This window comes from Dermochelys coriacea, chromosome 7 (genome assembly GCF_009764565.3).
Source record: "Dermochelys coriacea isolate rDerCor1 chromosome 7, rDerCor1.pri.v4, whole genome shotgun sequence".
Classification (NCBI taxonomy): domain Eukaryota; kingdom Metazoa; phylum Chordata; order Testudines; family Dermochelyidae; genus Dermochelys; species Dermochelys coriacea.
The window spans coordinates 110,575,171-110,647,259 of NC_050074.1; the positions used below are offsets into that span (position 1 = coordinate 110,575,171).

Here is a 72,089-nt window from a genome sequence, read left to right on the forward strand (position 1 = left end):
ACCCAAACTCCAAATTTATAGGCCAAGATTTTTAAAGATGGGTGCTTAAAGTTTGGCTCCTAATTGGCCTTATTTTGTAAAGCACTGAGCACCCAGCAGCACCCTTAAAACAAAAAATCTCTGCCTTGCTTTCTCAGATCCATCAATCTATAGATAATTGTGTCTGAAGCAAAGTGTAATCACCCTTTTTATATATGAGTGACAATAACTGTTCAGCTGCTTGTAAATCCCACTAGGAAGTAGATGGAGTACAAATTAACTCAAACAATCCCAAGGCCCTCATGCTCCCACTATTGTTGTTAAGTCACAGTTGAACCCTGGCAGCTCATGAATAAATTCTAATAGCTCAGAGAATAAATGTTTGTTATGGTCATCAGGCTCGTAGCCCCAGAACCTGTGCAAGTTCTTCTTCAGCTCCTGTTTTGCTGGCATCCTGTAATCTGCTGAGATGTGTCAGGTTTGTACTCTAATGCTGACAAAGGATTTATGAAGAATATCAAAGCTCTTCTCACCTCCTGTGTATTAAATTCATCTCTGCCTGTAGCACTTGCAGCGTTGTGAGGATATCAGCATCAATGAAACTGTTGAATTCCTTCGGCCAAAGAGTCCAGCATGCTGGTTTGTGCTCTCTCAGAAATGGGGAAATAGAATGGCAGGGGTGGTTCAGTAGATTAAGCACAGGAGTGGGTGTAAGCCATTCTTTGCATTTTATCCTTGCAGGTCAGTGGTGTTACAAACTGGCCTGTTACTCTCCTGCGCCATCCCCAGGCTGTTGCAAGTGGAGCCAGTTGTAAGGTCCCACATGCATCTGAGCCAATGGGGTCTGAGTAGAGTCTAGTCATTGTTTCTAGCTCTGGAATTCTAGGGCATGTTCCATGCTCAGAGCTTTTGTCTGATGCCATACCTGTGTCTAACACCTCCTGCGGCCCCCTCACCAGTCACTTACACTCGCATTCCCTCAGAGTTCCACCTAGCTGTGGCCAGTTTGGGCTTCTAGTTAAAACCCTTTGGTGACAATGTGGCAGGAAAGCAAGTAACACAGGCTTAGCAATGGAATTTCTTAACCATTATCATCATGGCAAATCCCCAGGGATGTAGCCTACTTGCAGGCTGAGCACCACCCGTATCAATCTCTAGCTGAGTTCTTAGGATGCTTCCCCCTGCCTGTCTGCATCACCTCCATCTTCTGTAGATTGAGCCTCTAGCAGCTTTTCCCATCCATGCCCCAGCTACTACCAGACCCTGAGAGAGAAACTCAGCAACACTCTTTAGGTCAAAGAAGATGGAGGGAGAGAGAACTGAATGTCATCAGCATACCGAAAGGACTTTAGCCCATACCTTCCCACTGGCCCCATATATACATTGAAGAAGTGATAAATCTGGGCTATTTCAGCCCAAGGCATGGAGAGGGCACTTCAGAGTCGAGAGCCTCCCCTCACATATTCCACTCTCAGTGGAACAAAATGTGAGATAACCCTTGGGGCAGAAAAATAATGGTCCAAAAACCACCTACTAGGATATGTCTACGAGAGAAAAAAAACTAATTTCAGGTCAGCAAGCCAGTCATCACCTCATGATCAATGAAATCTAAGGCTCCTGCTAACCTGAAGGTAAGATTTAATGGGATCATGACTCAATTGCCAAGTTTTTAGAAAGGCGACACACAATTTAGCAATTCCATATTTATGCAGTTCTGATGATTCTCTGAAAGCAGAAGAGAGAACTCAGCTAGTCTAAATGAAAAAAATGGATTGATTGAGAGGTGTTAAAGGTGTTTGGTCCTTTTTTCTAGATGTCTGACCTACACTCCAAAAGGAAATTTTTTTTAATTTTTTACTAGTCTTTTCATCACTCCAATCTCCCTTTCCTACCTCACACTATATGCTTATGAAGTAATAATCATCAAAAATTCAGCTGAAGGCAAATTAAAAAGATCTACTCATTTTCCTTTCCAGTAATTTAGCTCATTTTCATCATGTTACACTGGATTTGTTTTTGTAAAATGATTCTTTAATGAGTTATTAATGAGTGTATAAATGAAAGGTAATGTATATCATAGGACTGCACTGAATTAAAAGAGACTGCAGTCAGAGAATATTAAAAAAAAATTCCAGGAATTTAGTTCCTTTCCGGACTATTTTGAAAGTAATAAATATAACATTAAATTTTCTTTCAGAGTAGCAGCCGTGTTAGTCTGTATTCGCAAAAAGAAAAGGAGTACTTGTGGCACCTTAGAGACTAACACATTTATTTGAGCATAAGCTTTCGTAAGCTACAGCTCACTTCATCAGATGCATTAATTTTCTGTTTTGTTCCAATGACAATTATTTTAGACAGACTTAAACATTTTGCATGAAGGGAAAACAGAACAAACTGGTAAAAATTACAAGGCTAAGAATATAATCTTTCCACTGCAGTAGATAAGGAAGTAGAGTGTAATCAGATCTTTATCTGACATGACCCACATGGCTCCACTGAAGTCAACAGAGCTACACCAATTTACATCAGCTGAAGATTTAGTTTACTTTAGAGAATATACACTTACCTTAACAATTCTGGTCCCAAACACTTATGCATGGGAGTACCATGCAATTAAAATTACATTACTTAGCCCACAAACTAGAAAATGATCAAGTCATACTTAAGAAGTATGTGCATCAATTGAAATGTCACTGATGTTTTTAGAGGGGGAGGGGACTGTAAACTGTACTTCCTTCACCTGCCCCCTTGAATTGGCTCTACCATTCTCCTCAGTATTACAAAGAAAACATTGTAACTGTGCTAGAAACGACTGAAAATTTCTAAGTGAGAAAAAAAAAATCACACTGGAAAGTAGATTTCCTATAAAAGGAGCACAATGGAATGATGCCTGCCTCTGGAGACACTGGCTTAGATGAAATTGCTGAGACAACAGGTAACTCACTGATTTTCCAGAGGAGCTATGCCATGTCATTTAACACAGCTAAAATATGTGTCTGGGGGGCACAGAGAAGTGTGAGGATGAAGGACATGGCTTCAGACCTGTCAGACCCTTTTCTTTCCTCCTCTTCCTCCATGTCATGCATTGCTTATGTGGCTCTGCATACATATTCACTTCATTTTCAAGTGCACAGACTCTGTTAAGGGGTGTGACCTGGAACAGGTGTACCACTGAGCCCTCTGTCTTACCATCCTGGGCTCGTTCTCATACTCTGCTGCCATGACAAACTGCAGACCGCTCCTGATCCTGCACTCCCACCAGCATTCACACACCCACCGGTAAGTTACATGAAAGCTCTGCTAGCCACTGCATGAACCAATGATAGAGAGGCTCCAGCCAAAATAACCCCCAGCTGCTTGGACCTGTACCTTTCTGCCCTGGTCAAAAGCCTGACCAGTAAAGATTATTACAATTACCCAGTCTGCCCCTCCCTTGATGTGGAGAGGAATATGCATAAACTTTTGTTAACTGAGCTGAGATTTTTCCCCAAACACTTCACTTACACCACGCTGTTTAAAGTAAAAATATAAAACAGATTTATTAGCTACAGAAAGATAGATTTTAAATGATTATAAGTGATAGCAAACAGATCAAAGTAGATTACTTAAGAAATAAACAAAACACAATCTAAATCTTATACTCTACACAGGATTTGAATCAAACAGTGTCTCACCCTGTTAGATAGTACAAGCAGTTTGTAGATGTTTCATACACAGGCATGGCTTTCTTCTTTCCTGCCTAGGACCAGCACTTTCCTCCGTTCAGTCTTTGTTTCTCAGGTGTTGAGCTGTAGAGGAAGCAAGGACTCTTGGTGATGTCACTTCTCCCTTTTATAGTTTATTCCATAGGGTGGGACCCCCTTTGTTCCAAGTCAAGTTTCCAGGCCACTTGGTGGAAAAATACAGGTACCAAAATGGAGTTCAGTATCATGTGGTCTAGTCTCATTCCCTTGCATGCTTCACTGAGTCATAGCAGGGGCCATTACACATATTCTAGCTAGAACATCCTCAGGAAGGTCCATCAGGTGTGAATAGGAGTCTTCCATGGTCCATTGTGAGTTAAGTGTTCTTTAATGGGCCATTCAACTTGAATAGTTCCTTCTTAATGTGCTGGCCAGACTAAAAGTAAAGCTTTGTGGGTGTTACCCAGAGCAAGCACATTTGAAATACAGATACATAGTCAACATTCATAACTCCAGATACAAAAATGATACATGCATACAAATAGGATAATCATATTCAGCATTGACACCTTACCTGACAAAGTGCATCATAATTATGTCATAATCATACCCCTATGGTGAATATGGGGTGCAGAGTTTCACAAAGGTATTTCCATTTGTTCTATAAAGGAATGGACATGGCTAGGAGGGGTAGCTGGATTAGCTGGTAAGGCAGTTAAAAACAGAAATGTCTTCTGTCTCCACCAGCCTGATCCAAACTCCTTTGAAGTCAATAAAAAGACTCCCATTGACTTCAATGGGATTTGGATCAGCCCTCAACCCCGTAACTGACCCTTCTATTTGCACCACTCCCAACTTTAGGCTCCTTTAGACTTCTAAGTTAAGAAGCTGAATTGGGAAGTATAAACTACATCCCTTTTTGGGTCCCTCCGTAAACGATGCACTTAAATCTGACTGCTGCTACTGCTGCCCATTATGGCCATACCTCTGAAGTTGCCAGAGCCCAATTGTGCGGCACAAAGTGTAAAAAAGACCCTAACTGATGGGGACACACGGAGTATTTGGGCAGGAAACTGAACATGCCATCCCCATGTGACTTATTCCTCTGATGTGAATTACTGTTTCCATAAACTTCAGTAAATGACTGTCTGTCATGAATCATTTTTAACAACAGAAGTGGGGGGGAGGCACCAAATTGTTATGGAATGTAACTTTGAGACTAAAATGGCTCACACCCTCATAATGTAGTACACTTGAGAGACATGATTTTAGCTGGCTAAGGGGTAAGTGACAGTTTTTCTTTGAAGTCTCCCTGGTATTGTTCCTGCTGGCTTTGAAGTGAATAGTGCCTTGTGTTTTTAAAATGTATGGTGATGTGCTGTAAGCACTCAACTTCCATGGACCCACTTGAGCTCTTGGACTGAAAGCACCTTTGGGGCCTGGGTTATGCTTGAGACAGTCATTTAAGTTAATGGAAATTGTGTGGCTAAACCCCTTAGCTTTAAAAATCTCATCCTCTGGGGTCAACGTTCATGTTCTGCTGTGAGCTGAGAACACTTTTTGTGCTTCATAAATAATACAATCCCAGGCATGTTACCGAAAAGGAAATAGGAAGGGGAGAAACCCCAAAGCCCCTCATCTCATAGTTACCACAATGGCAATAAGGATTTTCTCTCTCTTTATCTTCCCTCCTGTGAGGAGGCTCAGACTGTTTAGTGCTAAGAACTGACCCATGCTCTGATGTCGAAAAGATGACATGGCTAAACAGAACATGGCTTGGGGCAATCAATGTCTCCAGTCATACTCCACTCTGTATGGTCTAATAATTATTTCATTCTTGGGTAGATTTAATTTTTTTTTCAGATTAACCCTCTTCTTTTTCCTTTAGAGATTACTTTTCACATGTCTGTTTAATAATAACAATAAACTATCACCTTCATAGTGTTATTTTAACCCCAATCCCCCCCTCCGATCCCCCCACACACTATGTTTAACACTGAAAACACAGCTTCCTTAGGGGAAGCAGTTACTTAAAGAAAACAGCAAAACTAACCACAATTTAGGACATGAAATATCTACTAGAGAGTAAGTCAGTGGGAGCTTTACTACTGACTTATGGGGCCAAGGTTTCACCCTGAGCCTCCAATTCAGCAAAGTGTTTAAGCATGCGCATAAGCCCATCCATATTCAACAAACTAAATGGGAATTAAACACATATCTAACATTGAGCATAGGCAACGTACTTTGCTGAGTAGGGACAGTCTACTGAGTCATGGCCTCAGTGAAGAATTGAGATGGACAGAACATAATTAATCAATCTGGCAAGGGCACTGGAGATTCTGTCAGAGGTCTTTAAAGGGGTGGCAATTAACTATTTTTCTTAATTGTTGGAAGGTTCAGTAAATGCTACCACAAACCAGCGAAAGGTATGTGCAATACAACAGAACTCTGCTGCACCCTAAGAGTATTATGAAAACTATACAGTGACTATGAAGGAGAAAGAGAAGGGAGAATGATTCTAGGGAAGAGGTGATTTGGGGGATTCTGATCCATTCTGCTATTTTGTTAGCTGTAATGATTACAGTCACATGAATCCTTCCTCCATGCTTGGTCAGCCAATTGAAATAAGAGGACATGGAAGCAGAGAGTTAGTCTCCTAAACGGCTGTGTGTACAGTCACGGGTATCAGACAGCAGCTCTGACATCCACAAAGGATGAAATTCACTCATTACCTCGGGGGCTGTAGATCCATAACAGTTCTGAAGGGTTGGAGTAATTGATTGTTAAGCAGGTACACAAAGGAGACTTGATAGCCCCTGCCAAGTGCACACAACCTTCCCTAGAGGGGACTTTAAGGACAGGCTGGGCAATGGGCATTGCTGCTAAGTCCATGATGTCACTGAGCCAATAGCCATGAAAAGGGATCATTTCTTTGCCTGGCCTTCCAGGTGAATTTCATCCCATGCATAGTTCCCAGCACAAAGTTACTTTACTGGGGTTGTGCACAGTTGCACGTGTTTAACTCAAAGCTCCTTGCAGGCTGTTGATTGCCCAGATTAATGCAAAGTGCACCCTTTATTTCCTAAATGGCTTGTAGCATGGAGAAGTTAGACCACTTTGACTCTATCATCACTTTGCTGCCCTATACCTAAGACTTAATGCGTTTTCATCAAGCACAATTAACACAGGCTGCTGGATGATAACAAGAACATTTTTTAGTGCAGGAGCGGGTACAGGAGGGATTAGCACTTTGTCTGATTAAAAATCAAACCTCTCAAAAAAGCTGGCAGAAAATAGAATGACATTTGTCATCAGAAAACAACTGCAAAGAAATAAAAACTATAGAGACATAGCTTCAGCTAGTTTATATTGGCAGTGCTCCAGTGAAGTCAGGGGAACTATTCTGATGTACTCCAGCTGAGGTGTTGGCCATTGGCTATAAGAAGCCTGAAAATGATGTTTCTATTTAAATGATAGTGTATCCATCATGGATCCATGAGGGTTAGGTTGTGTAAGATGACTTTATCCTATACACCTAGCTGCCTCGGCTCAACCAGTGCCAAGCAATCAAACAGCAGGTGAGTAGTAAGTTAGAATTTAAATGTATTTGCAGTATTGTGTGAGACTTCTCCAGTATCTGGCCAGGTTCTGTGTCTCTCTAACCCTTGCAATTAATCCTGATTTTTTTTTCCCAAATGAAAACTTGCTTTATGAAGGGATAAACATGCTCAGTATGAGCATAATAAATGTGACTGAGTGTTGTGCTTGGGTTTTAGCTCATGAAAAATAATAACATCAGTGAGTTGAAATGAAAATTAATCATTTGGTAGGGTCAATGTGCTATATCTACAGGATACACGGTACATTTGATTGCTAGAGGCTTGTGGCCTATTTGTTGTGTCTTGACAAGTGCTATATTGCAGAGGAATAAATGCACAATTGGTTTATTGGTACTGTTTGCTATTTCAGCCCAAATCCTGTGAGGAACCTCAATTCCATGGTGCATTGATTTTCTTCTCAGACAACAGAGCTGTCTATTGTTAGGGAAAGCATAGTCGAAGCTGGTGACTTGCTGATTTGATTGACTGGCAATGTGGTAACAGCACGAAGTTAAGTCTTATCTAATATAGGAACATAATGTAGCACTGAATCCTGTGCAAGAGACTGCTGGGGCATGCTAGGCCTGCCATAATATTGGAGAATACAGAGAGTGATATGCCTTAAACCAGATAATGCTTTTGACAATTCATTATTAACAAAAATCTCAGATTCTCACACAACCTGAAACTTGGCTTCTCTTGTTTTAGTTAGCAGAAACCACAAGGATAAGCACACCGAATAGCTATTTAAATACTCACCCGACTGTGCTTTTATGTTATTTGGGGTAGGCAGTCATGCTCTTCACAAATCTGATGCTGCTTTCATAGATTATAAGGCAAAAGACACTATTGTGATCATCTAGTTTGACCTCCTGTATAACAATACCCACAGGACTTCCCTGAGTCAATTCCTCTTGGAACTACAGCATTTCTTTTAGAGAAACAACAAAGCTTAATTTAAAAATTCCCAGTGATGAAGAATCCATCATGGCCCTTGGTTAGTTCTTCCAAGGGCTGATTAAAAATAGGGCACAAGTATTTACTCTGAATTTGTCTAGCTTCAGCTTCCAGCCATTGGATCTTGTCATACCTTTTTTGCTAGATTGAAGAACCCTCTGTTATCAAATTTTTGTTCCCGGTGTCATAGCTACAGACTTACTTGAGCTTTGATGAGGTGATAAACTGCCCTCCTTTTATGACCTTTTCTAAAGTGGGTGGCTGTTTGAAGTTCTTTCCTTTTAATCACAAGCCCAATACTAAATGGCAGCTGCAGCAGCACAGGAGCTAGCAAACAGAGCTCTAAACAGGGGAGTTTGAGTGGGAGTTTGTATTGTGGTGCTTGTTTGGGGTTTGCTTTTGCTGGGGGGGGGTCTTTTTGGTGTGGCTTGCGTTTCCCAGATTAACAGGATTTAGGTGGAAAGGCGATGACTGATACAGAGGCAGCTGTGGGAGTGACTCCTGTAGTGGAAGACACATTGAGGATGACTGGATGTGGAAGTTGTGGTATGTACATGATCCTGGAGGGGGGGGAACCAGTAAGAGTTTTTTCTGCATGAAATGCCATCTGATAGAGCTGATGGAGAAAAAGATCCGAGGTTTGGAGATGCAGGTGGAAAGTCTCGTTGAGTTTAGGAAGGGGTCTGAGCAGATGATGGAGCAAAGATATGACGTATCTAAAGGGAATAGCTCAGACTCGCGGATGGAAGCAGGGCTGGGGAATTCTGAGGGGAGATTGGGTGAGGAAAGTGGTCAGTGGAAGCATGTGACTAAAAGAACCAGGCAGAGGAAAAGACGGGCTAGTGAAGGAGAAATAGAGCTTAGGAATAGGTTTGTAGAGTTGGAAAGTGAAGAAGGGGCTCAGCAGGTACTTGTTGAAGGTGGAAGGGTAAGGAAGAAGAGAAGAGAGGCTAGCCCTATAGGAAAAGGGGAAGAGTAAGGGAGACTACACCAAATATGAGCCCCAGGAAGATACAGGATGGGTTGAAGAGGATTATAAGGGAAAATAGGAATGGAAAGAACTTGCAGCCAGAGGGAACAGGAGAGACTGGAGAATAGCACCATCACCAGGAAAAGGCAGGTCTATGTGATCGGGGACTCTTTATTGAGAAGAATAGTCAGGCCTGTAACTAGAGCTGATCCAGAGAATAGAAGGGTGTGCTGTCTTCCGGGTGCTAAGATACGCGACGTAGACCTGAGGTTGAAAGGAATCCTAAAGGGAGCGGGAAAGAATCCCCTAATTATCCTTCATGTGGGAACAAATGATACAGCTAGATTCTCGCTGGAAAGTATTAAGGGAGACTATGCTAGGCTGGGGAAGACGCTTAAGGAAATTGAGGCTCAGGTGATCTTCAGCGGGATCCTTCCTGTTCCTAGAGAAGGGCAACAAAGGTGTGACAAGATTATGACTGTCAACAGATGGCTTAGGCAGTGGTGCTATAAGGAGGGCTTTGGGATGTATGGCCACTGGGAGGCATTCATGGACAGAGGACCGATCTCTCGGGATGGACTTCATCTGAGTAGGGAAGGAAATAGACTTCTAGGATCAAGGCTGGCACAACTGATAAAGAGAGCTTTAAACTAGGAATTAGGGGGAGATGGTTGGGAGATGTCCAGGAAATCTCCACGCCAGATTTTAGCATTGAGAGGGAAGAAGATGAAGTAAGAAAGGATACAGCCGTGGGTAGGAGAATGTATGTAAGGAGTGAGGGCAGTGTGGATACTAATCTAATAGGTTATACTGGCTGTAGAATGACTGTGCCTAATAGGGTACAAAATGTGAGCGAGGCCAAACAGCAAAAATTAAGATCTTTATACACCAATGCGAGGAGCCTAGGTAACAAAATGGAGGAACTAGAGCTACTGGTGCAGGAAGTGAAACCAGATATTATAGGGATAACAGAAACATGGTGGAATAGTAGTCATGACTGGACTACAGGTATTGAAGGGTATGTGCTCTTTAGGAAAGACAGAAACAAAGGTAAAGGTGGTGGAGTAGCATTGTATATCAATGATGAGGTAGAATGTAAAGAAATAAGAAGCGATGCAATGGATAAGACAGAGTCCATCTGAGCAAAAATTACATTGGGGAAGATAACTAGTAGAGCCTCTCCTACGATAGTGCTTGGGGTGTGCTTGGGGTATAGACCTCTGGGATCTAATTTGGATATGGATAGAGCCCTTTTTAATGTCTTTAATGAAGTAAATACTAATGGAAACTGCGTGATCATGGGAGACTTTAACTTCCCAGATATAGACTGGAGGACCAGTGCTAGTAATAATAATAGGGCTCAGATTTTCCTAGATGCCATAGCTGATGGATTCCTTCATCAAGTAGTTGCCGAACCGACTAGAGGGGATGCCATTTTAGATTTAATTTTGGTGAGTAGCGAGGACCTTTATAGAAGAAATGGTTGTAGGGGACAATCTTGGCTCAAGTGATCATGAGTTAATTCAGTTCAAACTAAATGGAAGGATTAACAAAAATAAATCTGCAACTAGAGTTTTTGATTTCAAAAGGGCTGACTTTCAAAAATTAAGGAAATTAGTTAGGGAAGTGGATTGGACTGAAGAACTTATGGATCTAAAGGTAGAGGAGGCCTGGGATTACTTTAAATCAAAGCTGCAGAAGCTATCGGAAGCCTGTATCCCAAGAAAGGGGAAAAAATTCATAGGAAGGAGTTGTAGACCAAGCTGGATGAGCAAGCATCTTAGAGAGGTGATTAAGAAGAAACAGAAAGCATACAGGGAATGGAAGATGGGAGGATCAGCAAGGAAAGCTACCTAATTGAGGTCAGAACATGTAGGGATAAGTGAGACAGGCTAAAAGTCAAGTAGAATTGGACCTTGCAAAGGGAATTAAAACCAATAGTAAAAGGTTCTATAGCCATATAAATAAGAAGAAAACTAAGGAGGAAGAAGTGGGGCCACTTAACACTGAGGATGGAGTGGAGGTTAAAGATAATCTAGGCATGGCCCAATATCTAAACAAATACTTTGCCTCAGTCTCTAATAAGGCTAAAGAGGATCTTGGGGATAATGGTAGCATGACAAATGGGAATGAAGATATGGAGGTAGATTTACCATATCTGAGGTAGAAGCAAAACTGAAACAGCTTAATGGGACTAAATCGGGGGGCCCAGATAATCTTCATCCAAGAATATTAAAGGAATGGGCACCTGAAATTGCAAGCCCATTAGCAAGAATTTTTAATGAATCTGTAAACTCAGGAGTAGTACAGAATGATTGGAGAATTGCTAGTATAGTTCCTGTTTTTAAGAAAGGGAAAAAAAGTGATCCGGGTAACTACAGGCCTGTTAGTTTAACATCTGTAGTATGCAAGGTCCTGGAAAAAATTCTGAAGGAGAAATTAGTTAAGGACATTGAAGTCGATGGTAAATGGGACAAAATACAACATGGTTTTACAAAAGGTAGATCATGCTAAACCAACCTAATCTCCTTTTTTGAAAAGGTAACAGATTTTTTAGATAAAGGAAATGCAGTGGATCTAATTTACCTAGATTTCAGTAAGGCATTTGATACCGTGCCACATGGGGAATTATTAGTTAAATTGGAGAAGATGGGGATCAATATGAACATCAAAAGGTGGATAAGGAATTGGTTAAAGGGGAGACTGCAACGGGTCCTACTGAAAGGCGAACTGTCAGGTTGGAGGGAGGTTACCAGTGGAGTTCCTCAGGGATCGGTTTTGGGACCAATCTTATTTAATCTTTTTATTACTGACCTTGGCACAAAAAGTAGGAGTGTGCTAATAAAGTTTGCAGATGATACAAAGCTGGGAGTATTGCCAATTCGGAGAAGGATCGGGTTATTTTACAGGAGGATCTGGATGACCTTGTAAACTGGAGTAATAGTAATAGGATGAAATTTAATAGTGAAAAGTGTAAGGTTATGCATTTAGGGATTAATAACAAGAATTTTAGTTATAAGCTGGGGACGCATCAATTAGAAGTAACGGAAGAGAAAAGGACCTTGGAGTATTGGTTGATCATAGGATGACTATGAGCTGCCAATGTGATATGGCTGTGAAAAAAGCTAATGCGGTTTTGGGATGCATCAGGAGAGGCATTTCCAGTAGGGATAAGGAGGTTTTAGTACTGTTGTACAAGGCACTGGTGAGACCTCACCTGGAATACTGTGTGCAGTTCTGGTCTCCCATGTTTAAAAAGGATGAATTCAAACTGGAGCAGGTACAGAGAAGGGCTACTAGGATGATCCGAGGAATGGAAAACCTGTCTTATGAAAGGAGACTTAAGGAGCTTGGCTTGTTTAGCCTAACTAAAAGAAGGTTGAGGGGAGATACGATTGCTCTCTACAAATATATCAGAGGGATAAATACAGGAGAGGGAGAGGAATTATTTCAGCTCAGCACCAATGTGGACACAAGAACAAATGGGTATAAACTGGCCACCAGGAAGTTTAGACTTGAAATCAGACGAAGGTTTCCAGCCATCAGAGGAGTGAAGTTTTGGAATAGCCTTCCAAGGGAAGCAGTGGGGGCAAAAGATCTATCTGGTTTTAAGATTCTACTTGATAAGTTTATGGAGGAGATGGTATGATGGGATAATGGGATTTTGGTAAGTAATTGATCTTTAAATATTCAGGGTAAATAGGCCAAATCCCCTGAGATGGGATATTAGATGGATGGGATCTGAGTTACCCAGGAAAGAATTTTCTGTAGTATATGTGCACCTTCAACTAGATGGAATGAAATTTTGTCAACTGTCTCCTTCTAAGAGCTGAAGTTTACAGAGGTGTGACACTCTGTACCTCAAAATAGCACCCTGGAACCCTCACATTCACCACTGATATGATTTATACAGTTTTTTTTAATACAAAGTATGCCTTGTAAGGTATCATTTAAAAAGTCTTGATCTGTTGAACATTACTATCTTGTTGAGTTGTATGCAAAGTTATTAAGTATTACTATACATTTGTTACTGAAATATGTGGTAAGTGGGAAACACCTACAGCTAATCTTTCAGTGGCAACAAAGGAGTAACAAACAGTGACAAGACAAATTTACTTCAGGACCAACTACACGTGTTTATGGCCCATCAAGAAGAATCCACTCTCCCAGAGACTCCTCAGGCATGTGCAAAATGGGGGCTGCCTAATGCCCATGTCATAGCAAGGATCTTTTTAGCACCTGGAGAGAAAGTATAAATGAGGGTCAATGACTTCATCACTGGGCCTCTCTCCTCCCCACAGCTCAACATCTTTTCAAGGCAATAAAAATTAGTCACCCCACAGCACAAGGGATTATGAACAAATGTCAGAGGCATCTCATCACCTGATCTTCACCTTGATTAGCTTGGGGGCCTAGCCAAATCACAAGTCTCACCTGACCCCAATTTGATGTTAGTGGAGGGGACATGATATCAGCTAGTATAAATCAGCATAGTGCTGAATCTTGTATGGAGAAGCACCAATGTGCACTAGCTGAGTAGGATCTGGGCTGGAGCATTTCTCCCCTGCATAAGGAAGAACATCTCATTAGTCTTCTGAGAAGACACAAAAGCCTTTGTTTATAGTAACGTTAACACACAAGCTACAGAAACATCATGAAGCCAGGGAACCTTTGTTTTATTTCTCCAGGTGGTTGCAGTTCCCATTTCAAGAAAGTACATTCCTCTAATTTCCTCTATCACTGGACTGCTGAGCAAAGCAGAGATTTTTGTGCACATATATCTATCTTCCCCCAATTACTAGTTATTATTGAAAATATCTAATCTGGCATTGGTCCCACTTCTCCATCCCCTACCACCCAATCACACACTGTCCTGCTGAGGCTGCCAACAAGATGAAGGATGCTAATTAGTGCCATCTGAAATGGTTTGTGGTTGGCTGAGGTTTTTTGGGGGGGAGGGGCATGAGCAATAAGAAAATAATTCACTAGACTATCTTTTTCCCTGTTGAAAAAAGATGGACAAATATAAATGTCCCTATTCTATAGACAATGAAACAGTCTATAAATTTAGTCACTTGCCTGAGATAACCCAGAGGGAGTTCAAGGCAGAACAACCTGGCTCTCCTAATGCCTAGACCTATGGACCTTGCTACCTTTCAGATGTTGTTAGAAGTTATTGAAGTTGTCTGTTAATGATGATGTTTATATCGGATTGATCTAGGTCAATTCAAAGTGATGGCCTGGAAGCAGAAGGCTGCTTATCTAATTGTCAGTCACCAGAGTCATCTAGTTGCAGTCTGTATCAACAACAAGCTGTATTTAAGCAAGCACTTTGAACATTGAGAGGGCCTTTCTACTAAACCACTTCCTTTCAGAGAAGGAAAAAGAACTGTTGTTCTGATTAAGAAAGGTACGTTTCCATTTACGTAACTTGTTTGGGTCATCCATTACTTTTGTTTTAAACAAAATTCTTCTAACTTGAATTCCCCCACACATGGACTAAGAGGCTGAAAAGACAAGAGAAAAATACCATAGTTTGCAGTTTATTTTGCATCCATAGAAGTAATTCAGTAGTAGTATGAAGGACAATCTTCATTCTTGGCTGTATTTGCTTTTCACAATCATCTCTCTAACTTTTTTCCATGAGTGATGTACCTGAATATTTGGATGCTAATAACTAGACTATCATTAAATTAATTAATCTGAATTTGGGTTATTGTGGCTGATGTACTATATGTATTTTATGACTTTTAAACAAACCTTTGTCCTTCTGGATAACTTAAGCACTATTCCCAGATGTACAGACACTCTTTTCTTAATCTGTGTACCATATAATTTTAACATTAGCTTTAATATTTAATTAAATTATTAATAATAATTAATTAATAATCAATCTTACCCAGCAAGTAGGATTTAAGTCTGCAACAAGTTAGAAGGAAGTGTAATTGCCACAGCCTTGCATTTGTACATGCAGTCCATTTGTGTAACACATTTCCATTGCTGCTACTCCACCAGCTCCAGTGCTCACCCCTTTTTGACGGTTCTTCAAAGCTAGTAGCTGTCTCAGCGTCAAGGTTAGTCTACACAGGATCAGGAAGGTGTCATTTCCAGCTTGGGGAAAGGTAACTAGTCTGGTTCTGATCTAAAAATAGAAGTGTAGCTGAAGTGGTGGGAGGGGCTAGCCACTTCACGTGTGATCCTTTCTGAGGCCCTAGGTGCATGCTCTGGGTAAGGTACCCCCTAGTGCCGTGGTGGCTGCACTTCCATTTTTAGCATGCTAGCTATACGAGAGCTAGGTCAGCTATGTCTCCTCTACCTGGAAATTACACATTCCAGCTCCATTGTACATAGATCCACAGAAAGGCAAGTGAATGGAACAAGGGTAGCATCAGGACATTTCTGCTCACCACTGGCTCCTCTCCCTCAGTCTGAATTGACTATCCTTCCATGTCCTCCCCTCCCTGAGTTGATTTCTCCCTCCCCCCCCCCGCAAGTAGATCCTCAGATGCAGGAACAAAACATAGTGCTATTGTTTTTTTCCACTCCTTATTAGTGCCAATTTGGGTTACAGGAAGACAATATTTTTCTGGTTTAAAAGCGACTGTTCTGAGCTCCTTGGTGCAAGAGCTGGTCAGATTCCATCCCTCCGCGCCCCCTGTGGAAAATATCAACTTCTTGTTGAAAAATGGGTTGGTTGGTTTGTTTTTGCTTTGCCTGAAACTGAAACTTCTTGGTTTGGGGACAGAAATTTTTGGTTTTCAGGTTTCTGTACTGTAAATAAAAAGAGAAAATTCTGCAGAAAGCAAGTGCTTTTAGCAAAAAACTTAGGTTTGTTGAAAACCCAATTTTCCATTGAGAAACAGTTTCAATGGAAAAGTGTATCATGGCCTACTCAATGCATTATTTTCCTCTCAAGAAAACTTTTGATTTAAGTGATTTTAAAAGGAAGCAGTGAGGCTATTAGCACTTGTCATGCTATCAGTTAGTTTGAAATATATTTACAAAAGATCCCATTACTCCATAATTGCCTGGATCTTCAGAAGATGTGCTAAGAATGTGATCCAAAGCCCACTGAAATCAGTAAGACTTTTACTTCACTGGGATTTGGATCAGGCCCTTAGTCCTGTTGGCAGTCCAATTTGCTTCGCAGAAGGCAAGACATTTTGTCCTAATCTTAGCCTGTTGGAAAATAATTTAATGAAGTGGAAATAAAGCTTCTGAGAATGTGGAAGCTCTGTCAAAGTTTGTCACAATCTACTCTAGAAACTGCACAGCCTTTCACAGTTTTTAAAAGGAAGTTTAATAAGATTAATTGGAAAAAGTTGCTTTTTTGTATGAGCTGTAAGTGTAGGGAACTAGGCAGAGCCACAACCAGCAGTAGGTTTTGTATCATTACAGTGTGCTGGATGTTTTATGTACAAATATAGAGATACACTTTTTCCCCAAAAGCCAGATCTAAGGGTCAGACATCAATGGGAGTTTTGTAGTTCACTTAAATGGGATCAGGTTCTATATACAATATGTACAGCTGACGGTATGTGACATTAGAACACAAACTAATAGAATGATAGAACTGGTGTGTGTCTTGTTAATTCTGTTTTTGACTTAGACTCTTTAATGAATTCATAAATCAATCTTAAATATTTAACACGTAACATGGGCAGGACTGGGATTTTCAGACCCGTTAGAAGAGATGCATGCTTAAGGAGAGGCTTGAAGGAAGGAGACGTTGATACCAAGCTGGGAGGGATTGCAAGCACTTTGAGAACGGGATTAGAATTCAAAATGATCTTGACAAACTGGAGAAATGATCTGGAATAAAAAGGATGAAATTCAATAAAGACAAATGAACTTTGGAAGGAAAAATCAATTGCACAACTACAAAATGGAAAATGACAGCCTAGAGAGGATACTGGGTGATGCTGGCTTTCCAGAGAAATGTGATCTAGCCACACCAAACATCATAACTGTATAAGAAAACCACATGAAGTTCTGTCTAGAGATTGGCCTGCCTATGTATATGACAGAATTTGGTGCAATAAACCAAATAGCAATCTTTGCTTCCTTATACCAGTGACCGTATCCTGAATCTCATATAGTGCTTACTGTGAATTCTTCTTTCTCCCTCTGTTTACATTTTCGGTAGGGGATTTATTCTGAACAGCCAGATCCACTTACTGTCACTGGTTTTCTTTTTTAATGAAGGCATTTTAAAATGGAATAATTTATAAAGTGCTTGAAGTTTCAGCTTTGGATATGAAGTTGCTTTTCCATTAAAAAATATTTGCTTCCAAATCACCATCACCTTTACTCAATTCTAGTTATGTGCACTGTTCTGAAAGGCTTGCAAGATTGATTGGCAGACTCAGAATAGTCTGCATTCACTCTAAGGACGTGATGGTAATGAGACTTCCGCCGTTACAATAAACATCTTATTAAAACCTAAATAAGGGCCCAATTCTGCAAAGTGTCATTGTTGCCAAAATATTGCTGAGTACCCACAAATGCCAATTTGGGAACTTTAATTGAAAACATTAACCCAAAAGGACATCATGTACACTGAATGACTCAACATAAGAGCCCTAGTCTGTTTCTGTAGTGTCTGTGTATTCCAAATGAATTGATCTTGGTGATATCCATTAGCATGAAATAGCTATTGCCCCCTGGCCCCAATGGAGACTAGCATCCATTTCACTGTTGTACTGTGCCATGATTCATGCTGCAGCTAGGTATATTAGGCTGAAACACATCATCATTTATTGTCTATCAGTTTTTTGAGAGAGAGTTTTCCACACAATTGGTCTAGATGAACCGTTCTGTTTTAAAGCAACTTCAGTGGCACATAAATATGAGGAAATTTGACATTAGCTAGATTTGTTTCATTCTGAAAAACAATTCAATTTCTTCCTCCAAAAGCTGGGAAACACTAGTTCCTTCAGAATTTAATCTCTAAATGACCTTATTGCTGCTGCATTTCTATCCAGGGGAGCTCAGCTGCTCATGAGAGTGGAAGGGGACTTGTTTGTTTAGAACTGATGACGCAACATGGAGCCTTCACCCTTAAATCAGTGGTTTGAAGGCAGAGGCTGCTGAAGAGCTGCAGTGCTACCCTGACGATGACCCCTTCGTAGCCATCAGCACCCAAGTCTGGGTCTATGCTGGACCCCTTGAGCAAGCTCCCCAATAACAGGGATGCTGTGTTTGCTTCCCCCCCCCCACAGTGAACTGTCCATCATGAAAGGTCTCTGTCAGGCTTGTCTGATCTATCTCACAGGGATGCTGTGAGGGTTAATTGGAGAGTCTGTACAGTGCTGTGCTAAGCAGTGCTAACATTATTATCATCAACGTTATTCTGCTTTTGATTTATATCCTACACAGCTCCATACCAATTGCGTTTTCCTTATATGTTACATGCTTGCTTGCCTAGAACAAGATCATAGAAATGTGGGGCTGGAAGTAACCTTGAGAGGACAGAGTCCAGCCCCTGCTCTGAGAAAGGACCAGGTAAACCTAGACCATCTCTGACAGTTTGTGGAATCTCTGTCATTGGAGGTTGGACAAACTCCCTTGAAAGCTTCTTCCAGAGCTTAATCTTATAGTTAGGAAATTTTCCTAATATCTAACCTAAATCTCCCTGGCTGTAGGTTTAGCCCATTATTTCTTCTCCTATCTTCGGTGGACCTGGAAAACAATTGTTCGCTATCCTCTTTATAACAGCCATTAACATATATGAAGACTGTTATCAGGTGTGTCCCCTCCCCCCCCAGTCTTTTCTCAAGACTAAATGTGTCCAGTTTTTTAACCTTTTCTTATAGGTCAGGTTTTCTAAACCTTTTATGATTTTTTTGTTACTCTCATCTGGACTCTCTCCAGTTCATCCACATCTTTCCTAAAGCATGGTGCCCAGAAATGAACACAGTACTCCAGTAGAGGCTACACCAGTGCTGAGTAGAACTGAACAATTACCTCCTATGTCTTTCATATGACACTCCTGTTAATACACCCTATGGTGATATTAGCCCCCTTTTTTTTTTGTAATTGCTGACTCGTATTCCATATGTGACTCATATTCCATATGTGATCCACTAGAACCCCCAATCCTTTTCAACAGTTTGATCATCTAGCCAGTGTGTCCCCATTTTGTCATTGTGCATTTGATTATTTTTTTCCTTCCTAAGTGTTGTACTTTGAACTTGTCTTTACTGAATTTCATCTCATTGATTTCAGACCAGTTCTCTAAGGTGACATTACACTTTTTCTGCCACCTACAAGGTAAGACTGCACCACTTCCCTGGGTTTTTTAACCTCCAGCTAGAATGAGAATCTGACTATAATCTTGTCTGCACTAAGGAAGAAAATCACTGCAAGAACATTGCTTTCATGAAATACTTTGTTACATCACTGGTCCTTGAAGCAGGTCAGTGCAGTTATGCACCAGCAGTGTTTTTGGTGGGACTATTGTAGTGCTTTCACACAGGGTCTATTTACAGTACTTAAAATAAACCATGACTGACAATGGTTGTCAGCAAGGACTTCTCTAGGCCTCCCGTTAACTGGAAATGAAAACAGGAAAAGAATTGTTTTCAGCACCATTACATGGAAAATTGGTGGAACAAGGTATCTATTGTACTGTTTACAACTGTGCTAAATCCCCCCCCCCCTCAAATCTGAACTAAGATCTAAGACAACATTTTTCATAGGTGGCCTCTAGTTTGGGATACTCCAGTCATTGGGTGCCTAGTTTTTGGGTGTGTATCTCGCCTAAGACCTGATTCTTAGAGATTCGGAGCTCCTCCATCTACAGTGTCAGCTTTGTGTCCATTTATCTACCAATGTAATATGTGCCAGCAATGCCCCTCTGCCATGTACATTGGCCAAACCGGACAGTCTCTATGCAAAAGAATAAATGGACACAAATCTGGCATCAGGAATCATAACATTCAAAAACCGGTAGGAGACCACTTCAGCCTCTCTGGCCACTCAGTAAAAGACTTAAGGGTGGCAATTCTGCAACAGAAAAGATTCAAAAACTGCTAATCTTGAATTAATATGCAAACTAGATACCATTAACTTGGGTTTGAATAGAGCCTGGTAGTGGCTGGGTCATTACACATATTGAATCTATTTCCCCATGTTAAATATCCTCACACCTTCTTGTCAACTGTCTAAATGGGCCATCTTGATTATCACTACCAAAGTTTTTTTTTTTTTTTTTTCCTCCTGCTGATAATAGCTCATCTTAATTAATTAGCCTCTTACAGTTTGTATGGCAGCTTCCACATTCTCTGTATGTATGTATATCTTGTATATGTGTGTATATACTTACTATATGTTCTATTCTATGCATCCGATGAAGTGGGCTATAGCCCACAAAAGCTTATGCTCAAATAAATTTGTTAGTCTCTAAGGTGCCACAAGTACTCCTGTTCTTTTTACTTTTGCTATGAGAGTGCCCAAAAGTTCCTATCAAGATTTGGAGCTTCATCATGCTAAGTGCTATAAAATCATTTAGCAAGACAGTCCCTGCTTCAAAGATCTTGCAGCCTAATTTGACATTATTTCATCATCCTGGGGGGAAGATGATGATTGATGATGATTTAGGTGGTGATTTTTCACCTCCTAAGTGCTTGTGTTAACTCATCAACCCAGTCTGTCCCTAGGTGAATGTTGGATCTCTTCCTTTTGCTATTCAAGGTCATTGCTGAGACATATCTGGGCATGTTATTTCTGGCCAATGCAGATATGGTAATACAGGTATGTTCTGTGGTAATTTTTAGATTGTATTCCTCCATTACACCCAAAGGAACTATGCACAGAAAAAAAATCAAGATTATGCCAAATTACTTTTTTTTTTTAACAAATTAAATTATAACACTATTTGAACCTTCTTTAGAAATGTATGCAGGTATTGTATTTATATAGCACATTTTTTTGTTCAAGGACTACAGTAGATTCTGTGATGAAAAGTGGCGTGATTTTTAAAATTGAATAAAGTTGTTAAAGGAGAACTTGTTTAAACTGAGATTAGAGAGTAGTTTTTATAATTTTCAGCAAAATGGCCCCTTTTCTGCAATAAATTAGATGCTCCCATCTTTTCAAAGTCCAAGTGCAAAACTAAAAACAAACAAAAAAGACCACTTTGAGTCCTTGCGGTATCTCAAGTACTGTGCAATGTAACAAGATTATTGTGTAGTTATATTGGGTTCTTCTCTCAAACTTATCAAAATATTAGCATCAATAAGACTAAACCAAATGCTTTTTTGTTAGCATAAAGTCTTTTTAAATTCCAAGACTGAAATAAAGGAACACCAGCTCATTCAGCTTGTCTTCTGAAAGAGAGCACCTCTGACCAGAGAGGACTAGATTTTTACAGTGAGTTGCAGCACTCAGGACCAGCTGTGTTTGTTACAGCATTTATATATCTGAAAGCTAATGGTTTCAGGAACATGGATTCACCAAGGGCAAGTCATGCCTGACCAACCTGATTGGCTCTGTGAATATGGGGAAAGCGGTGGATGTGATGTACCTTGAATGTAGCAAAGCTTTTGATATAGTCTCCCACAGTATTCTGTGGTGGGATGGCTGCCTCACAAAGGCAGAAGAAGGGTTAAAGCTGCCTTGGGGAGGCTGTGCAGAACCCAGTCAATTAGAAGAGGGCTTATGGAGCCAGCTAATAGGGAGAAGGCTTAGTGGAGCAGCCAGTCAGGGCCAGGCTGGCCTATATAAGAAGGACTGCTGAGCAGAACAGAGGCAGTCTCCCTGGAAGCCAAGGGGGGGAGGACTGGCTGCCCTGTGAGGGAGAGGGCACGCCCTCCTGCCCACCCACCCAATTGTGGGCAGGGTTAGGGGAGCAAGAGGGAGCTCCAGACAGAGGCCTTGATACAAGGGCAGAGAAAGTGCTAGGGCTGTGGGGAAGTGGCCCAGGGAAACAGATGGCGGATTAGGAGGAGGGGCAGTACGTGGCTACTGGCTATAAGGTCCCTGGTAGGACCCAGAACAGCAGGTGGGCCCGGGTCCTCCTCCTCCACTGGGGAGTGGCCAGTGCATGGACTGCAGTTTGTCACTGACGTGAGTGGCTAGATCAGAGACTGCAGTTTGCCACCAAGGGAAGTGGCTGTACTGAGGACTGTCAGGTCCCCTGGAAGGGGGAGAGAACCGAGTGGGGCACAGCTGGAGGGCTGTGTCTAGAAGACGACGCCGCGGTCTGGGGAATGACGTGGGTCCTAAAGGTGGAGGCAAGAGTGACGATGGGCAAGACACCACTAGACTAGCTCTTATTTCACCAGAGTGCCTCGTTCCCAGAACAGCCAGCAGGTGGCACCACGGTGGTGAGTCTTGCCCCGTTACAATTCTTGCCAGCAAGTTAAAGAAGCATGAATTGGATAAATGAACTATAAGGTGGATAGAAAGCTGGCTAGATTGTTGGGCTCAATGGGTAGTGATCAACAGGTCGATGTCTAGTTGGCAGCTGGTATCGAGCGGAGTGCCCCGGGGTCAGTCTTGGGGCTGGCTTTGTTCAACATCTTCATTAATGCTCTGGACGATGGGATGGATTGCATCCTGAGCATGTTCGCAGATGACACTAAGCTGCGGGGGAGAAATACACTGGAGGGTAGGGATAGGGTCCAGAGGTACCTAGACAAATTGGAGGATTGGGTCAAAAGAAATCTGAGGTTCAACAAAGATTAGTGCAGAGTCCTGGACAGAAGAATCTCATGCACTGCTACAGGCAGGGGACCGACTAGCTAAGCTCCAGTTCTGCAGAAAAGGACCTGGGGATTACAGTGAATGAGAAGCTGGATATGGGTCAACAGTGTGCCCTTGTTGCCAAGAAGGCTAACGGCATATTGGGCTGCATTAGGAGGAGTGTTGCCAGCAGACTGAGGAAAGTGATTATTCCCCTCTATTTGGCACTGGTGAGGCTACATCTGGAGTACTGCATCCAGTTTTGGGCCCCCCACTACAGAAAGGATGTGGACAAATTGGAGCTAGTTCAGCGGAGGGCAACAAAAATGATTAGGGGAATGGGGCACATGACTTATGAGGAGAGGCTGAGGGAACTGGGCTTATTTAGTCTGCAGAAGAGAAGTAGTAAGGGGGGATTTGATAGCCGCCTTCAACTACCTGAAGGGAGGTTCCAAAGAGGATGGAGCTTGGCTGTTCTCAGTGGTGGCAGATGATAGAACAAGGAGCAATGGTCTCAAGCTGCAGTGGGGGAGGTCTAGGTTGGATATTAGGAAACACTGTTTCACTAGGAGGGTGGTGAAGCACAGGAATGGGCTCCCTAGGGAGTTGGTGGAATCTCCATCCTTAGAGGTTTTTAAGGCCCAGCTTGACAAAGCCCTGGCTGGGATGATTTAGTGGGTATTGGCCCTGCTTTGGGCAGGGGATTGTACTAGATAATAAACCCTAATCTTCTATGATTCTATGAAATTTGTAAGATGGTAGGCTGTTTGCCATATTTTGGTCATACTGTCAACTTCCTCTGACTGTAGAGTGCTCTGGATTGCATTGGATGCCACCTTCCTGATTTACAAAGCAAACTCCTCTATTGAAATGTCACTTAAGCCAGGAATTGAAGCATAATCCTCCTTGACATGACTCGTGACAAGAATTTGTCTGCGGTTGAAAATCCTTACGCATTTCAGGAACTTAATTGCAGGCTGCCCACTCAATTGTCAATAGCAGAATGAAACAGGTGCACCAACTTGCTACTTTGATCAGTTGTTATCTTCAGCCCTAAGAAACCTTTGAGAAGTTTCCACTGAAAACAGAGTATGTGTCTCAAGGAAAAACAGGTCTTCCTTTGCTTTTGATAAAATGGGAGTGCAGTTTCTGGCTTTCAAATGTAGCCATTAGGTCAATGATTGGCTTGCACACTTCATTAATAAAACACAACACAATCTTCAGCATTAAACATCGTGTTTCATCTGACAACACTCTTGCAAGTTCCCCCAGCAAATATGGGGCCAAGTTGTCACACCCCCATTTCTTCTTCAATAAAGCTGTGTTGACACGGAAAGTGCTTTTCATGGTACTAAACAGCAGCAAACCATGTTCTGCAAGAATTTTCCACCATCTTTAAATACCTATCCAGGAAAATCTTTTACTCTCTCATTTGCTGATATATTTGCAATGTGGGATCTTCGTTGTGGCATTTTCTGGAAAAAAAAATCAATGTTCCCTTGCCCCTCAGTATGATCCAACATTTTTCATGGTCTTTCTCTATTAAGGGATATTATGAAATATGTGACAATATGTTGTATAAATTTTATACATAATACTCAGGTGCATAATTACCAAAATTCCCTGGGGTATACTCTATGGCTTTATAAATGAGCTGACAATAAAACCCTTTTATAGGCTTAGCTGGTGCAATACACTGCCACAGGAACCTGAACTCATAATTTTGAGCTTGTTTATCTGATATTGCAATATTCCCACTCCCAAGTAAATTTTACATTACACACTATTGCTTTGATATTGTTGGATCCCCCCCAGCCTGGTCCCACGTGTCGTGGTGACCTTCAGACTCCTGCTATTTGTATCTGTTCAGGAACTGATGATGATGTTGAAACAAATCATTCTGATTTTTTTTTCCCCCAATCAAAACAATTTAACAAATTCATGCCTAATTGGCTGAATTGTTTTGGATGAGCTGAATTTGTGTTTTTTGGCAAAACAAAAATAAAATAAAAAAAATTTATCGGCTAAAAATTTATGCCTAGCTCTAGTCCCATTACAAGTCTTCATCTGTGGCATCCCTTGATCTGGGGGTCTTTCCCTTACTTGATCTGAAGGGCAGATTATTTGTGTGTGTGTGGTGGTTTTTTTTTTTTTTTTTTTTTTTAAGGCTTAAGACGCCCTTCCCCCCCCCCCCCGCCCTCGGCCTATGTTTTATCAGTTTTTTTTTTTTTTTTTTTTTTTTAAACTCAGAGATGATGATCAGTCACTCAAAAGCAGAGGATATAGAATCCTAGACATGTAGGCTGGACCAAGTGGTGTGGTGTCTTTTTTTTTTTGTTTTTGTTTTTGTTTTTGTTTTTTGTCCAACCTATTCTTAAAAACCTTCAATGATGGGGATTCCACAATCTCCCTTTTGAAAGCCTATTCCAGAGTTTAACTATCCATATAAGTTTTTCCTAACATCTAACTTAAATCTCCCTTGATGCAGATTAAGCCCATTACTTCCTGTACTTCATTGATTTTATCCTTCTTAAGTGTAGTACTTCGCACTTGTCTTTATTTAATTTCATCTTGCTGATTTTAGACCAATTGTAATCCTGTTCTCCAAAGTGCTTGCAGCAACACGTAGCTTTGGTATCATCTGCAAATTTTATAATCATACTCTCCAGCCCTTTATCCAAGTTATTAATGAAAAATATTGAATAGAGCTGGACCAATGATTGACCATTGAAGAACCCCACTAGATTTGCCCTCCCAGTTTGACAAACAACCATTAACAACTATCCTTTAAGTATGTTCTTTCAACCAGTTTTTTGAACCCACCTTATAATCATTTCATCTAAACCACATTTCCCTCGTTTGCTTTTGAGAATGTCCTGGTAGACTGTGTCAAAAACCTTAGTATACCAAGATAGATCACGTTCACTGCTTCCCCCCATCCACTAAACCAGTGACACAGTGAAAAAGGAAATTAGGTTGGTTTGTCATGATTTGTTCTTGACAAATCCATGCTGGCTATTCCTTGTAACCCTAATATCCTCTAGGTGCTTACAAATAGATTAGTTAGTAATTTGTTCCAGTATCTTTCCAGGTATAGGCTGACTGGTCTAATTTTCTGGGTCTTTTGTTCCCCGTTTTAGAGGGAGTTACTATGTTTGCCCCTTTCCAGTTCTGGGACCTCATCCATGAGCTCTCTAAAATTGACACATGATAGAGAGAGAGAACTGGAAATCAGCTAGTGCACTGCTCATGAGTATCAATACTGCCAACTCCTTGCTAGTCATGAGGTGTGCTGTTGGCAAAGCAGACTAATGCAATCCTTGGATGTATAAATGGGAGTTGGAAAGTGATGTCCCCTCTGTGTACAGCAGTGGTGACACTAATACAGCAATACCACATACCGTCCTGGTGCTCACATTCTAAATAGGAAGTTGAAAAGGTGCAGAAAAGAGTTTCTCAAAAAAGAAGATTGAGAGGTGACTTGATGGCAGCATGTAAGTACCTCCAGGGGGAGAAAACACTGGGTAATAAAGGGTTCGTAGTCTAGTGGAGAAAGGCATAACAAGAATCTATGGCTGGAAGCTGAAGCCAGACATATTCCTAATTTGAACAAGGCACACATTTGTAATGGTGAAGGATGATTGAACCATTGGAACAAACTATCAAGGGCATTGGCTGGGTGGTTTTTCCCCCTCCCCCCATCTCCCGAGGTCTTCCTCTACAGTCCTGCTTATAGCATATGCTTCAGAGACAAATGGTGAGCAGATTGCTGCCAAATCTGATGTACTTCTCCCTTCTGTTGGCTAACTCTGGGCCAGATTCTTCCCCCTTTCTGACCTTGAGAAGTCCTTTACTCTGTGAGAAGCCCTAACTGAAACATGAGAGGACAAATCTACACCTCCAGCAGGACCAGGGCACAAGGCTGCTGCAGCCAATGGAACAAACGGGCTGAAGACTCATGGCACCACTTGTGGAGTTTGTGGAGGCCCCCAGGTCTGCATGTGTGTTGACCCTGCCCCATTCCCATCACTACCCTCTGTGCCACTTCAAGTGGGACAGGCAGCATTCTCCAGTGTGCATTGCTTCCCATGGGGTGCCTTTTGGGAGGGATTGCAGGTGTGCTGGTCCCTGTGGGGAGTGAAAGTGTGGGGGGAAGACTACTTGTGCTCTCTTCTGACCTTATGCACCTTCACGCTGAACAGTCACAATCTAGTCCCTATTGAATACCAAAGATATAGCTTCCCAAAGACCACAGATGAGCGATGGCATGCGGCAGGATGAGATTTTTATTTCAGGAATTTGTCAGTTTGTAACAGTACCTCTCTAACCTCCACAATGAGTCTAACTAGTTGATAATAAAACTGTCTTATGAAAGCTAGGAAAGTAGCCCTCCTAGATGGTAGCAAAGTGACTCCTTGTGTGTTGTGTATGGAATTGTTCTTAGGGATTCTATTGCACACAGTATTTGGTATAGCAGTAAGACAAGCTCTATGGTCTGTAATAGGAGATCTTCTCTTCTCCTCTCCAAATCTGGGAGCCAATTGCATGCATCTGAGAGCAGCCTTTAATCCACAGGATTTTAAACACCTATTCTGGCAGATTTATGTTTTGAAAACCGGTAAGGCAGCTAGCCATCTGAACATCAGTAGTGAATGCTGATTAGTACATTGGCTTTTCAAAAGCTTTCACTGTGCTCTTATGTGTGTTTTCTTTTGTTTTAGCATATTTATAGAGAAACAAGCAAACAAAAACTCCCTGAAATATGAAGCTTACGGGGAATCTTGAACTGGCAAGTTACAGTTATGTCAATAAGTCTAAGATTCTTACAAAAACCTTTAAAATGTAGCCTGAGGTTTGCATTAATATTTACACTAAATCCCCACCATTTGCAAATTGCTTTCTTTCCCCTTTGGACTCTCATGAGGATGAAATACATTTTCACCAGACACCTAGACATGGAGTCAATTTTCACAACAGTGGGAATCTCATTAGGGCTTGTCTGGCTGTTGAAGGCTTCCTTTCTTCGGCAGCAGAATGGTGAGCTACTTTTATAGTCAAACTTGAAAGCAGGCACAACTTCTTTCAGTTTGCTAGCTAGTCACATATTTCTGGCAGGACGATGGTGTCTGCTCTCTGCTGTGTTCTGGGAGGAGGAAGAGAGGATTCAATCATGTGGTGGAGCTTTTGGTCTGCTGGACCTCAGCTCTGTTCTAGTCCAGCTTCTACTTTGGGTAAGAAAAGAGAACCCCAACATGACTTCATTTCAGCCAAACTCCTTGCTGCAGAAATGGGATACCAGGTATGGTGTCTAAGTTCACTCAGATTCCATGGTGATGGGATGCAGAGTTACAATCTAGATAGGACTTAAAATATATATTTTTCCAAATTACTTTTTTATAAATATGGCCTCTTTATAAGCCAAATGTGTATGTGTGTATTTATATACTGGCATTTCTAGAGTACTTGTCAGAATGGTATAACTGCTGTACTGTTTGGTGATGAGTCATACCTGAACTAGAGCCTGATTTAACCACTTGTGATCATGAGTCATTCCTCTGCTAGGCTCCAGCCAATCCACAAGTCAGGAGCTGATCATGTGACTCTCGGAGCAGGTATATAAACCTCAAGGAGAAACAGCAGCTCAGTTTGTTTAATGTCACTTCATGGCTTGGAACTCTCCTCAGCCTGATAGTGGTAACAAACTCCACCGGCCTCAGCCTGCTCCAGCCCTGCTCACGTTCCAGCCTCGGTCTTGTTCCTGGACTTATTCTTGCCTTGTTCCATGACTGCTCTGGAACCCTGATTCTGACCCACAGTTCCAACCACTAGTCCTCACCATGCCTATCATGGTTTCTGAGAGTTCTAATGCACCCACACCCAGCAGCACTATCAGCACCATATGTTGCCTTTGAGCACCCCAGCAAAGTAGCATGCAGCCCAGAGAATAGCTACAGAAGACGTACAGAATATGGCTACAGAAGACTCCAATGGCCTGCCAGAGCCAAAGAGAAAAGGAATAAACAAGCTTTTCAACACAATGAACAATGAATTGTTGGCCATGAGATACCTAGACATTTGGATGCAATAATATTTAGCATTCATAGACCTTTACATCTTCAAAGTGTTTAGTGAACATTAAATAATTAATCTTTATAATACCCCTCAGTGATATGTAAATATCACCTCCTTATTACAGGTTGGGAAATTGAAACAGAGAGGTTAAGTGATTTGCTAAAGGCTACAGAAGATGTCAGTGTCAGATGGGTTTAGAACTTTGGACTTCCTGGCTTGTCCTGTGCACAGACTGACTTCAGTCTTGTATGAAGTGGGACTCTTCAATGGAAAGTGTTTGTTTGCATTTTGGTCAGACTTAAGAAATACATCTATGTACCCCTAGGTGCTTGTTCCCTTCAGTAAAGATGATATCAAGACAATGCTTTTCCTTAATGAAGTTGGGAAACATTTTGCTAGCTGTCTTGATGGGAAATGATGTTCTTAGATAAGTCAGAGTTGAAGTAAACTCGTACTGCAACTCACCTTGAAGAAAGCATTTATTTGACAACTAAGTCGTAATTTGAATGGTAAGATTTTTTTTCCCAAAGTCTAATGATGATTTGATGACCTTTTATGCAACTGCAAGTCATTACTATAGCGGAAAAGCTGAACTTGACCTTGCTTTTTTAAACCTCAGTGCTAACTGATGAATTTGCTGACATTTTCCAGTGACCTCTGTGACTTGAAGACTTCCTAGATCTGACTTAATTGAAGATCAGCCTGAATGAAAATGAATTTAAAAAAGTGCTCTGTGGTTTGTGATTTCTGTTGAAACTCTCCTGAGTTTGTCAAGTGTCAGGGATGGAGGTGAATTTTATCATTCAGATACCAACACAAGTTGCACAAGATAATTAAGTGAAGCCTCATTTAAAATAGAGGGGAGAAAAGCACCATGATATTATACTGACAGACTGCTGTCACATAAGACTTGTGAGGATTCTTTAATTGTTCTCTGGATTGTTTCAGACTGGCCTGTTGAGTTAACTCTGTCATGTAGTCTGGAAATATTTAAGTCCCATCAGAGACTCTAGGAAGTTTGACTTCTGCTTTATGTGCCTGGGCAAGATTTTTTGCATTCTCCACAGGAACTTGGATAGCAGTCTTATTAGTAATTAATTATTAATTGATTAGTCTATTCATGTCCCTACTTCTGCTGTGATGAAAGCACCTGGGAATGTCACAATTTTTAAGATAGTCAATGAGGGATTTTCAAAAATGCTCAGCGTTGGCCTAACTCAGCTTTGATGTAACATCAGTAGGAGCGAAGTCCCTCTGAATATCCCATTCCAGGTTTCTTCTAAAAAGATTCTTTTGTACTCCCTTGGTTAGTACCATGCTGCACAAATGAGTCTGGTTATCAGAAGAGTTCCTTTTCTGGGCGGGTGTGCTCGGATGTTGTTCCATGGAGCCTTCCGTAGCATTGCTACCTGCCTTTGTTTTTTTCCTTTTCTCTCCCTTCCTCTCTCTTTCAATTGAGTTTTGCTTCTCATTTCAGATGATCCTGTCCTTCAACTATACCATGAAGTGTTTTAGTTCAACATGCCTGGTAACTACAGCGGCGTGAATATGTTCGGCAAACCCGTGGGGGGAGGAGGGGAGTTGCCTGCTGCTGTGCAACGTGCTGCAGGTCACCAAACTCCCTGTGGGAGGAGGCTGTATTTTGGATGGGATCCACTCAGAATTAGGCTCTCTAACCTTCACTTTCTATATGGTGTGGGGAAAGGCTCAGTGGCCTTCTAATGTTTCCTCTGTTCTCCCATATTCCAGGCTTGCCGACTGACCTGTTTCCTACTTAGCTCCTCAGGGAGTGGATGAATGATCTGGTTCCCCATCCTACTTCAGTGGGTCAGCAATGAAGACTCACTCCCTCTAAAATTCTCTTGGTATCTTCTGAGATGGCAGGCCCTGTCCCCACTCCTATTTATTTCCAGGAGAACCAGGAAATCCTCCAGTGTGTTTTTTATGAGCACTTTGGGCCTCAAAGTGAAACCCAGTAGTCACCCGAGTCCTTTGGAATTTCCCTTTTCAACATTTACCCCCGGGCATGGAAGCTTCTCTTATAATGAGTGGTAAGTACCTGATTCCAGAAGCAGTCCCATCCATTTCAATGTGATTGCTTGTGATGTCCAAGGTCACACAGGAAGTCTCTGGCAGATCAGGGAACTGAAAGTGGATCTACCAGGTCCCAGCCTAACACCCTAACCACCAGCCTATCCTTCATCTCTCTCGCTCATTATAGGTTCAAATGCGCACCCCTTACTTTCCCTAGTGAGCAATTACTCACGCAAGAAGACTCATTGGTTTCAACTGAACTATTTGTGTAAATAAATTCTCACTAAAGTCAGGGTTGCAGAGTCTAACCCTTTACCCATCACTTACTCCAAGTTATGATAAATCTGAGCTTCTTTTCCTCCCTCCCCCCCAGCAAATATGCATTGTTGGAGAGGGTAGGTCACAATAGTTGAATTGAAGAAGATGTATGAACTTAGTGGCCTTCTTCACTTGAGCAATTTGCTGCAGCTCTGTTGGGGTTGCCACCCATCTTGATGTTTTTATGGGAGCATTTAGATTTCTACAGTGCTGTGCTATGACCAGGCATGAAATAGTCATGCTGAACAAACATAAAGGTGGAATCCCTGGGTTACATGTGTACTGTGCACCTGAATGTGTAAGCTCAGTAAATAGTGCAAAGGTTATGATATTGCTGCTTGATAGTTCAGGGTATCATCTGAGCCAAGTTAAGGGGGTGTAGCGCACTGGAGGTAGAGGGATTTAGTGAGCCATAAATATCACACATTAAATAGAACACTACCATACTGATTATCCATGGCCATTTTCCCATTATCAATGCTTAAAAAACAGAACGGCTGGCTTTATATAAAGCCTTAAAAGAAAGCGGAATAAATCTTGCTGTGTTTATTATGGAGTAACTTCCAAGCTTCTTATAAATTTGGTTTTAATTAACAGAAACTTGTCAAAACCACAGCTCATAATTCAGGGCTCTCTTGGGGCTCCAGTAATTAAATGCACTTCTAATTTCAAATTTAAGATGCTGTCCTATTTCACATGGATGTCTCTTTCTGGCTGACTGTATCATTTATCACTGATGCCTCAGGACTGCATGAAACAAATGATGATCAACATCATACATTGTTGACTCAGAAAATTCCACTGTTCAAACATACTACAGATTATTCTTTCAAACCCTTCTGACTCAATAGGCCACTTCTTTGGTGTATGAAAGCCACTCCCTGATCAAAGGCTTGCAGAGGTCCGACCATGTTCCTTCTCACTCTTTGCCCATGTTCTGCCTTCTAGTGCCCCATAGCAAACCCCTTGGACTCCTCCTTGGCCTGGTGATGGCCTATCCATCTCCTTCCACAGTCTAAGTTCTTCTTGGGTTCCTGCTGCATCTGCTCCATTCGTCTCCTACTCCACCCTACCTGATCCTTTCCAGCGTTCAAGCTTTACACTCTAGGACCTTCCCCTGTCTCCCAGTTGTTGCTCCACCAGATCTTCCCCACCTGTTAGCTGCTACTACACACACACACAGTCCATTTTATCTGACCTTCTGCCCTCCTCCAGGCATGCAACTTATTTCCCAATACCTGAACACAAACAAACAAAACCCTGTTCCCCTTGATCTTAAGCAGGATGGGGATAAACACAAAATAGTATCTTATTATTTGTTTGTACAGAGCCCAGCACAATGGGGCCCCATTCTCTGTTGTCCCTGAGGCTCTACCCTTATAAACATGATGCTAATGCTACTATATTGGAAAGGTGTACCTCCCACTCCTCCATTCTCTCTTTTGACTGAACAGACAGTTCATTCTAGGACTTCAAAACAATTGAATTACTCACAGCCCCATGCACCAGACTGTTAATGCTCTCTGCAGGAAGAGTGAGAGGCCCTGTAGGATACGACTGTTCCAAATCGTATCCAAGTGTAGTTAATTTTATAGACTACACCACATTCCTTACCAGAGGTATCAATAAAAAAGGATGCAGAAGAAGAAATGCATCTTTTTAATGAAAGACTTCCGTGCAAATGCCCCTCCACTGCAAACAATTGGGACTAAGCTGTAAAGGCATGTTATTTCTCATCTCCAGAGCTCTCTGTCACAGTCACTGTTGCATCTTCATAAATATTCACCCCACGGGATGTCACCCCGTAAGTCTCATTTAAAGAAAGAAAGTAGATTTGTATTCTTGGTAGCAAAAAGGTGGCGATAATGTTGAAAGAAAAAGTGTCCCTTTTACTTCTGAATCTCAAATATGCTCAATCATTCATTTTAATTTAGACTTAATAGAATAATCCTATGTTAACTAAAAACCTCTGGATTAAGAGTGAGATATATGAGCTTTACACACTCGGACGTTTTCAAAGGCACAAATGGGAGTTAGATGTTTAATTCCCTTAGGGATTGTCTACATGGCACCAGCAAAGTGCACTAGAGGGGCATTATTTGTAGCACTCAATAACGTGCTGCACTCTAACTGCTCCATGTAGACCCTGCTGGCGTGTTCTAAAGGGGGCTTAGTTCATGTTGATGTAGTAGCATTTCAAGCAGAACTAAATTAATGCAAGTTTAATGCAGTACCATTTAGAGTATGGTAGCAGGGTCTACATGGAGCAGCAAGAGTGCAGCATGTTCTTGCGCTCTACAAATAACACGCCTCTGGAGCACTTTGCTGCATCATGTAGACAAGCCCTTACTCTCCTTTGAAAATCCCAGACTATATATTATTTTTATTATTCACTGGTATGTAATTATCAACAATATGATTATCAATGATATTTTAATTATTCCCCTTATGCATTTTTATTTATTAACTATTTATTTTACAGGGGTAGCAAGGAGACAAGTAAATTGTAGGATGAGATTCACTTTGGCAAAATGTCTGAAGAGGAACAGATGAACAGGCATGATTTTATGAATGATAGGTTTGTAAATAGAAGGAAATGACCTCATAATGAACATAAATTTCTAGGAAAAGATAATGTGCACCGGATCTTAAGGAAAAGGAATGATCTACAGGGATCGCTTTTGTGAGCTGCAATAATAAGAAAGCAAATCTGGCTCTAGAAGACAAAAATCACATTCTGTGGACTCTGTAGACGGGAAGGATGGTTTTGTGGTTTTGGTATAAGACTGGGATTCAGAATATTTGAGTTCACTTCTTGTATGACCTTTGGGCAAATCCTTTGGCAAAACCCAAAACAGGGTGCCTCATTTCTCTGTAAGATGAAAATAATAATACAACTTTTCTCACATCCTTTATCTGTCTTGTCTACTTGGATTGCAAGCTCTGCAATCTCTTATTATTACTTGCGGCCTTGCACAAAGCAGTCTTGATCTTGGTGGGAGCCTCTAGGCAATACCATAATACAAATAAGAAATAAATACTAATCTGAAGTGGTTCTGATATGGAATCAATCAAATATCCAGTGAATCTATTATGTGCTCGATTGTAGAATCTCTGCTCACACTGAGGAACACTGGATGGGTAGATGTATTGGTTTCAATGGGACCCACTTGCATCAATGCTCACTGTAAGAGCAGTAAAGTATGATTAATGCTTTTCAATCCTTCTTATAGGAGCAATGTGTTCTCTGCTGGGATATATACCAAAGACTATCAGGCTATGTCTATTCTTGGAGCTGAGGCTGTGATTCCCAGCTCATGTAGACATACCCATGCTAGCACTGGTACAACTGGCATGCAAAAGTAGCAGTGTAGCTGGGTAGCATGGGCAGAAGTTTGGGCTAGCCACTTGAGTACATACCCAGGGAAAATGAGGAGGGGCAATACATACTCAGGACTTTTCAATTCTGTGCAATTAAAGTTTATAGAGTAATATGCAGAATCTCTTTTGGTAGGAGGGCATTCGTATTTAAACATCATTTTGTTTTCTGTTTTCCCAGGTGTATCCTGAAATAATGCACATTTTGACTCCACCAGTCTGAGACAGATCTAACATTTATGGGAGGCTTTGAAGGGAAGAATGTACCTCTATCTTCTAACAAAGGAGGGGTGTGAACCTTTATCAGTCATGATTCTGGAGAACATGTTGGCCATCCTTCTGGAGCTGGGCCACAGAAGGTCTATGGAGGTAACATATATGGACACACAGAGCTAATGGACCATTAGTTAGAGCTGGGAAACCCATTAGAAACTGGCAGATTTAGCCCCACTTTCATATTTGTGAACTGTCCATGAACAATCTGAAAACAACCTGAATTTTTTACGGACACCTAGCTTTAACTACACTATCTGTCTATCTATAATAAATAAAACAATTGACATTTATGTGAAACTTGCATTTGGTTTTTACCCAGGTGTGATGCAAATGCACACCTTCTGCTCCCAGCCTTCCCACAAAAACACCTACACATATACACTCTTTCTTCATATTGCTTTGTTTTGAGGGCTCAAACCCAGGCTGAGTTTGTAATGAAACTGAAAGCCAGGTGAGTTTCACATAACTTGGAATGGGTTTTGTAAACAATTCACACAACTCTGGGGGCACAGTCCACAGCCCACTGAAGTTAATGGGAGCCATCCCACTAACTTCAGCAGGTCTTGTGTCAGGGCCTAGAACAATACGTTAGTGAAGGCTTCAAGAACCTTATTTCCGTTAAGCATCTACACACATCTTAGTCAGCCATCTGCTAAGTAGCATTCAGAAACCAGAGATTGCCATGAGCTGTGGCTGTAAAAGGATAAGCTTCATTCCCGTGGAAGAAAAAAATTATAGCAGTGTAACATAATACCATTAATTCCTTCGGTTATATCACCAGAGCACTCAAATTACAGACACTGTTTACACTGCAGAAACTGTCTATTTTGTAGTGTTGCCAATAGGAACAACATTGTCTTTCTAACTAGACTTTATGAAACTGCTGGCCCCAGGCCTAACCAGTGTTACAGTTAATACAAGTTATATGGGGTAGACTAGAGAAAATCACTGTAATTCCTTTAGTTACCATTTGTATTCAAACTATTTGATAATGGACTGTCTCTGAAATATCCTAATTTGCATTAAAATATGTTTCTAACCCAAAAGGAAAATGATGTGGAAGTTTTCTGATGGGGAACACAGTGGTAAGAGATGGGGGGGCAAGGGATCTACAATATCAAGTCGACTTATCAAGTCAAGATTTTCAAAGGTACAAATGGCAGGCCCTTAGACTCAGATCCTCAAGGGAATTAGATGCCTACATACTTTTTGAGGATCGGGGTCTTTAAAAAGGAGTAAAGTCAGTGGGAGTTAGGCTTTTGTCCATGCCTTTAAAATAGCTTCTTTAACCTTTCACCTCCCTTGGTTTATGTTCCTTTCTTCTCTTGCATTTCGCAACTTTTCCAGACTGGTTTTTTCCTTGCCTTCCTGATTCCTTTTTTTGTTGGATACCTTCTCTGAGTCAGTTAGCTGAGTCTCAGGATTTTAATTTCCTTCCTTTACATTTAGGGCCTTTTAGATTACCTTCCTCTCTTTATTTGAAAATCCCTTGTTCTAAAGTTCTGGGTCACAAGTGCTAGGTTATGGTCCAATCTCTTCCCCTGAGGCTGTTGAAGTGAATTATCTTAGTGTCTCTGTTACTCAGCCTCTCCACATTTAATCCCTATATGTTAACAGTCAGCAACACAAGGGAAAAATCCATCTTTTGAGAGCTCACAATGTTTACCAAGGTCATCAGATTTTCTTGTCTCAGGTGAGTAAGTAAAGAGCATGGAGAAATTAACCATAATAATTGGGAAGGGGGGCAAAGAGGGAACCACAACAAACCAACGCACAACTCCTCACCTTCAGATTTCTTATGCTGTAGATCCCTCTAGTGATGCCTCTGCTAAGCTATCCTATCACAGAGCAACGGCCTGGAGCATGCAGATGAATGTATTTTAGCGCATGTATAAACTGTTGCCTATGCAGTGACTCAGGCCTCAGCCAGACGATGCCTCCTGTGAGGAGAGGCAGAGGCAAACCCGTGCGATGGAGACAAACAAGCCTAAACCCTAAACCCAGAAACCTGGCAGGAACAGTAATATAAATAATAGACTAATGTTACACTATGAAGTGACATCAAATACTTGCTTAGGAAAATAATAAACTATAAATTACCATCTCAATAAAACATTTTTTCAACAACATGCTGTGTCATCTCCACAGAGAGTCAGCTCCTCCTCTCCCTACCTGCAAAGTCCAGTTTCACCCCTACTCTCCTGCCTTCGCTCTCTTATCCTGCACCTGTCCTATGCTGCTGCGCTGCGCTGATGGCACCTCTTTCCAGCTGCAAACGACAGCTCCTCCTCCAGAGAGCGACACCCATTTCCCCGGGCACCCAAACCGCATTCCCTCTGCCAGGGCCCTGTTGGTCAACCTTATCAGTCATACGTTCTGTGCCCCTCACAGCCGGGCACCTGGCATGCTGCCCTTCATGGTCCATCTTTCTCTAACAGAGCTTCCCCAATCTGGCCAGCATGCTCCCGTCACGCCTTCCCAGTGTCCCTTTTGGGCGATTCCAAGCCCCCTCCCCAGCTCGAGCTGCCCTCTCATTGGCAGTCTCTCTCCCTTGGACAGCAGCCTGAGCTGCTGCATCACAGCTAGGGCCGGGGCCAGGGTTACTATGCACCTACTAGCATGACTTTACATTTTGTTTTGCAGCTGCCCCAGTCCTGTAGCTCAGCTCATCCAGGGAGAGAGCATCTTTTAAGTCCATTTGCACTAATTATAGCCAATCTTGATCCCTTCTGTAAGGTGGCTAGAGCCCCAAATCTCATCCTCTTACTCCCCAACACAGATTCTCCAGCTTTCTTCGCAGCCAGGGGCTCTGAGGAGGAGTGTTTTGGATGAGGTGTACAGGACAATTTCTCATTACATGCAGAGCTGTGCCAGGGGCATGGCTGGGGAGGGGAGGCAGGGGCAATGGATTCTTCCTAAAAGCGTGGGGGGGAGCATGAGGCCCCACCCCCTCCTTGGCCCTGCCCCTCATTTCCTGCCTGAGGCCCTACCACCTAGATAAGCTGGAAGCCGGAGCCAGGCTGGGGAGCCCGGGCCCCTCTACCTGCCTGGGATGGGTGGGGGCCCAACAGCAGTCCCTGGCCCATGTTCCTTCCTCCTGGGCCCCCTGCCCAGGGCAGGTGGAGGGTCTGCAGCTCCTCACAACTGCCCGGGCTCCCCAGGCTGCTCTTGCCCAGGTTGAGCTCCAGCTTCCAGCCTGGCCAGGGGGCAGGGCCTTGGGGGGAAGAAGAGGGGCAATGGGCCAGGCCCGTGGTGAAAAGTGGATGGGCCAGGTCTCTCCACTTTCAAAAGTGAGAGGGCTATGGCCCCTTGCCCCCTCCTGTTCCGGTGCCCCTGATGGGAGGGGGCAGAGGTGTGCTCTGTCTATCTGGCCTGCAAACAACCTATAACTATCTCTACAAGCCAACCACAGCTTAGAGCAGCCCTTTGTGGCCAGAATTCAGAGAATATATCATGACTTAAAATCACCTTTGCCCCTTCACTGTTTACTGTTCACAGTATCATTGAATTTGCTCCTTGGTGCTTAAATAGTCAAAGAATTGCCCCCCCCCCCCAAATTAGTTTGGAAAAGATTGTCAGCTTTGGTAATTGTTTTTTAAAATAACTAGAAGGTGCTAGTGTTGCTGTCATCTTTCATTTGCTGTGCAGACAGAGAAGATGATGTTTATTGCAAAATATTATGATTACCCCTACTCATCAGTACTGACAGCCAGCCCTAGCCGTTATTGTCTCTTGAGGCATCCTCTCAGAATGTTGATTAGGTGCTTTGAGAGGAAACTTAGCAAATTGATGGACTGTAACTGTAAAGCGTTGTGTCCTTGACCTAGTATTTTAATATTAACACCAGCAAGATACTAAAACCACTCAGTCTTATACCTGGGCAGCATAAAAGATGCCAGTATGTCTCTAGCAATACTTGACTTACTATGTATATTATTTGTTTGTGACTTCTCAGCATTGCAAGAGAAGTTGGCTGCCTAGGGAGCATTCGAATGACTCTTTCAAATCCTTTTGGATAACTCATGGATGGTGGCATCACAGGCTGGACATTAATAATCATCATCATAGAGACATATGTTAGCATTTGGTGTCTAGAAATGGATTAGGTTCATAGTCTAGAGAAGAAAGCAGGTTGCAAAATTCAGATCTGTTGGGGTCTTGGTTGTACCCTCCTTAGGTGTGGACCATAGAGGGGTTATGGCACAACCTTGCACATGGACACATGTATAGTCTCTAGTGTAGATGTACCAAAGTGTGTGGAAAATACTACAGTAATGGGTGAGTTTGCCTGTTTGTTTTGTGGCTTATTTTCTGGATTTTAGAGAATCTGTGTCTTTCATTAATGGCCTGATCCAAAGCCCATTGGAGTCCACAAAAATACTCCCACTGACTTCAGTGGGCATTGGATCAGGTCCATAGGGCCGCATTATTTGGAATTTTTAAAAATGGACTATTCTGGGTTCAAATATTCTTCCATCGAACGGTAGTTTTAAAGGAAGGAATAAATGCCTTGCTGGATTATCAACTGTGGAAATTAATCTTCCATTACATTTAGTTTTACTTGAAAACAAGAGACTCCTGCAAAATTTTGACGGTTCTGTATCGTACAATGGGAACAAATGTTGATGCTTTTTAAAAATTCTCTCATACTGTTATATGTGCAGTTAAAATGCAGTGCTATTCTTGGCTTCAATTCATACCTCCACCCTCTACCAGATATCATGTCTGCAGGTAGTAATTACATAAAAATATAAGCTCATACTGATGTCTTCTCACAGGAAAGAATGCAAGAGTGAACCACCATTAGTCCGGCAAAGTATTTATTTGCCAGCTTCCAACAACAACCTTTCATTAGGCTAGTGCTTATTTTAGTTAGTAATTTACCCCCTGGTCCCCAAAGCTTGCATTTTGCCACTCCCCTCTCTTTTTGTTCCCATTATGCTCCTAAGCATGGCAAAGGAAGCAAAGATTCTGCATCAGAGCATGAACCATTAGAAGTACTTTACTTCAGAGCAAAACAGGTCCTATTAATACAGAGCTGTGCATGTGTTTGTGTGTAGGGGCAGTGGAGTGAGACAGGGCAAATGGGACAGGGAGAAATCTGTGCTTTCCTCAGTCCTCTGAGCCTGGACATTTCTGTATCTTGTTTCCTATATACTATGCTGAAATTGTACCCTATTGTTTTCTGACCATTTTCCCCCTCCATTGAGCATTATTTTTGCCCAAGAGAAAGAGAGGGTCCAATGAAAACTAGAATAACACCTGTATAGAGGGGCCATGATGTAGAAATGGGCCCTTGCAACAGAAAGAGGAATGCAATAGGATATGGCTGGCCACAGAGTAAATGGAGGGAAGTGGAAGGGACCAGCTCTCCACTGAACAACAAAGAGCTCATTGGGACACAAGTAAAACACACTCTGTACCCAGTCCTCCCACTGATGTTAATGGCAAAACTCCTCTTGATGTCAGTGGGAGTAAAACTTGGTCCTGGGTCTGTGACTCGTTGATGCTACAATGGCTTGGAGATTTATCATAGGGAAAGAATAGCTAGAGCCCTTCTCCAGCATTTGTCCCCTGTGTGATAGCGTGTTCTGTTGTATGTATGTATGTATGTATGTATGTATGTATGTATATGTGTCTAAGGCTGTGAATTTCCCAGCTCACTTTGGGTAGGTCTATACAAAAATACTATAGCAGCTCTGCAGTAGTGCTTCAGTGTAGACACTAGTTATGATGATGGGAGGGATTCTCCCATTGGTGTAGGCAATCCACCTCCCCAGGAGGCAGCAGGTAGGTTGATGGAAGAATTCTTCTGTTGACCTAGTTCTGTCCACACAGGGGGTTAGGTCTGTAGAGCTACATCTCTAAGAGGTGTGGATTTTCCACACCCACGAGAGACACAGCTTATACCCATGTCAATTCCTAGTGTAGACCAGGCCTTAAGCATATAAGCCAAAATTCTGCCCTCACCTATGCTACTTGTAAATCCAGATTAAGTTTATTGACTAAAATAGTTACTCTGCATTTACACTGATGTGAGAGCAGAATATGCCCCATTATCTCCTAAATTTATTTTATGGGAGGTGTAACTGTTTTGTAAGCAAATCTTTAGTTAATGAAGTTTACTTCAGTGCCATTTAGTCCAGGGGGAAGGATATAAACAGCTGTTTGGCACAGAACTGCTGAATTATTGTTTTAACATGCTGCCAGAGTAGACCTTTTTTTTTTTTTTTTCATTGCCAAGGTTGCTCAATTACAATTTACAGCATAGCTTTCGAATGTGGGCCCAATGCTTTTTATGTAATTGCTGTTACTTGGTTCTGGATTGTGGCCAGTGTAATCTGTTTAATTAACAAGATATTCATGTTCACGTAGGGACCTATTTCACTCACACTTGACATATTACCAGCACTCGGGTACGTTATTCTGGAGGGGTGTAATGCAGCAGTTTGATGTTTTTGTCTTATTGTCACCATTTTTGTTAGTGTTCAGGGGAATATGGTTTTGAAGATCAGGGTTTTAAATCTTACTGGGGGGCGGGAATTGCAATAGTTAGTTTCATCTTGCCAAAGATGACTTTTGGTGTCTTGGTCCAAATGAATCTTTTCATTTGATATAATAATAATACTTTACACTGAAACTGCCCATGGACAGAGCCACTCTAGAGTGAAACAACAACACTGAAAAAATGTTTAGGAATCTTGTATAGAGGAATATGGTATCCAGAGATTCCATACTTATACTCCATAGCAAACTGGACTTAAATTCTGTGGCAGGGCTCTCTGATTTCTGTGTCACAGACTGGAAATTCTGTGGCAGTTTCTTTTACATTTTTAAAATGGAGTGTTTAATAGATTCAGTATGAAAATAAATAGCACAATCAATACAGTAACACCTGTGCTCTGTATTTTGGCATTACATTCAATTTGTTTTATATTTCCCCCACATTTTTACTTCAGACGTGCTCTAGATTTTTGTAGTGAGAACACATAGCGGTATTGAGAAGTTGCTAGTGGGAAATTGGGGCTTTTGGTAAATGAGAAGGTGTGGGAAGTGGTTTGGGCCAATGGAATAAGCACACTGGCTAGATGTTTCTGCTAAAGGGATCAGCAGTAAAACAGATAACAATCCTAACATTCAAATGGTCTCCTTTATGTTTCAGAATTCAGATGACATGTATGTTTCAGATTGAGATGAATGTTGGGCAGTTTGCACCTCTCTGAGCAATTGTCATGCTGTCTTCACTGCCATGGATTATATCCATGTTCTGGTTTTAAGGCTTTCCTCACAACCAGGAGGGCAGAAACAGTTTTTTAAATTCTAGTGCTCAATTCTGCAGAGGAAGGAACCTTGAGAAAATTCCAGATAAGGAGAATCACAGAATACACAGGCTATTTGTAACAGGTGATTTTTTCCTTTTAAGGGGTAGTGAGGACCGGAGCCAGCCAACCCTCTTCCATGACACATTCCTTTAAGGTTCCAGGAGTTCTGGGGCAGATAAGGGCCAAGGGTATGGTAGAGGCAGATGCTGGGAGAGAGGAAGTGGTCTGAGGGACAAAAACCCAACTATGGTTTCTTTAAGGGCCTGGGACCAGGAAACTTGCAGTAGGGTGGGAGAAGGATCCCCTCTTTCTCAACAGCTAAGACAAGTTTTGGGAAGGAGGGCATCATATAATTTGCTTTCCTCCTCATAATGGCAGATACACTGGCAGAAGAAGGACTGCTTGCCTGCTGACTATCTCCAGCCCAGGGAGAAAGGATCGAGGGGGTTTGACCTGGTCCCTAAACGATGAGGATGATTGGAAGGCTGCACCTCAGGAGAGATGCCTTGGAGAAAAGGACTTTGTAATGAAGGTATTGTTCTGAGTTCTATTTGTCTGAAATACTTCACTGCTAGCCTTGGTAGAACTGAGTGAAGGTCATTTAGAAGGGCCAGCTGGGAAAAGCTGGCTTAGGGCTTTAGCCTGCCTGAATCACAACACAGCCTCAAGCAGGAGGGCTGTGGGGCATCTGAACCAAGGGGAACATAAGAACAACCATACTGGGTCAGACCAAAGGTCCATCTAGCCCAGTATCCTATCTTCTGACAGTGGACAATGCCAGGCGCCCCAGACAGAATAAACAGGTCATCATCAAGTGATTCATTCCCTGTTGCTCATTCTCAGCTTCTGGTGAACAGAGGCTAGGGATACCATCCCTGCCAATTCTGGCTAATAGCCATTGATGGACCTATCCTCCATGAATTTATCTAGTTCGTTTTTTGAACCCTGTTATAGTTTTGGCCTGCACAGCATCCTCTGGCAAAGAGTTCCACAGGTTGACTGTGCGTTGTGTGAAGAAATACTTCCCTTTGTTTTGTTTTAAACCAGTTGCCTATTAATTTCCTTTGATGACCCCTAGTTCATGTGTTATGAGAAGGAGTAAATAACAATTGTTTATTCACTTTCTCCACACCAGTCATGATTTTATAGACCTCAATCATATCCCCTCCTAGTCATCTCTTTTCCAAGCTGAAAAAGTATGAGGGTGTCTGTCAAGGTTCCTTCCCCACTCTGAACTCTAGGGTACAGATGTGGGGACCTGCATGAAAACCCCCCTAAGCTTATTTTTACCAGCTTAGGTTAAAACTTCCCCAAGGTACAAACTATTTTACCTTTTTGTCCCTGGACCTTATTGCTGCCACCACCAAGCATCTAACAAAAATAACAGGGAAAGAGCCCACTTGGAAACGTCTTTTCCCCCCAAATCACCTCAAGCCCTACACCCCCTTTCCTGGGGAATGCTTGATTAAAAATCCTCATCAATTTGCATAGGTGAACACAGACCCAAACCCTTGGATCTTAAGAACAATGAAAAAGCAATCAGGTTCTTAAAAGAAGAATTTTAATTAAAGAAAAAGTAAAAGAATCACCTCTGTAAAATCAGGATGGTAAATACCTTACAAGCACAACTTATTTTATCAGCCATTTAAACAAAATAGAATCTAATGCATATCTAACTAGATTGCTTACTGACTTTTTTTTTACAGGAGTTCTGACCTGCATTCCTGCTCTGGTCCCGGCAAAAACAACACAGACCCAGACAGAGAGAACCCTTTGTCCCCCACCCCTCCAGCTTTGAAAGCATCTTGTTTCCTCATTGGTCATTTTGGTCAGGTGTCAGCGAGGTTGTCTTAGCTTCTTAACCCTTTACAGGTGAAAGGTTTTTTCCTCTGGCCAAGAGGGATTTAAAGGTGTTTACCCTTCCCTTTATATTTATGACAGTGTCCAATGCAGATCTGTGCAACAGGCACTGGAATCTGGATACTAGTGGGCTGGAAAAATCTGCTTGAACCACAGCACAGCACTATAAAAGAAGACTGTGAAATCCTTGAACCAATGGGAAGAAATTGAGTCTGGGGACCAGGACAGGAAGTGTCTGGAGGGAAAGCCTCTGCAGAGAAGCCTAGGGCTGCAGTGGATCTGGCACAGCTCCCTAGCCCAGAGAGAACTAGTGGGGAACCAAGACCCTGCAGTCCTGGAACAAGAGGAGTTGGAAACCCCTAGAGAGCCAGTGGAAACTATTTTGTAAAAACTGAATAAATTAGCCCCCAAGAAGGGGAATGTTACTCTAAGTATTCAGGACTGTGAATAAATTTATTTGGAGATCCAGGAGTGAACTGAGGGTAGGGTGCCTGCAGGGGTACACTGTGTCACGAGTGGGCAAGTTCTGGGATGGCACCCTGCTACAAAAGTCAACCAAAACTACAGGCCAAATGCAATTATCAATTTGGGCTTAGCATTAAAAATCATCATATGACTTCTGATGAGCACAAGTAGTCAGCACTTCAGCATTCTGCCTTATCTGAGAGATAGCACTGCCAGTCTCCATAACATACATGGAGAAACATAAATTTACATCTGCTGAAGACCAGGTCCTTATATCCTCAAACCTTCCTTATTGCTAACTGGAGCAAAGGTCGTACAAAATTAATTATGGTAAATGTTGATTTAAAAAACCTTTTCCCTTTGGATGTCAGGATTTGGAAGACATAGAACAAGTAAGTCTATGAAAGATGTAGAATAAAGGCAGAGGATTATAAAGGATCAGGGTTTTTACTTTTGCAGTTCCTTAATCTCTCTCTCCTTTACAGGTTCCTGCCTTTGTGATACCCTCACCCAAGGCTAGAGGCTTGGGACAGAATATCACCCCTGAAACTGTTAGCTAACAGTTAATACAGCTCAAGTGGTTAACTACTGTCTTTAGATCTGTGGCTATGTCTACACTTGGAGCTGGGCGATGTGATTCCCAGCTTGCATTGACATACCCTCACTAGCTTTGCTCAAGCTGATATGATAAAAATAACAATGTAGCTAGGGTAGCAGGGACAGCAGCTTGGGCTAGCTGCCCCAAGTATGTATCTGCCTGGACCCCCAGGTATGCACTCAGGAGACTAGCCTAAGCCACCACCCATGCTACCCCAGATATACTGCTATTTTTAGTGCGATAGCTTGAACAGAGTTAGTGTGGGTACACCTACACAGGCTGGGAATCACACCCCTGCCCCAAGTGTAGACATAGCCTGATAGTCATATTGTCTCTATATAAATCCATGGTACGCCCACACCTTGAATACTGAGTGCAGATGTGGTCACCCCATCTCAAAAAAGATGTATTAGAATTTGAAAATTTTCAGAAAAGAGCAACAAAAATGATTAGGGGTATAGAACGGCTTCCTTATGAGGAGAGATTAATAAGATTGGGACTTTTCTGCTTGGAAAAGAGGCGACTAAGGGGGGATATGATAGAGGTCTGTAAAATCATGACTGGTGTGGAGAAAGTAAATAAGCAATTGTTGTTTACTCCTTCTCATAATACAAGAACAAGGGGCCACCAAATGAAATTAATAGGCAGCAGGTTTAAAACAAACAAAAGGAAGTATTTTTTTCACACAGTCAACCTATGGAACTCTTTGCCAGAAGATGCTATGAAGGCCAAGTCTATAACAGAGTACAAAAAAGAACTAGATAAGTTCATGGCCGATAGGTCCATCAATGGCTATTAGCCAGGATGGGCAAGGATGGTGTCCCTAGCCTCTGTTTGCCAGAAGCTGGGAATGGGCCACAGGGGATGGATCACTTGATGATTGCCTGTTCTGTTCATTCCCTCTGGGGCCCTGGCATTGTCCACTGTTGGAAGACAGGATACTGGGGTTGATGGACCTTTGGTCTGACCCAGTATGGTCATTCTTACATTCTTGGTAGAAACTCCAGCAGAAACACATTACTCCTATAAACATCCAATTTGCTTTTTATCTCCTTTATGAGGAATTAAGTCTGATACTCTCATTATCAAGAATTAGGAGTACTCTGGTGGAAAACAATTTAGGGGAATAGCAATAAGATTGGGCTGTCAAGAGGAATGCAGGGTGGAGATGGAGGATGGGGAAAGCTAAGATCTGGAAAAACACTTTTGACCAAAATTTAAAAAAAAAGGAAGCCTAAAAATGCACCTCAAATCTCTATGTAGACACTGCAATAAAAAGCGTGACTTTCAAAAGTGCTGCATACCCAGCACTCAGTGGGAAGTTTGTGTGCATTGCACTTTGCATGAACTATCACTAAACAGGAAAGAAGTTCAAATCTTATGTTTTTTAGACTATATAATATTATGTATGATTTGTATTGTGGCTTGGGCTCCGTTGGGCTAAGTGCTGCACAAACGCACAGGGAGACACAGTCTCTGCCCTGACAAGCTTTCAATCTACTTTGAAACAAGATCCTGTTCCAAAGCCCATTGAAATCAGTGGGAAGATATCCGTTGATTTCAAGGGTTTGGCTCACAAATAGGAAGAAGGAGTAGGTCAGGGGAAAACTAGAGTCAAGATAATAAGATCATGCAGTAACATAGGTAGCCATAGGACAACTTGATAGCGCCATATAATAGGGGAACTCCTTTTTAATAAATAAGCCAGTTCTTCTAAGACTATTGCCACACATTCCTGTCGTTAGTTTTCTGTTTTCTGTATTTATTTGCGGCCCGATCCGATGCCCATTGAAATCAGTGGAGGACACCAATTGGATTCAATCAGGGATGGATCAGGCCTTTAAAGCAGCACAAAATAAAATAAATTAAAGTAGGAACTGGAGAAAGGACAGCTGCTTGGGATAGATTAATTTTAAGCATCTACTTAAGCCCTATAGACTTCAAGGACTTCTTCAATTGAGTCCTTTCCTGAATTGGTGCCAAAGTATGTTGATGATCCTCATAAACAACTGAACTGTATTTACCCTAAATGGCCAATTCTGTGAGGTGCTAGGCTACCTCACCTTATACATTTCCATGTTTAAAAAAAAAATAAAAATGAAGAAAACTCTATATGAATTGTTAAAAGATTTTTTTTTTCAAAAGGCACTCACAGACTATTTTGATGAGTCCAATATAAAAAGACAGACTGAAAAAATTGCCCTGATAAAGTAAAAAAAATCTAAATCACTGACTAGCATTCAGTAATGTTTTAAAAACAAAACAAAAAAAGCAATTATGCTCAGTAAATATAATAGGCTAATATGAAATGAGATTGACTGCTAAAAAATGTTGATATCACCAAGGAAATGGCTTTAGGCAACTCAGTTTGGGAATGAGAGAGCTAGAAATGTATAGGTTTCAGAGTAGCAGCTGTGTTAGTCTGTATCCATAAAAAGAAAATAACAAATTTATTAGAGCATAAGCTTTCGTAAGCTACAGCTCACTTCATCGGATGCATACAGTGGAAAATATAGTGGGGAGATTTTATATACACAGGGAACATGAAACAATGGGTGTTACCATACACACTGTAACAAGAGTGATCAGGAAAGGTAGGCTATTATCCTGGACACCCCATCTTCTCAGGCACTGGCACCCTGGCAGCAGGATTATCTTGCTATGTAGACTCACTCCTCAGGCTCTACGCTACCAGCACTCCCAGCTATCTTCGAGACACCACTGACTTCCTGAGGAAACTACAATCCATCAGTGATCTTCCTGAAAACACCATCCTAGCCACTATGGATGTAGAAGCCCTCTACACCAACATTCCACACAAAGATGGACTACAAGCCGTCAGGAACAGTATCCCCGATAATGTCACGGCTAACCTGGTGGCTGAACTTTGTGACTTTGTCCTCACCCCTAACTATTTCACATTTGGGGACAATGTATATCTTCAAATCAGCGGCACTGCTATGGGTACCCGCATGGCCCCACAGTATGCCAACATTTTTATAGCTGACTTAGAACAACGCTTTCTCAACTCTTGTCCCCTAATGCCCCTACTCTACTTGCGCTACATTGATGACATCTTCATCGTCTGGACCCTTGGAAAAGAAACCCTTGAGGAATTCCACCATGATTTCAACAATTTCCATCCCACCATCAACCTCAGCCTGGACCAGTCCACACAAGAGATCCACTTCCTGGACACTACGGTGCTAATACGCGATGGTCACATAAACACCACCCTAAACCAGAAACCTACTGGCTGCTTTTCCTACCTATATGCCTCCAGGTTTCATCCAGACCACACCACACAATCCATTGTCTACAGCCAAGCTCTATGATACAACCGCATTTGCTCCAACCCCTCAGACAGAGACACACACCTACAAGATCTCTATCAAGTATTCTTACAACCACAATACCAACCTGCTGAAGTGAAGAAACAGATTGACAGAGCCAGAAGAGTACCCAGAAGTTACCTACTACAGGACAGGCCCAACAAAGAAAACAACAGAACGCCACTAGCCATCACCTTCAGCCCCCAACTAAAACCTCTCCAACGCATCATCAAGGATCTACAACCTATCCTGAAGGACGACCCATCACTCTCACAGATCTTGGAAGACAGGCCAGTCCTTGCTTACAGACGGCCCCCGAATCTGAAGCAAATACTCACCAGCAACCACACCCCACACAAGAAAGCCACTAACCCAGGAAGCTATCCTTGCAACAAAGCCCGTTGCCAACTCTGTCCACATATCTATTCAGGGGACACTATCATAGGGCCTAATCACATCAGCCACACTATCAAATGCTCGTTCACCTGCGCATCTACCAATGTGATATATGCCATCATGTGCCAGCAATGCCCCTCTGCCATGTACATTGACCAAACTGGACAAACTCTACGTAAAAGAATAAATGGACACAAATCAGACGTCAAGAACTATAACATTCAAAAACCAGTCTGAGAACACTTCAATCTCTTTGGTCACTTGATTACAGACCTAAAAGTGGCAATTCTTCAACAAAAAAACATCAAAAACAGACTCCAACAAGAGACTGCTGAATTGGAATTAATTTGCAAACTGGATACAATTAACTTAGACTTGAATAAAGTCTGGGAATGGATGTGTCATTACATAAAATAAAACTATTTCCCCTTGTTTATTTCCCCTCCTACTGTTCTTGTAAATGGCTGGAAATGGCCCACCTTGATTCTCACTACAAAAGGTCCCCCACCCCCCTGTTCTCCTGCTGGGAATAGCTCACTTTTCCTGATCACTCTTGTTATAGTGTGTATGGTAAACACCCATTGTTTCATGTTCCCTGTGTATATAAAATCTCCCCATTATATTTTCCACTGTATGCATCCAATGAAGTGAGCTGTAGCTCACGAAAGCTTATGCTCTAATAAATTTGTTAGTCTCTAAGGTGCCACAAGTACTCCTTTTTTTGAAAATTCAGTTGCTAAAATGCTTTTGTTTTTTCTACATTATACATATAAAATTCCAAACAAAATTGGAATGATGTTTCACAGGATTCTGCTCTGCATGTAAGAATTGTCCTGGCACAACTAAAAGAGAATCTAACATTGATATAGAGTTCATTCCTGCAGCTTTCCAGTTCCTGGTTGTTTTTGATTGCTTTTTGTTGTAGCAATAGTGATTGCACTGCTTTTGTTAGTGATCCATTAGTATTTCTATTCTAAACTCTTGTTTCAAGGGGCTATTATAATTCAGTCATAAAATATCGCATGCTGAAACTGTCATTGGCGTCAACTCAGAAATTCAAAACTTGGAGAAAATATCTGTTATGCTATGTTGAACACATGAATAAACTGAAGGGTAAATTTCTCTCTCCTATCCTAACTGCATTACAGATTTCTGGGCTTTGAAATGTATTATGTGTTTGAGGGGATGTCAAAAGAATCCTCACCAAACTTACAGGACAATGACTTCAACGGGCCTTGGACTGGGCTCATAATTTACGGGTCTTGTGCTATCCTCCCAAAATGCAACTCAGCAGATCTGTATGCCCCTGCATTTGATCTACAACAATAGGAGTGTGTTTTTTGTTTTGCAAACATGGCTGGATTTAAATGTCTGTGTACATTATTCTTTTCCTGCTGTCTGAAAAAAGGTGGATTCTTAAAACAACTTGGTAAGTAATTTACAATTGACTTTGGAAAGACTGATTATGGTCTTGAGGCTCTTCAGCTGTGTAGCCAGTTGTGAAATGTTGGGTTATGAGAGACTGTACACTTCCGTACTTCTTTCAGGAACCCCAGAGGTTGATAATCAAACTGTAGGTCCAAGGATATCTTGCAGATTGATGGTTTTCTTTGGAGGTTTTAGGGTTCAAGAATCAACTGGATTATCTGATTCATAAACATAGTTTTATCTATGACACGCAAAGATAATATAGTGTTAAGTCTGCTTAACCATTTTCACAGCATCATGGTAAGAGAATACAATGGAATGGAAATTACTCGCACAAAATGTGACACATTCCAGGCATGTTGCTCAGGGAGGGTGATCTGGTTTTCATCTCACAGAGAAGCACACTGTAGTGGGGTGATCACCCGCTCTTGCCTGGAGGGGCTTAAAACAGCCCTGGGAGAGGGTAGGGCAGGGGAAATGCTGGGCTGATTGGGAGGCAGCTGTGGCCACACCCCAAACAGACCACAGCTGGCCCTATAAAAGCCAGTGAAGCCAGGTGCAGAAGGACTCAGTGTTTTGAATGAAAATTCCCAATTTCCCCAGTTGAAACAGTTTACTCAAAAATTCCCAGATTGTGGGAAATTTCCCAGGATTTAGAAGCACTGCTGGGAATTTTTGACCAGATTTGGGAAATGTTTAGCGCTAGGTTGGGAAAAGTTGGCATCACGATATAGAAGCACTGGAAGGACTGTCTCTCTAGCCTGTTGAGAGGGAGGGACCTGGCTGCTGGGAGCATACCAAAGTACCTAAGGTGGAGCAGGGCTCGGGGAAGGCCAGAGGAGCTGGGGAGTTCTGGCCTGGAAACCTCCCAGGCTGCAGGCCTAGTGGAAGGCCAAATAGGTACTGGGGTTGCAGAGAGCAGCCCAAGGGGTAGGCAGAGGCAGCGGCAGCAGGTCCAAACCCCCCTTGCCTGTGATGAGTGGCGCTTACACTGCAGTCGGCCTCAGGGAACGGGGGCTAGGTGATGACTGGCAGTGGCCATAGACTGAGGCAAGGTGGGGGTAGATGGTTGGGGTTTCCCCAGGGAGGGGAGACTCAGATCTGTGTGGGGGTACTGCAGGTGGCAGCCCCCTGGCATGAAAGGGGGCACCGGGCTCCAGGAGGGACTTGGGGCCCAGCAGCAAGTGGGACACCAGCCTGCAGAGGGCACTCCGGAGGCTGGAACGCTAATTCCCTAGACGACCAGCAGGAGGCACTGCAGGGATGAGTTCCACACCACCACACACACCAAATGTTATGGAATATTCCAACCTCAGCTGCAAAAATCATACTAAATACCTATTGTGTTGCTGACCTGTGCCTAGCATTTTGTGATACTAACAGCCAGAAGCAGGACAAGAAGTGGGGGCAAATCTTATACAGTGTATTGCATTTCTTAGTAACACAAGCAGATTAAGCTGTATAGACCTTGCAGTTCTGGCTGAATATACTTTTTTTTCCATAGAGCAGAACCCAGTGTACAAATGTGGATGCCCATTAATGGATCCACATCAATTTTGACACTTAAATCAACAGTTGGACATATAAATGTATAGACCTCCATCATATGCCCCCTTAATTGTCTCTTTTCCAAGCTGAAAAGTCCCAGTCTTTTTAATCTCCTCTCATACGGAAGCTGTTCCACACCCCTAATCATTTTTGTTGCCCTTTTCTGAACCTTTTCCAATTCCAATATATCTTTTTTTGAGATGTGTTGACCACATCTGCATGCAATATTCAAGATATATAGAGAGGCAATATGATATTTTCTGTCTTATTATCTATCCCTTTCCTAATGATTCCCAACATTCTGTTTAGTTTTTTGACTGCTGCTGCACCTTGAGTGGATGTTTTCAGAGAACTATCTACAATGACTCCAAAATCTTTCTTGAGTGGTAACGGCTAATTTAGACAATGGAGGACATTGTGGAGGAAGATCATAGTCTTTTGAAGTGTCTACAAAAGGTTGGAGAACCACTGTCTTACTGCCTTGTAGAAGATCATTGTATGGAAGAGTAAGTTCCTTTAAAGCATTTGAAAATCAAAAGGACAAAAATGAATTGTGTTCCTCTTTTTCCTCTGGAAAATCATGCCATGCTGTTAATAGCTGTTCAAGGGACTGTGGCATATGTAGCTGTAGGCTTTTAGAATTTCAGCCCCACTCCCAGGAACAATGAATAGGTGAGCTGATTCCCCGCACACCCATATTGCTTTTACTGATGGAAGCTGTTTGGGGTCTTTATTTCCTATCATGACAACATTATTAGTTCTTTGAGAGTATGTTCTTAGTCAGCTGATGACTTCCAATCTACAGCGTGATACTTTTGTTGCTCCTCACAGAGGGAAACAGATTAGGTTTGTTTTTTTTCCCTGCAGAGTATAATGCTTTTGAATCTGCCTCTTTTGAGCTTAAATTTTTATGTCCTCTGCTATGCCTTCTTCTATAGAACTAATTCTTTGTTAAGCTAGTAAAGTGCAATCCAGATGCTGTTCACTGTTAGTTTTAAATTGTTTAATAGAAAATATTCTCACAATACCTTTTACATTTCTTAATTCTTCACCTACATAAATTTTTTTTTTATTTTACTAAAACAACCAATCAAATACATGCATTTTCTTCAGTAAAATACATCTGATGTTATAACAGGATCACTCCTTGGCACTATGACTCAGAGTGTTTAACCCATCCTGAATCTAATAACAAAAGAAGAGGTTTGATTTCATGGATATTTTATTTAAAATGATTACTAATAATTTAGGGCCATATTATGAATCATTTGCACAATTAGTCCCAGTGAAATCAATTCCTCTAGCTTGTAATCATATTTGTGGAAGTTCTCTAAATTCCCTCCAATATCTTTCTGGGTTGAAGTACCTAAAACAAGATGCAATATTTCAGATTCAGTTGCACAAGATGCAGTCTAAACTTAAGTATACACTCTATGTAACATATATCTATTGTAAGCATTACAGAGCTAGTCAGAAAATGGATAGTTTTCCCAGAAAATTTAGACTTTTTTGTTGAAATAGTGAAAAATTTCCAAAATATTTTCAAAATAGAAACTGAAATTTTCAACAAAAATTCAGAAATGTTCACTGAAAGCAAATACTTCTTGCAATAAATAAAGTAAACAAACTAAATAAAACAATTATTTTCTAAAAAAAATTTTTTTTGTCAAAACAGTTTTGATGAAATTTTTTAACCAATCCTAACACACTGGACAAACCTGCCATGTTTCCATTTACAAACACAAGTATTTTTAACAGGTTGACAAATAACTGATCATGACAACTCTTGAAGTGAACCACTGGTTCATGTTAATGTGACAGTATTGATGCACTGTAATCAAGTCGCCTCTCAGTCTTCTTTTTGGGCAGGTCTACACTAGAAGCACTCCATTGGCACAGCTGCACCAATGCAGGTGCTCCCCAGCCACAGGAAACTGGGGGGAACCTAGGAGCCTCCAGCACTGGAGGCGACTGAGTGTGCAAAGCCAAGAGACATTGTGGGGCTCAGCCTCACCAACTTGCAGCTGTCCCACCCAAAAGAGCTTGGGATCATGACAAGGCAGCGCTCGAGATTCATGAGAGGACCCTCTGGAAAGCAGGCTGCCCAGCTAAGTGGACAAGAGGGGTCATGTCCCAAACTGAACAGACACTGGTAGGAAGTAGCCCAGGGCAGAGAATTTATTTTCCCTACCATGCGGGCTGCCCTGGTTCAGGGCAGGGACACGGCGGAGAGGGAGAGCCTGGGTCTCCCTGCTCCTCCCTCACCCCCAAGCCTTAAAGTCTGAGGCCATGCAACCAAGGAAGGGGCCGGAAGTCACATGCTCTAACTAATAGGCAGTCTGGCCCTCCAGGCCACCTGTTACATCGCCCTTTTGAAGTTTAATTATATCTGTCTATAATAGTATAAATATACTAGCACAAATCCAGAAATAATTCCATTCAACTAAAAATTGGGCTCTGTAGCTTTTGTTAACAACTCACGCTTGCAGAAACCATCCAAGTGGATAATGCTTTCCTCTTTATTTTCATTTTGTAATTTAATTTAGCTTCACAGTGAGGAGTCTAAATTCAAAATGTTCACAGCAGAATGCAGAAGTTTCTATGGAAGTGATATGTTTCAGAAATGTTATGTAGATCTCAGTTAGGAAATTTGTTCTTCCAGGCAAAGACGCACCGCAACATACAATAGAATAGAATTCTCTATCAGGTATCACCATCATTAAAACTATAATTCATTCAGCTGTGACTATTATTCTGGCCTACTGTGAACTGCTTTTGTGAGGACCATGGATAGAAACAACTCTCAGTGATGGCTTATACTCATCATTGACACAGTTTTAAAGTTCTCCCACTATTGCTGATTAACCCAATATGTAGGGCCAAAGAACTGACACTGCTTCTCTTACTAGTCAAGGAGCAGAATTGGAGCCCAGATAGTGACACCTAATGAATACTAAACTCACAAGGATTTCAGTGAGAGTTTTGCCCGTATAACACGTGACCTTTTATGGCCTGATATAAAGCCCATGGAAAAATTACCATTGATTTCAATAGGCCTTGGATAAGACACATCTAGAATGGTTGAACTAGCTGTTATCATTTCAGTAAAATCACAATGGACACAACTGAACTTTGGCAGCATTTCATCCCTTATTAGTTCAGTATAGTCATACCCAATGTTTCCTTACATGCTAATAAATCTCTTTACGTTCAATTACTGGACATAGTTTAAATATCTCTGACGTGATACAAACAACAATCTTCTTTTTAAAATTGCCCATGTAGTATTTTTTTCCCCTTTAGTAGGGTAATGAAAGCAGCTGGAGGTAAATTATTATAATTCAAAGTTACACACTGACCTATTTTTCTCTCTGTGTGTGTGCAAAGATCCCATTAGCAGTAATGAAAGTTTTAGCTGAATCAAGAGAACATATCCCTGTAATTCAATTCATGGAATCAGAGGAATTAGAAATGGAAAATTCCTAATAGCATTAGATCATGTAGTTCATCCCACAACCAGTGCCAGGTGTACTCTATGCAGAGTGAATGAAGGCACCAAAAATACTAAATTATTTTTTCATATCTATTATTATTATACTAAAAATCTAAACAGAAAGCAGTTTCATGGAATGTATTTCTACTGCTCAGTAATAAATCAAACCAACATATAGAAGAATCTTGTATACCGCGAAGCCATGGAAAGATACCTGTCCCTGTAGATTCAGTGACCGACATGTTTTGGATGGCAGCCTATAACAACACCACATAACAGCTATGTATTTTTGTATTGCATGCATGCAAAACCATAAAATTCACCTAAGAGTTGGGCTGCTTGGTGAAAATCTGCCTAAGTCTTGGCTTAATATTTCAGATAGCCGTGTTTTGAGACTAGTCTGATCCAAATCTATCAACATCTCCATGGAAGCTTTCATTACTTCTTGGGTAAAATTATACATCTGTATTCAACAGCAGCCTGAGTCTTACAGAAGACTGACTTTACTATTCATTATCGTGACAGTCTCATTTATCTGCAGAAGGTCAGATAATAAAAGCATTTATAATATATTGTAGTCAGAACATGAAAAGGAGAAAAACAGGAAGCAATCTTGAGATTTTCATATTTATCTTGACATTGACGTCTTTCCTTTTCATTTTGCTCCTTGCATAGTCAGAAAAGCCCTGTCTTAATTTCAATCTACAATCAAGTGTTGTATGAGTTATGGTTACCTCTGACTGATCTATTAGGGTAAGCTAATGAATATTAGTCCTTATTTAGGTCCAGACTGGGACTGGGACTTAAAAATAGCCAGAGCCTCGCGAACCAGCTGAGCGGCAGCGAACCAGCTGAGCAGCGGGGACAGCAGAGCAGCTCACAGCAGGAGTTTGCCTGGGAGTTCGCCTGGAGTGAGCCCAGTGAGGCTTACATCTTGCCAACGTCTCTGAGGAAGCTCATAGTAGGTAGGTGATATGGAAGGGGGGGGGTTCAGCTGTTGTGACCTGCACTGGATGTGCCATGTTTGTCTTTCTTCCACAGGACAGAAGCGACTTTGTCTGTACAAAGTGCAAGCTGGTCTCCATATTGGAAGAGAAGATTGAAGGTCTGGAGCAACAGGTAACGACCCTGCGTTGTATACGAGAGACTGAGGATTTTCTGGACCAAACTCAGGATAGCCTTCTAGGGGCACAAAGCTCTAAAGATATAGAGCAGGTTGCACAGAGGAGCCAAGAGGCCAGTGAAGAAGCTTGGCAACATGTGACCTCCAGAAGAGGTAAGCGGAATGTCCGGGTTCCAGTAACACAGACACAGGTAACTAACCGCTTTCATGTTCTCTCCACAGGTACCATTGCGGAGAGCGGACCAGATGATATGTCTGGGGGGAGAAAGCAGAAGGAGACTCCGCTGGTTGGGAGGCATGAGATGCGATGTCCTGAGGTTGGGGGTTCCACGACCACCACTCCCAAGAGGAGAAGGCGGGTGGTGGTGGTCGGGGACTCTCTCCTCCGGGGGACTGAGTCATCTATCTGCCGCCCTGACCGGGAAAACCGAGAAGTCTGCTGCTTGCCAGGGGCTAAGATTCGTGATGTGATGGAGAGACTGCCGAGACTCATCAAGCCCTCGGATCGCTACCCCTTCCTGCTTCTCCACGTGGGCACCAATGATACTGCCAAGAATGACCTTGAGCGGATCACTGCGGACTACGTGGCTCTGGGAAGAAGGATAAAGGAGTTGGAGGCGCAAGTGGTGTTCTCGTCCATCCTCCCCGTGGAAGGAAAAGGCCTGGGTAGGGACCGTCGAATCGTGGAGGTCAACGAATGGCTACGCAGGTGGTGTCGGAGAGAAGGCTTTGGATTCTTTGACCATGGGATGGTGTTCCATGAAGGAGGAGTGCTGGGCAGAGACGGGCTCCATCTTACGAAGAGAGGGAAGAACATCTTTGCCAGCAGGCTGGCTAACCTAGTGAGGAGGGCTTTAAACTAGGTTCACCGGGGGAAGGAGACCAAAGCCCTGAGGTAAGTGGGAAAGCGGGATACCGGGAAGAAGCACAGGCAGGAATGTCTGTGAGGGGAGGGCTCCTGCCTCATACTGGGAATGAGGGGCGATCAACAGGTTATCTCAAGTGCTTATATACAAATGCACAAAGCCTTGGAAACAAGCAGGGAGAACTGGAGGTCCTGGTGATGTCAAGGAATTATGACGTGATTGGAATAACAGAGACTTGGTGGGATAACTCACATGACTGGAGTACAGTCATGGATGGTTATAAACTGTTCAGGAAGGACAGGCAGGGCAGAAAAGGTGGGGGAGTAGCACTGTATGTAAGGGAGCAGTATGACTGCTCAGAGCTCCGGTACGAAACTGTGGAAAAACCTGAGTGTCTCTGGATTAAGTTTAGAAGTGTGTGCAACAAGAGTGATGTCATGGTGGGAGTCTGCTATAGACCACCGGACCAGGGGGATGAGGTGGATGAGGCTTTCTTCCGGCAACTCACGGAAGCTACTAGATCGCATGCCCTGATTCTCATGGGTGACTTTAATTTTCCTGATATCTGCTGGGAGAGCAATACAGCGGTGCATAGACAATCCAGGAAGTTTTTGGAAAGCGTAGGGGACAATTTCCTGGTGCAAGTGCTAGGGGAGCCAACTAGGGGGAGCGCTTTTCTTGACCTGCTGCTCACAAACCGGGTAGAATTAGTGGGGGAAGCAAAAGTGGATGGGAATCTGAGAGGCAGTGACCATGAGTTGGTTGAGTTCAGGATCCTGACGCAGGGAAGAAAGGTAAGCAGCAGGATACGGACCCTGGACTTCAGGAAAGCAGACTTTGACTCCCTCAGGGAACAGATGGCCAGGATCCCCTGGGGACTAACATGAAAGGGAAGGGAGTCCAGGAGAGCTGGCTGTATTTCAAGGAATCCCTGTTGAGGTTACAGGGACAAACCATCCCGATGAGTCGAAAGAATAGTAAATATGGCAGGCGACCAGCTTGGCTTAATGGTGAAATCCTAGCGGATCTTAAACATAAAAAAGAAGCTTACAAGAAGTGGAAGGTTGGACATATGACCAGGGAAGAGTATAAAAATATTGCTCGGGCATGTAGGAAAGATATCAGGAGGGCCAAATCGCACCTGGAGCTGCAGCTAGCAAGAGATGTCAAGAGTAACAAGAAGGGTTTCTTCAGGTATGTTGGCAACAAGAAGAAAGCCAAGGAAAGTGTGGGCCCCTTACTGAATGAGGGAGGCAAGCTAGTGACAGAGGATGTGGAAAAAGCTAATGTACTCAATGCTTTTTTTGCCTCTGTTTTCACTAACAAGGTCAGCTCCCAGACTGCTGTGCTGGGCATCACAAAATGGGGAAGAGATGGCCAGCCCTCTGTAGAGATAGAGGTGGTTAGGGACTATTTAGAAAAGCTGGACGTGCACAAGTCCATGGGGCCGGACGAATTGCATCCGAGAGTGCTGAAGGAATTGGCGGCTGTGATTGCAGAGCCCTTGGCCATTATCTTTGAAAACTCGTGGCGAACGGGGGAAGTCCCGGATGACTGGAAAAAGGCTAATGTAGTGCCCATCTTTAAAAAAGGGATGAAGGAGGATCCTGGGAACTACAGGCCGGTCAGCCTCACCTCAGTCCCTGGAAAAATCATGGAGCAGGTCCTCAAAGAATCAATCCTGAAGCACTTAGAGGAGAGGAAAGTGATCAGGAACAGTCAGCATGGATTCACCAAGGGAAGGTCATGCCTGACTAATCTAATCGCCTTTTATGATGAGATTACTGGTTCTGTGGATGAAGGGAAAGCAGTGGATGTATTGTTTCTTGACTTTAGCAAAGCTTTTGACACGGTCTCCCACAGCATTCTTGTCAGCAAGTTAAGGAAGTATGGGCCGGATGAATGCACTATAAGGTGGGTAGAAAGCTGGCTAGATTGTCGGGCTCAACGGGTAGTGATCAATGGCTCCATGTCTAGTTGGCAGCCGGTGTCAAGTGGAGTGCCCCAGGGGTCGGTCCTGGGGCCCGTTTTGTTCAATATCTTCATAAATGATCTGGAGGATGGTGTGGATTGCACTCTCAGCAAATTTGCGGATGATACTAAACTGGGAGGAGTGGTAGATACGCTGGAGGGGAGGGATAGGATACAGAAGGACCTAGACAAATTGGAGGATTGGGCCAAAAGAAATCTAATGAGGTTCAATAAGGATAAGTGCAGGGTCCTGCACTTAGGATGGAAGAATCCAATGCACCGCTACAGACTAGGGACCGAATGGCTCGGCAGCAGTTCTGCGGAAAAGGACCTAGGGGTGACAGTGGACGAGAAGCTGGATATGAGTCAGCAGTGTGCCCTTGTTGCCAAGAAGGCCAATGGCATTTTGGGATGTATAAGTAGGGGCATAGCGAGCAGATCGAGGGACGTGATCGTTCCCCTCTATTCGACACTGGTGAGGCCTCATCTGGAGTACTGTGTCCAGTTTTGGGCCCCACACTACAGGAAGGATGTGGATAAATTGGAAAGAGTACAGCGAAGGGCAACAAAAATGATTAGGGGTCTAGAGCACATGACTTATGAGGAGAGGCTGAGGGAGCTGGGATTGTTTAGTCTGCAGAAGAGAAGAATGAGGGGGGATTTGATAGCTGCTTTCAACTACCTGAAAGGGGGTTTCAAAGAGGATGGCTCTAGACTGTTCTCAATGGTAGCAGATGACAGAACGAGGAGTAATGGTCTCAAGTTGCAATGGGGGAGGTTTAGATTGGATATTAGGAAAAACTTTTTCACTAAGAGGGTGGTGAAACACTGGAATGCGTTACCTAGGGAGGTGGTAGAATCTCCTTCCTTAGAGGTTTTTAAGGTCAGGCTTGACAAAGCCCTGGCTAGGATGATTTAACTGGGACTTGGTCCTGCTTTGAGCAGGGGGTTGGACTAGATGACCTTCTGGGGTCCCTTCCAACCCTGATATTCTATGATTCTATGATTCTATGATTCTCACAGAGGAAAGCACTACTCAGTATGAACAGTGATCCCTATTAAGGGCCAGATTTTGGCTAATCCCCTGTGTGGGTATGAAAAAAAAGAGAGGGCAGGGCAAAAATCCTTCTTGCATGCCTCACACAGAAATCAGCCATGTTTATAGTTTTTGTATTCCTGTGAGCAAAAAGACTGTTCCTAGCTAGTGCCCCTAGGGGTGCTAGCCACCCCCAAAAAAGGGGTGAGTGTGAGACAGAGCCATGATTCTCCAGCGGGAATGGCCAGAGGGAAAGCGTATACATCTTTGTGGTGTAGAAGCAGATGGTCTCCTTCTGCATAGCAAGGAGTACAGCGGCACTATGACTTCTTGAGGCACAGTCTCCCTATTGGAGTTCTCACTGAGGAACCACTTTCCCCCTTCTCCCCTCCAAGAGACCTAGAATCCTATGGGCACAGTTGAGCCCTATAGCACTTTCAGTGAAAAATTAAAAGGTTTGGGAAAGAGATAAGGAAAAGCAGGAGCAGTCATGATGCTGTTAGATATAATTCACCATAAGGTTTAATAGAGCTGACCCTTCCCCTAGCTGGATGAAAACTACACCTCCTCTGTAAGTAGAAACTACACTGAGCTAAAGGTTTTGAAATACAGTTTTTGATCCAGACTTCTCTGGTGATGCAGCTGTAAAGCAGAACATGTTCCTGCTGGAGATTATAAATGTGGATGTTACTGTTAACTTCAGTGGTTCCCTACAATGGTTCTCCAGACACTGTCATCCTGCCCTGTTCAGGCTTTTCCAAAGGGACCATACTCATTTGTTATCTTTACTGTACTTTCTATCTTCAGGTTTTCATCCTCTTGAAGAGATGTCTTTGCCTGTCAGCCTCTATATTGTATGCATTGTTGCTCTTTCCAGACTAAGCGCTCGCGTCTCCTGAGCAGTAATTCTCTCCTCTTCTTGCCTTCTTCTCCCCTTCTTCAACTATGTCGTCAGTCAATACTTTCTATCTCAAGTCTTCTCAGCTTGGTAACTTTCCTTCCAGAAATGCCGAAATTCAATATAACCACATAGGCTATTTCCCATTTGTACTTTACTTGCTTCTCTAGAGCCTAATATAGATTGTCACCCCCACTGAGAATATGACTGTTTCTTTTCCTCAGGGCACACTCAGGTTCCAATCCTTGGATGTGACCAAGCGATGCTCAGCACAGTTTACAACTGTGGGAGGGAAGGTGGCTTTGAGCCACAGTAGCACTCCTCCAATCTCTGGAGCTGCTAGGTGGGCTAGCCACTGTCCAAAATTAGACCAGCCTTCAGGCTGCTTTAACTTATGCTTTTTGGTAATGGCTACATGGGGGCCATTATGTCACACACGGTTTACTTGAATGCAGCAGTGTTCTAACCACACCCCGCTCCTGCATCTGACATGTCCCTTGAGCAGGGGCTATGAGTGGGTGTGGTGGAGCTTACACTAATACAATACTCAGCTGGCTATTTAGTCCAGCTTTATATCTGTGTTGTACTGCTGGACCAATGCTCAGCAGAATTAGTGACAGCCCAGATGACAACATGCTTTAGTTTCTATTTCAACCTGTCTTTACCTTTCCACAGGAAAGTATTCATTCTCCTACAAAGGTTGTTGAGACGTACTGAACTCCAAATGCTGTCCCACAGAATGGCAGGTTGTATTTGGATGGCGATTATTACTAATCATTTGCAGAATGCCTTATATACATGAGGTACATGTCCATAGCACAGAGTCCCATAAGTTTCCTGCAAGATGCTGAGCACTTCCTATGTGGGGCTTAGCACCTTCCTCTCCTACTTAATGGGAGATGAGGGTGCTCCACACATTGCAGGATCAAGCCCGTGGATTGCTTAGACTCTGTTTCTGACTAAAGCAAGCACTGAACAATAGTTCAGGGTCATGTTGGTATCTCCTCTTTGTTTTCTTCAACACCTGATATATAAAAGAAAACTACATAAATGCTGAACTTTAGCAATGTCATTCAATACTGAATAATGATGTAAATAACCTTTAAAATGTAATATATTCCTTTTGTAAGCAAAGTGTGGAACCTTTTTAGCTTGTTTGTAAAGTGAAAGACCTTCCTGGGGGCAAATAGAAAAGATTTACTAATGCTGATGCATGGTAACAGTGGCACATGCTCAGTTCTTGAATGCAGAAGAAACAATAGCAAGCTGGAATAAAAAATAAAAAGAAAGTGCAAAGGGATGAGCTGAAAACAAGCGAGATGAATACAAGTGTAATGACACTAGGACTAAATTTGTGTCAGGGAAGGTGTTCCCTTTGCTGAAAGGTTGGCTTTCAGTACAGCTAGTGACTGTTCCAAAGCCCACTGAAATCAGCCAAAAGGCTCTAATTGACTGGGCTTTGGGTAAGGTCCCTGAATGTTTGTTAGGAAGGAATGAGACTTTAAGTCTTCATAAAGATTTAAGGAAGGATTTTTATAAGGACCTTGCTGGATTAAGGTTCCTGGTTTCTAGAGCTAGGAATTTTTTGGCACAACTCTTCTTTTGTTGGAAAATGCTGACATGTCAAGAAAGCTTCTTAGGATGGAATTGAGAGAGACACACACTCACCCCAGGACAGCCAATAGCCCAGATGGGATCTGGGAGACCCAAGTCCCTGCTCTGAGTCAGGAAGAGCAGGGACTTGAACCTACAGCTGTGGCTGCACTTAAGAACTTATAGTAGTGCAGCTGAATTGATGCAGCTGTGATGCTATAGCACTGCTAGTGCAGATGCTCTGAGCCTGTGGGAGAGAACTCTCCCATTGACTAAATTACTCCAGCCCCCATGAGTGAGAACTTCTCCCACCGTCATAGTGCTGTCCACACCAGCACTTAGGTCATTGTAACTTACATCACTCAGGGGCCGGGGGAGGGGGGGCTCATTCACACCCATGAGTGACATGACTTATCCTGACCTGAGCTGTAGTGTGTACGTAGCCTAAGTCTCCTACATCCTAGATGAGAGCCCTCACCGCCATGCTATTTTGGGGTGGAGTTTCACTTGCTCTGCTTTTCTGCAAACTATGTCAAAAGGTCTTTTTTATTCTAGTGTGGAACCAAAAAATAAATAAAAATCAAAACCTGGAAATTTTTCACAAAATAGAATTTTTCTTTTCTGGGCATCCCAAAACGTTCTCATCAGGAGTCTGTGGTGTGACATCCAGGAAGGGTTAACTTATAAAACCCATCCTGATGAAGGTGCTGGGCAGCAGTGCCTGCCCTCAGGATCACGGACCAGCAAGCGAGAGTTTGTTACGACGATTCAATATTTGCAGCTTCACATCCTTGCTAGACTGTGTGTGTGTGTGTGTGTGTATGTGATCTGAATTGGTTGGTATCTTTTTGGGATTGCACTCCAGCTTTCTTGCTCCTCTGACTGAATATACACCTGATTGCTGTTTTCATATTAGTTTCTGAACACTACTTTGCTTTTCCTCCATATGCAACAGTGACAAGGAAGGACTGTAGTGCATGGTCGCAGATTGATGTAGCTTAGGTTACTGGAAGCTTTTTAGAAAGAGCACTGAGATTTGTTATTAGGAGGAAGAAGGGTCTGGTAGTTAAGGTGCTGACCTGGGAGGTAAAGGTTCAATTCCCAGCTCTTCTACTGTGACTTAACACAAGTCTCTGTGTGCCTCAATTCCCCATATGAAAAATGGGGATAACAGCACTTCCTTGCTTTGCTAGAGTGTTGTGAGGATAACACATTAAGGACTGTGAGGTGCTCAGATACTATGGTTATAGGGGCCACATAAGTTCTTAAGATCTCAAGGTACATAGCTCTGAGTGTAGTTGATCATGGGCCAGATCCCTGGCCCAGTTCTACCTGCATTATACCACTTTAGTGGCACAAAGCAGCTGGAAATCCAATGCATCTGCCCAGACCAGGATTCCCCTGGCATGGTGAATTCCCTGGATGGTGCAGGGCTACTGTATAACAGCCAGATGTAATTTAGAACAGCCTTAGTTGCTTTATGGCATGCTGTGGCCAGCCACAGGAGTGGGTAGGAGCCATTTTACAGGGAATAAGACCCTTTCAGGCAGCATACTGTTTACTAGGGGGAAGCTGTTTTGGAATGACATCTCCTGGGGAAGTATCTGAGAAGCCATGAGGCTGAAGAAGCTATGATGTAAGCAGCCTCAATAAAGCTGGAGTTTGTTAATTAACCCTGTGTTGGAGTGAGATCTTAAATGGCAGAAGATGAAGCATAAAACAAGTATTCACAAATCACAGCCTAAACGTCCAAAGTTATGACCCACTAGGCCTTGGGCTCTGTGTAAAATCTGGAATGGACTCTGTGGAAGAGGTCTCTTCTCTGGTTGTTCCTAAATTCTGGTTAGAAACAAGAGGGAATATTCTTAGACATCACATAGACCCACATAGTCTGCAACAAATCAGGATTAGCTTCCTCTACAATTACTTACTTTAAATCTTATAATAAAGCACACCATGAAATTCACAAAGCACTGGAAATGCAACCATCCAATCCCCCAATGCTTCTTATCAGTGATGAAAGAGATGTCTCCATTGGGATTGTGTCTAAAAGAGCATAAGTATAGTATAAATTCATTGGAAACTTGATTAAACTTGACTGTTCCATTCTCTATCACCAGGGGATGAATTAAACCCGCCCCACTTTTGTGTTTTCATTTCAAGTACAAACATGTTCCTTATGAAGCCATTTAATGAATTTTCCAGTGCTTAACATCCTCCTGAGCCTGGCTGTTTGTATATTAGCATCATCATCTTTCAACTGCAGTTTTGCAGTACTGGACAGCCCTATAGCTGAAGAAATGGCAGTTAGGTTGTCAAAATTCATTTTAGTGGGGTGTTTCTTCGAGCAGAGAATAACTTACATCGGTTTGAAACTTGTCTTCAGTGCTGTGTAGTTGTTATTCTACATGGCATTTCTGTTCTCGTGTCATCTTCAACTTGTTTACTAAATGCCTAGCCTGCTTGTTAAGTTGAGACGAGTGCAACTCCTGCAATGAAGCTATGAATATTAACATTTGTTTGAAACAGAGCTGGTTTGTTTTTTAATCAGAATGGTTCACAGGTTGTGGAAATGGTTCTGGTTTGAACAAGCCTGCTTTTCTCACATTTGAAATTAAATTCTAAGCGACAGGCAGCAGTTGGGTTTGTATGTGTTCACACCTGCTTGCAAGGTGGTGGCTTGAAAAATATCACTCTGAGCTCTAGCCAGAGAAAAGGTGGTTTTTGTTGGTTGTTTGTATATCCATCTGCTCCTTTCATAAAAATGTATTCCAAGCCACACAATTAAAAATAATCATGGAGGCAGCAGGAGTAAGAAGAAGGGGGGGGCTGCGAAAGGAATATGGGGGAAAGCAGATGGCAGAAGACTGGGCTATAGAAATCCCAGTACCAGGGAAATCAAATTCATTTTAAATGCAGGGTTCCACCACTGAGCTGGAACATGGTGTGATGGCTGGGACCATTTTTTGCAGGAAGTATATCACCTGCAATCTGTGCCAAGAAGGAGTGAACTGTGCTCCAAGAAAGCACATGGGGATGACGACTATGCAGCTTTTAGAGGGGCAAATGGAGGGGGGGAAGGGGTTTTGAGAGACAAGGGTGGTCACAATTGTAGTATTGTGGTATCAGATTACATCCCAGCTCCTAAGAAGAGAGAAATGCATGCATTAGGGACTGGGATGTAGGCAGTCATGCCTTGTGGTTGGACCAGGAGTCAGGCCTAGTGGTTAGAGCAGGTATTGGTAGTCAGGAATCAGAGCAAAGGGTCAGAGATGAAGTCAGAGATTGGGAATCACAGCCAAGGCTCAGAACCAGATTACCTGGAATGGCACAAGCCAGGTATGTGACAATCAGGGTCCAGGACCCCAAATGGAGAACAGGGTGTGTGTGTGTGTGTGTGTGTGTGTGTGTGTGTGTTTCTGAACCCCAACGAATAAGCAGTTGAAGCAACTGGTTGTATAAAATGTTATTGTGTATAAAAATATCAAGTAAGGTATTTTATGAAAACTTGTAGTGTTCTAAACTTAATAATTATTGAGATATCATTAGAGGAGGTTTTGGAACAAATTGATAAACTAAACAGTAATAAGTCACAAGGACCAGATGGTATTCACCCAAGAGTTCTGAAGGAACTCAAATGTGAAATTGCAGGACTACTAACTGTTGTCTGTAACCTATTCTTTAAATCCGCTTCTGTACCAAATGACTGGAGGCTAGCTAATGTGAGGCCAATTTTTAAAAAGGGCTCCAGAGGCGATCCTGGCAGTTACAGGCCAGTAAGCCTGACTGCAATACTGGGCAAACTCATTGAAACTATAGTGAAGAACAAAATTGTCAGGCACATAGATGAACATAATTGGGGAAGAGTCAACATGGTTTATGTAAAGGGAAATCATACCTTACCAATCTATTAGAATTCTTTGAGGGGATCAACAGGCATGTGGACAAGGGGGATTTTCAGAAAGCTTTTGATAAGGTTCCTCAACAAAGGGTCTTAAGCAAATTAAGATGTCATGGGATAAAAGGGAATGTCCTCTCATGGACTGGTAACTGGTTAAAAAATAGGAAACAAAGATTAGGAATAAATGGTCAGTTTTCAGAATTTAGAGAGGTAAATAGTGGCATCCCCCAGGGGTCCATAATGTGACCAGTACTATTCAACATATTCATAAATGATCTGGAAAAAGTGATAAACAGTGAGGTGGCAAAATTTGCAGATGATACAAAACTACTCAAGATAGTTAAATCCAAAACAGACTGCAAAGAGCTACAAAGGGGTCTTACAAAACTGGGTGACTGGGTAACAAAATGGCAGATGAAATTCAATGTTGATAAATGGAAAATAAAGCACATTGGAAAACATAATCCCAACTATATATACAAAATGATGGGGTCTAAATTAGCGGTTACTCTAGAGAGAGATCTTACTCAGTGTGAATAGTTCTCTGAAAATGTCCACTCAATGTGCAGTGGCAGTCAAAAAAGTGAACAGAATGTTGGGAATCATTAAGAAAGGGATAGATAATAAGACAGAAAAGATCATATTGCCTCTATATAAATTCATGGTATGTCCACATCTTGAATACTGCGTGCAGATATGGTTGCCCCATCTAAAAAAAGATATATTGGAATTGGAAAAGGTTCAGAAAAGGGCAACAAAAATGATTAGGGGTGTGGAACTGCTGCCATATGAGAAGAGATTAATAAAACTGGGACTTTTCATCTTGGAAAAGAGACAACTAAGGGGGGATATGATAGAGGTCTATTAAAATCATGACTGGTGTGGAGAAAGTAAATAAGGAAGTGTTATTTACTCCTTCTCATAACACAAGAACTAGGGGGCACCAAATGAAATGAATAGACAGCAGGTTTGAAACAAACAAAAAAGTATTTCTTCACTCAATGCACAGTCAACCTGTGGAACTTTTTGCCAGAGGATGATGTGAAGGCCAAGACTATAACAGGGTTCAAAAAAGGACTAGATAAGTTCATGGAGGATATGTCCATCAATGGCTATTGGCTGGGATGGGCAAGGATGGTGTCCCTAGCCTCTATTTGCTAAAAGCTGGGAACGGGTGACAGGGGATGGATCACTTGATGATTACCTATTCTGTTCATTCCCTCTGGGGCACCTGGCATTGCCCACTGTTGGCAGACAGGATACTGAGCTAGATGGACCTTTGGTCTGACCCAGTATGGCCATTCTTATGTTTGTTTATCTTATAGATACATAAATTCATAACCATAACCTGTATTTAGAAAATTGGTTTCACGGGTCTTTACCTCCACCTCACACCTGGCTGGTGGTTGGTCAAGCGGGGAGGAGCTGCCTCCTCAGCCAGACTAGGCTAACTCCAAAGCACCTAGCATTGTATAATCCAGGAAAAGACAAAAGATGGGCCATTGAATTTAATGGGAAAACATTGGGACATCCTGGCTACCGCTGGAGGGAATTTTCCCACTTGGAATAACCATGAGTCACCATACCAGGAGAAAGAGGGGAAAATTGGAGAAAATAGCCTTTTAAAAGCAGGATTGTGTCTGAGGTTTGGCATCCACAACTGAGGGACAGTCTCAAAGGGGCAGAGGGCTGGATCCCTCTTATGGTGAGGGGTTACACTGGGAAACTGTTAAAAGGTGACAGGTAGCTTGTACTAGAAAAGAGAATTTATCTAATGAGGAAGTATAAAGCCTGAGGTTGCATCTGTTTATTTTCTGTGTCATGTGTATATGTTTACTTTCCTTTGTGGTCTCATTTTGAATCTGTGGTTTTTCTATTCAATACATTTGGTTTATTTTTAACCCCAAGCAGGTCTCTAGTGTGCAAATGATGTGGTGTGTGCGTGCCAAAGTAAACTGATAGCTGGGGGGTGGGTGGGTTTCATGCCTTAGGGGGTGACAAACCAGAGGGGAAAGTTCCAAGTGTCTGGTAGTTAAGAACCCTGGGAGGATGGATTTGGGGAGACTCTGGATGGGAAGAGCGGTTGGTGTCACACTGCAAGGGGTAACTAACTGCAAGGGGTGGAAGGCAAGGTGAAATCTTATAGTTGTGGGCTGGCTCCTGGTGTCAGGGATCTGAGCCAGAGCAGCACTGCATTAAGATGCATGAAGGTTAAAGGGCAGATGGTGACAGGAATGGATCAGCAAGGAAAGCTACCTCCTGGAGGTCAGGAAGTGTAGGGGAAAAAATCAGAACTATCAAAACGCCAAGCAGAGCTGGACCTTGTAAAGGAAATTATAGCCAATGGTAAAAGGTTCTTTAGCCAGATAAATAAAAAGAAAGCAAGGAAAGAAGTGGGACCGCTAAGCACTGAGAATAGGGTGGAAAGTAAAGATAAAGCGGGGACAGCAGAGCAGCTCACAGCAGGAGTTTGCCTGGGACTGGTAAGTATCCGAGTGTGTGTGTTTGCTTGCTGAGGAAGTATCCAAGCGTGTGTTTGCTGGGAGGGCAGGGAGAGAGCCTGAGTGAGTGTCTGATTGGCTGCTAGCCTGCAGGGGGCGGGCATTAGGGTGTCTGTGTGTTTGCGTCAGGGAAGCCTGGCTGTTTAAAAATAGCCAGAGCCTCGCGAACCCGCTGAGCAGCGGGGACAGCAGAGCAGCTCACAGCAGGAGTTTGCCTGGGAGTTCGCCTGGAGTGAGCCCAGTGAGGCTTACATCTTGCCAACGTCTCTGAGGAAGCTCCGTAGTAGGTAGGTGATATGGAAGGGGGGGATTCAGCTGTTGTGACCTGCACTGGATGTGCCATGTTTGTCTTTCTTCCACAGGACAGAAGCGACTTTGTCTGTACAAAGTGCAAGCTGGTCTCCATATTGGAAGAGAAGATTGAAGGTCTGGAGCAACAGGTAACGACCCTGCGTTGTATACGAGAGACTGAGGATTTTCTGGACCAAACTCAGGATAGCCTTCTAGGGGCACAAAGCTCTAAAGATGTAGAGCAGGTTGCTCAGAGGAGCCAAGAGGCCAGTGAAGAAGCTTGGCAACATGTGACCTCCAGAAGAGGTAAGCGGAATGTCCGGGTTCCAGTAACACAGACACAGGTAACTAACCGCTTTCATGTTCTCTCCACAGGTACCAATGCGGAGAGTGGACCAGATGATATGTCTGGGGGGAGAAAGCGGAAGGAGACTCCGCTGGTTGGGAGGCATGAGATGCGATGTCCTGAGGTTAGGGGTTCCACGACCACCACTCCCAAGAGGAGAAGGCGGGTGGTGGTGGTCGGGGACTCTCTCCTCCGGGGGACTGAGTCATCTATCTGCCGCCCTGACCGGGAAAACCGAGAAGTCTGCTGCTTGCCAGGGGCTAAGATTCGTGATGTGACGGAGAGACTGCCGAGACTCATCAAGCCCTCGGATCGCTACCCCTTCCTGCTTCTCCACGTGGGCACCAATGATACTGCCAAGAATGACCTTGAGCGGATCACTGCGGACTACGTGGCTCTGGGAAGAAGGATAAAGGAGTTGGAGGCGCAAGTGGTGTTCTCGTCCATCCTCCCCGTGGAAGGAAAAGGCCTGGGTAGGGACCGTCGAATCGTGGAGGTCAACGAATGGCTACGCAGGTGGTGTCGGAGAGAAGGCTTTGGATTCTTTGACCATGGGATGGTGTTCCATGAAGGAGGAGTGCTGGGCAGAGACGGGCTCCATCTTACGAAGAGAGGGAAGAACATCTTTGCCAGCAGGCTGGCTAACCTAGTGAGGAGGGCTTTAAACTAGGTTCACCGGGGGAAGGAGACCAAAGCCCTGAGGTAAGTGGGAAAGCGGGATACCGGGAGGAAGCACAGGCAGGAAGGTCTGTGAGGGGAGGGCTCCTGCCTCATACTGGGAATGAGGGGCGATCAACAGGTTATCTCAAGTGCTTATATACAAATGCACAAAGCCTTGGAAACAAGCAGGGAGAACTGGAGGTCCTGGTGATGTCAAGGAATTATGACGTGATTGGAATAACAGAGACTTGGTGGGATAACTCACATGACTGGAGTACAGTCATGGATGGTTATAAACTGTTCAGGAAGGACAGGCAGGGCAGAAAAGGTGGGGGAGTAGCACTGTATGTAAGGGAGCAGTATGACTGCTCAGAGCTCCGGTACGAAACTGTGGAAAAACCTGAGTGTCTCTGGATTAAGTTTAGAAGTGTGTGCAACAAGAGTGATGTCATGGTGGGAGTCTGCTATAGACCACCGGACCAGGGGGATGAGGTGGATGAGGCTTTCTTCCGGCAACTCACGGAAGCTACTAGATCGCATGCCCTGATTCTCATGGGTGACTTTAATTTTCCTGATATCTGCTGGGAGAGCAATACAGCGGTGCATAGACAATCCAGGAAGTTTTTGGAAAGCGTAGGGGACAATTTCCTGGTGCAAGTGCTAGGGGAGCCAACTAGGGGGAGCGCTTTTCTTGACCTGCTGCTCACAAACCGGGTAGAATTAGTGGGGGAAGCAAAAGTGGATGGGAATCTGGGAGGCAGTGACCATGAGTTGGTTGAGTTCAGGATCCTGACGCAGGGAAGAAAGGTAAGCAGCAGGATACGGACCCTGGACTTCAGGAAAGCAGACTTTGACTCCCTCAGGGAACAGATGGCCAGGATCCCCTGGGGGACTAACATGAAAGGGAAGGGAGTCCAGGAGAGCTGGCTGTATTTCAAGGAATCCCTGTTGAGGTTACAGGGACAAACCATCCCGATGAGTCGAAAGAATAGTAAATATGGCAGGCGACCAGCTTGGCTTAATGGTGAAATCCTAGCGGATCTTAAACATAAAAAAGAAGCTTACAAGAAGTAGAAGGTTGGACATATGACCAGGGAAGAGTATAAAAATATTGCTCGGGCATGTAGGAAAGATATCAGGAGGGCCAAATCGCACCTGGAGCTACAGCTAGCAAGAGATGTCAAGAGTAACAAGAAGGGTTTCTTCAGGTATGTTGGCAACAAGAAGAAAGCCAAGGAAAGTGTGGGCCCCTTACTGAATGAGGGAGGCAAGCTAGTGACAGAGGATGTGGAAAAAGCTAATGTACTCAATGCTTTTTTTGCCTCTGTTTTCACTAACAAGGTCAGCTCCCAGAGTGCTGTGCTGGGCAACACAAAATGGGGAAGAGATGGCCAGCCCTCTGTAGAGATAGAGGTGGTTAGGGACTATTTAGAAAAGCTGGACGTGCACAAGTCCATGGGGCCGGACGAATTGCATCCGAGAGTGCTGAAGGAATTGGCGGCTGTGATT

At 42.7% G+C, this 72,089-nt stretch overlaps 1 long non-coding RNA gene across 5 annotated transcripts; it reads left to right on the forward strand.

Annotated features, from left to right (window-relative positions):
• The first annotated feature begins 6,056 nt into the window (after positions 1 to 6,056).
• On the forward strand, positions 6,057 to 35,249 carry LOC119859082. 5 transcript variants are annotated; one of them, XR_006282841.1, is made up of 7 exons: positions 6,057 to 6,088; positions 7,140 to 7,240; positions 29,598 to 29,735; positions 30,424 to 30,474; positions 30,696 to 30,997; positions 33,781 to 33,876; positions 34,858 to 35,249. It is a non-coding gene; the product is annotated as an uncharacterized LOC119859082 (long non-coding RNA). The 5 variants fall into 5 exon arrangements; XR_005294093.1 differs by lacking the exon at positions 29,598 to 29,735; XR_005294094.2 differs by lacking the exons at positions 29,598 to 29,735; positions 30,424 to 30,474.
• Positions 35,250 to 72,089: the final 36,840 nt, after the last annotated feature.